The sequence below is a fragment of the Diadema antillarum genome, unplaced genomic scaffold, assembly GCF_040938485.1.
Source record: "Diadema antillarum isolate AM-2024a unplaced genomic scaffold, OU_Dant_1.0 seq00000740_RagTag, whole genome shotgun sequence".
NCBI classification, from domain to species: domain Eukaryota; kingdom Metazoa; phylum Echinodermata; class Echinoidea; order Diadematoida; family Diadematidae; genus Diadema; species Diadema antillarum.
In genome coordinates this window covers 2,184,775-2,256,863 of record NW_027271638.1, presented here as the reverse complement: position 1 = coordinate 2,256,863, position 72,089 = coordinate 2,184,775, and the positions used below count along the sequence as shown (strand labels likewise).

Here is a 72,089-nt window from a genome sequence, read left to right as displayed (position 1 = left end):
TGATGAAATCCATTCATTAATCATGCAGCAACATCTTTTCAAAGTAGTACAGTGCACTCCCGTTTTAACAAACACAGAACAAAATTCCGGCTACAACAAAGAAAAAATTCAGGCTGCAAAATGATGCGCTCTTTGTTCTTTATTGTTTGTTTGTTCGGTAAAAGGACATTTTGATATAAAGAAAGAAAATTGCCGGTCCCAAGGACTTCATCATTGGTGACTTCATCATTGCGGGAGTCCACTGTACGTGACTGCAATGTGAAAATGCCTTTCATGACAATGTGCAATCTCAAAATTCTCCCATCTTGACCTGGATGCCCAAATGGTGTGGAAGCCCAACGGGCCCCCCAGGGGCCCAAACATGTAAATTCTTCAGAGTGATGAATATGTTTCTGAAGTGTGTGAATTACTGTATGCCATGTCAATATTGCATCACTGCTAGTTTGTTATTCTGCCAGGATGATGCAATCAACAGCTCCAGACGGAAAACCGGTGAAGCAGAGAAACACAAGAAGAGAAATTGTCCCGCCAAAATCCGTATGAAGGAAGTCATGAAGTTTCCAGATTTCAAGGTAGGCAATGCTGTTGATCACACAGAAATGGGTCAATTTTTCTGTTTACAACAGCAACATCATGTGGTATGTATAGAGTGTGCACTGATGGGCTCAAAAATTCATTTGTTATACATTTAAGGAGCACTTGAGTGGGGTCAGCAAAAAGTCAAAATCTAGTGAGCTCAGCCTTGATGGCTACATACGTCTTCATACAAGTTTTATAGCAAAACAAGCACACTACTACATTGGAAAAAGGTAACTTAGGCAAAAGTACACAAAGTTTTTGACACAGGAAAAAAAAAACCCAAACAAACCGATGCTCTAATCTTGTGATCAAAGTAATTTTTCAGGTCAGCATAACATAAATTAAAATGAATTCAGGCCACGAATGCAGAGACTCTTATCTACATTTTTGGAGCCTGGTATACTAGGTTCCCATAAGGAATGGGTTAATTTGGGTGATTTTGAAGGATATATTCCTATGAAGCGTATTTATCGTATCTCCCATTCTAGCTGGACTTTGACAGTCGCTACCAGAGGAACAAGGTGACGGAGAACCTCAACATCGCCATGGAGAAAGGTCAGGTGATGGGCGAGAGGCGGATCTACATCTCCTTCCCGACAGATGATGAGCACAAGGGTCATGACCTCAGAAGCCAGGTCAGTGTCTAACAGCAACTTCAGAGAATATTTTCTAACCCAAACACACAGTCCAGATTTATTATTAGACAAACGCCTTTGGATTGAAAAGAAATAAGAAAAGCATCATCGATATCCTAAGATGTAGAATGATATGATATCTTCCACAAGTTACATCCTGGACTGTGGTTCTGGTGCCAATCCATTTGATTTACCCGCATCAGATTTCTGTGACTATTGTAACTGCATGAATTTGTATCATTTTTATTCAGTGTGAACATTTTGCCACAAAGTCCTGTGTGAAATGTTTAAGCTTATTTCATCCATGCACAATCTAACGTGATGTACCAATTTACTTCCAGGCTTGTGTTATAGAATAGTATGGAATATAAACAAATGCTGTAAGATTATGATTTCACTTTATCAACATACAAGGTAACATACTGCACAATTTTTGTTTCTCAATTTTGTTCTTTTTCATTTTGTGTTCTTTTTTTATTCTTGTTTTCAGGTCTGTGTAACAGGACAGCATGTAGATGAAAGAATCATCAATTTGATTGACCAGCTGATAGCCGAGAGAGCAGAGAGGACTGTGGAGGAGGTCAGTCGGGAGGTCTGCTCTTTTGTGGAGGACGTTCTGTCTAAGGACAGCCGAGCATCAGACTCGCCGTCCTTCAGACTTTCCCCAAGTGATGATGATATAAGGTATGGGCCTGCTCCGGTTTAAATTTACATGCCTTTTCAAAGAATCTGTATTTTGGTAAATGTAAATCGTAATTGCACTACTTCTTGGACAAAACCTCTGCTGGTTTCAGACAGGCAGTTTATGTGCTTTGTGAGGATGGATGGATGGATTTTAAGAGGATATCTTCAACCTGTTTAGGACGAGTCCCGAGTTTTCCCGGACAGGTGTCTATGGGATATGCGTGTTGCAGCAAAATCAGTCCGTCCTCAACAGGTTAATCAGTAAACCTTTCGTAAGCTCTTTTCTTGTAATATTCAAAACGCTCAAATATTCTATATTATTGTTTTTGGGTGGACGTATTTTTAAGATACCAAACTGTTGAATGTAGTTACCTGCATAGATGAAAGGAATGTTTGATGTGATGGAAAAGACAGTGTTCCTCCCCTTCTCATGTTTCTTTTATCTTGGGTTTCGTTAAAGCTACCATATGGAAGCAGCAGCTGTCATTCACACATATTCCAAACTCAGTCCTGAGGAGCTTCCTGAGCTTGTGTCGAGGCAGAGGTTGAAAAGTGGAGACCAGATCTACTTCAGGAGACAATCCATTCAGGTATGGCACAGATAGTGAAACTAATGGCAGAAAAACAAAGCCTTGAGGTTCTTTTTATGTGATGAAATCCTAAGTCCCAACCTCATAAACCATACTCTCAATTACAAACAGCACTAGCAGTTGGTGATGCAATGATGGATGCTCTTTTGGATCAGTTAGAGACAGATTTGAGTGTTATGTTTCTTATAATGAAATAACATGTGAATTTCCAGTAAAATATGTACACAGCAGAAAATGGGTCATTGGTCTCAATTAAAGAGTTATCATATCATTCTATGTGTATATATGTCCCATGTTAAATCTTGTGCTCATGTTACTTCACCATTCATATACATCATCAGCTTTTTTCTTCTTATATTGTACTGTTGTATTGTCGTATAGAGATTGTAGTCATAAATGAGTACAACTCTTTGCTAACTAACTCTGACAGGTCATGACTACAGGCTCTATATGAAGTAGAACTATATAACAAGTAAAAAGGTTTTATAATGTATATACATGGTATAGTAACAGAAGCGCAGGATTTAACAAGTAACATACCGGTCTATGCAATGATATGACAGTTCTCTATCAATATCCATGTATTGATACCAGCATCCAGGTCATTGGGAGGAACCATGGTACTGAAGTTTTGTTGCTTCAATGTAAATTCACACAGGAAAGACTTCTACTGGTACATCAGACAACGGAACAGCAGCAAATTTTGAGGAAATCCTCCACTGCAACATGCTTTCTTGATTCAACGTGCACAACAACTCTGTGAGTCTTAATAAAGGCTATCACCCTCTAAGGACCCGGTCCCAGTCCCACTGGTGTTTGGGAAGATTCGCATATGAATTGTGCCCAAAATTGGTGTATATACAATGTAACTGCTAAACATCCGCAATCAAAATTTTGTGCAGCTTAAAAATCCTGGCAACAGAAGTTCATGCTTCTGCAGATAATTATGGATGTGTGCGGACGTTGGCCGGCTCATACAAGCATGTTTCATGAATACTGCGGATGTTTAGCAAGTATAAACCAATTTTGTGCGCAATTCATACGCAAATCTTCCTAAATGCCAGTGGGACCGGACCCTAAGAGGGCATGGCTAGTATTGAAGTACAGTTTTACGCTATTTACAAATTGCTATTGATGAGTGGTGCAAAATCAAATGAACAAAAATGTAGAAGTTTCATCAAAATTGGAGACAAAATGAGAACTTTATAGGATGAATATTCCTGTCTCTTTTGTCACCACCAAGTAGTTATATTTGTTGCAGCCACACACACATATTACAAAAGGTGATGATGATATCACCTCACAACTCTTCTATTGTTTGGCACACAAAATTAAAATTGTCATAACTAAGTAAATTAATCATGTTCATGGTTTGTGCCTGAAATATGGGTGTTGGGATAAGCTTCATTTTGTACTTTGAATGACATGAAATATTTTTGTAATTTTTATACATGGCACCTTTTCTCTCACACTGTTTCGCTGATGTGTTTTACAGCATATCGTTGTCAGAGTCGCCAGATTCAAACTCGCTCCTTCAGTACATACTAATCCATGCCCATTAGCAATGTGATATTCAACTTTTATTCAACTTTCCTGGTATACATCCATTCATCTGGACAGAGATGAGCATGGTGGCTTGCTCAGGGTTGCTAGTGCCATGGCAGGGCTTGAACCCTTGACTTCCGTGGCCAGAGGTCGGTGAACAATCCACTAGACCACAGTATCCTTATGGTCGCATACATGCATTTCTGTTGTTGTCATATTGTTGTATTATCCTTTGCATCCACCAACAGCCAATCCTTGCCGCTGCTTCTTGTTTCCGTGCATGCCGACGGAGGGCGCCACCGCCGCCACGTCGTGGCTTCCGCCATCCTGCAGGATGCGAGCAGGGAGGCGACGAGGGAAGCCCTGCGGGTTGTGTGGTCGTGGAATCCGTCTTGGTCACCGTCGGCTTTTGCGACGGAGTTAGAGGACAAGGACATGGGTGCAGCAGAAAGCGTCTTCTCGGGTAAGTGAGTGCAGTGGATATCTTCTTGCTTAAGCTATGACTTACGCATGACTTCAGTGTATGATACATCTGTAACCTGTCCCCATGAATTTCTGGCTTTGTGCAGTGAACTGCCACTGTTGCTTCACCTCAACATAAGCAAAAAAGAATCTCGAGAACACTACTATAAAACCAGAAATTTTCGCTTGCATGAATTGCATAAGGAACCAGGATTTGCAGAAGTAACATGCAAGCAAAAGATTTTGTCTACACAATGCATTGAATGACAGTGTCAGGTCCCAAAAGTTCCATGCCGCGAATGATACTTGATGTACAGTAACTCGCACACAAGAGGCAGTATTAGGTTCAACCCAGTGTGTACCTACATAATCATATCATTGACATGTGAGACTTAGATGTAAGGCTATCATCTTTTTGCTCTTTTTTATGCCTCCGCCACGAAGTGGTGCCGGAGGCATTATGTTTTCGGGTCGTCCGTCCGTCCGTCTTTCCGTCCGTCCGTCCGTCCGTCCTTCCGTCCGTCCGTCCGTAATGAATTTTGTGGACAGGGTAACTACCAAAACCTTTTGAGGTATCCTAATGAAACTTGGCATGTATGTGTATTAGGGGGTGAAGTTGTGCCTATCAACTTTTGGGTGCACATGCTCAAGGTCAAAGGTCAAAAGGTCAAGGTCAAATGCTTAAAATTTTACTATTTCCCCCATATCTATGCAATGCCTGAAGATATTTTCTTGAAACTTAGTGTATACATGTACTACCCAATTAAGATTCTCTGGTGAAAGTTTTGGGTCATGAGGTCAAAAGGTCAAAGGTCAAAAGGTCAAGCAAAATGTTAAAATTTCACTTTTTTTCTCTCTGTATCTTGGAAATTGTTCAAGGTATCTTCATGGAACATAGTATATATGCATCTACTGACTGGCAGGGAATTTAGGGTTCATGGGGTCAAAGGTCAGGGGTCAAAGGTCAAGGGCAATACTTCAAAATTTTACTATTTTCCTTATATTTATGCAATGCCAGCAGGATTTTTTTTTTAACTCAATGTATGCATGTACAATTGTATAACCCAATAGAGATTCTCTGGGATTTTTTTTTTTGCCAAGAACGTCAAAGGTCAAAAGGTCAAAGATCAAGTGAAAGTGCTGAACTTACTTCTTTCTCCATATCTCGGAAGTGGCTCAAGTTATCTTGAAACCTAGTACATGCTGAATTTATGTATGTTATGCCTGACAGTGATTCTCTTATAAATCAAAGGCCAGATGAAAATGATAACAATTTACTGTTCAATACAGAAATTGCGCTTTTTCTCCATGCCTTGAAAATTACTCAGTGCATAAACTTATGAAATGGTCAATGTCAAGTTAAAGTTCTTAAATCCCCAAATACATGCTCTCCTATTCATCCAATTAAACATTTTGTAGGTCAAGGAAGGTAAACATTCAATACATTTGTGACAAACATGTCATTTTAATATTTTGCCAATTTTGTGAAAATGTAATCACACATTGTCCACATGTACTATAGACCTATTAGGAGAATCATGCATTATGGCGGAGGCATACCAGTCGCCATAGCGACATTTCTAGTTTTTCTTGTTTTCATTAAGTAATATCAAGTTTTTCTGTATATCTCTGTCAAGACTATATTTTCCCTGGCCTTACATGTCGTACATTTAACCTTCCACAAATAATAAAATGGATGATGAATTATTTGTGTGGTATTTTTTATTCTGTCTTTGGTTCGTGTGTGTGTGTAAATGTGTGTTTACATGTCTTTGAGTTTTTGTCAACATTGATAGTAAGTACATCCCCACTCATGAGTCGTTGTGTTTGTTAACATGATTTATGTGGTAGGTGTCCCCATCCATCTCTGCGACTACCACCGGTCCTCAGAGTGGAGGCGATGGCTCCGAGACCCGACCCACGTCATGGAGGGATCAGCCGACTGTCTCCTGGCGCTGCTGGAGGGAGTGGCCAACACCAGGAGCAAGGAGGAGTACTGTCGTCTCCTGCAGACGCTGCGGGACAGCGACTTCTGGCAGGGAAACCCCAAACTCAGGGCCTGGTTCGGGGGCAGGTGGCTTCCTCACTACACAGTAAGGAAGCTTGACTAGACAGAGAAAGCAACTGTGTGACTGCAAAAATTTAATTGGTTAATTTGATCTTGGACGACAAGACTAGATTTAGGGAATAGGATATAGGCCTTTTGTTTGATATTAACTTCACTAGGATTTGGTGAAAATGCCTCTCAGATTTTTTTATCTTTCCAAGTAGCCTTTAGAATGTCCAAGAAATGTGATGTATTTGAAATCATATTCATTTATTACCACATTTTCTCTTTTTTTTTCTATTTTGTAGTGTTACTGTAATTGTTCACTTCATTACCATTTCATCCCATATAAAAGGAAGATATTATTCTCTATTATGATCTTATTTGCTTCACCTCAAGAAGTGAAGAGTATAGATTAGAGTATGGCATTGATTATATCTTTATGGGGATTGATACATTTCTCCATTCTGTTTGTACAGTTTTTTGTCATTAATGGATTAAATATAGTATTTAAAATACATGTATATGCAGATCATAATATAATCACCAGAAGCAGAAAATTTTGTGACCCATTGAATGTGAGTGAAAGTGTGCCACAGAGGTTCTTATGTGGAATATTGCCCAGAATATGTTTTGAATGTATAGGCTATATATGAGTCTGAAACATGTCTTTCTTTGTCCTACTTACATAGAAATGGGCGCAAGCATTTCTATCCCGTGCCCCATCAAAGCCTGCCCCCCTGCCAGGGGGTGAGGATGCAGAAGGGTCACTGGAATCAGACTCTGGCTCCGTCGGGAGAGATACCAGCCACGCCCTGGTCCACTGCCTCCGCACCCAATGCCTGGACTCTCTGCGACGACTCACCGACATGGCCCAGCGACTGGACGACCAGGATGACTTGGGCCGCCTCTACCAGTGCCTCCATCAGGCGGAGCAGCAGTATGCTGCTACACAGCGCCCTCGTGTGGCGGATGATGCCATGGACAACGATGTTGATAGGGTGGAGGAGGAGGAGGAGGAGGAGGAAGACGAGAGTGAAGAGCTGCAAGTCAAACGACAGAGACTTGAGGAGGCAGGAGAGATTTTGGTCACCAGGGATGCGGTTGTCGTGGATACAGCTAGCGGGGATACCATTGAAATCCTGTGCAGTGATGTGACTTCTGAACATGTCAAAACTTTATGACCGTCAGTCCACACAAGAAGTGTTGTTGGCACGTTAGTGACCGTAAACCACCCCATTTCATGAAGGAACTCCCAACCCTTTCTTCATCGATTGGCATATAACCACTGGAGTGCTTTCTTACCTGTATTTATTTCAAGCTTGGGAAGAATTATCCAAATGCCAATGAAAAAGCACAAGTTTCAGCTAAGTGCCTGGCACGTATCAGGGCAATTACTCCCCTTAGGGCTAGAGGTGTAGGGTTATAGTTTGGGTTAGGGTCTGGGGTTATTGCCAAGGGGATGATTGCCCTAGACCCGCCTGGGCATACTAAGAGTTGATGGAGAATGCACACATGGGAGGTAGACTTCTGTGAGATGGAAGCCTGTAAAGCAATTCTTCACTGAAGGTGGACAGAAATTGGACAAGTTGGAGAAAGTTTTCACAGTTTTGAGCGTAGTCGAGTCATCCAACATGGCATAGTGTGAGGAATGGCACAGATTTGACAAATACTGTAAAAGTGGAAATATTCGCGGTGTGGAAATTTTCATGCATTTCGCCCAACCAGAAGCTTGCCCGAAAATAAAAGCACATGAATATTTTTTGGCATGCCATGTTCCAGTAGTTAATGTCGTGATTCCGCAGAATTAAAAACATGCGAAATTCATCTTACCAGACCAAGCGCGAATAATCACTCATGCATAGATATCCACTTTTACAGTACTCCTCTGTTGTATTCTATTTGCAATATCATTGAAATCACATTTCTCTATATTTTATTTGGCATATGTGCATGGATGTTATATTCAAACCAATATTGTTACCTATTTCTGGTGTCTGAAAATCTGTTATAAAGATTTTTTCTTTTCTTTTCATATTCAAAGTAGATAATGGGGAGTATCATCTGTATGTGACCAAGAATGTATTTCACAATTTCTGGACATACAGATTGCCGTGATTCTCCACAAAGATTTCACCCGCATTTTCACTGATCAGTTCCAGAGGTATCACTACCTCTACGTTAAGACCCTGCCCATTTAATGGAAATTTTCCCAAACTCGTCATCTATAGACATCATTATATACTATACTGTTCGGTTATAATGAAATGTTGATATAACGAAAGAAAATGCTGGTCCCGAGGACTTGGTTTTAACAGGAGTACGCTGTATGGGCTGCAGATGCAGAATGCATTTAGGGGTATAAAACCTGTTCCCCCCCTTATATGCGTGAAGTTTAAACCTAGTTCTTTTCACCAGTATTACCTTATACCCAAGAAGTGCTCTGATTTCTATATGATTATCTGTGTTTATCATTAAGCGAAAGTAATTATTTTTACTACTCTCATGTGTTGACGATGGAGAGTAAACAATGAATACAAAACGTGATTGAATTGAAAAAAAAATTAAGTATTCGTCTCTAGTGGCACGTTTTGGTGTCGAAATTTTCTTCAGACTTATTCGTGGTGTGTCAAGAGAATTAGAGTACAGCTGTAATAGGTTTTTCAATGTCCTCCTCAGAGTATAAGTTCTGTCTGTGCCCAAATATTTTTAAGAAATTAAAATTAGCCAAATTTTGTGTACACAAAACAAATGGAAAGCTGCGTAACACCTAGGTCACACTCGATTGCTAATTTGCTTCACTCTCTAAACTTTGACAATTCGTAACTTTTTTTGTGAATCTGATTTTTTTTTTTCCGCAAAATTTTCACTAATCTACAGCTCTGATTTTTATGGTTTTCACACAAAGCAACATGTCAGAGTTGAATGTCCCTTAAATATACAGTCTCTGCTGATTGTGTAGACACAAACACACAGTTAAAACAAATGCAATGCATGAAAACACACTTTCATACACCAGTACACATACCGTGGCTGCACATACTGCATAAGCTGTTATTTTTGCATAAAGATATTTTTGCAAATGAGGTCATGGACATTTTCGCGAGATGCTTTTTTGTGATTTTGACACCGACACTATCATATGTACACTAGCCTGTCAGTTTGAGATATTTTTGTGTGTTTTTGAATTCAGGGTCCAAATTCACGAAAATTAAACCCTCGCGAATATAACAGCTTATACAGTATCAAAGGAGGGCTGTTCTTCCCGTGTCAGTTCCAATTGTGTGAAATATGATACATAACCGATTGTCACATCCTTGAGGACTTCTCCCATGTTTAGGCCTATATTGAATGAAAGGCAAGTTGTTTTTTTTTTTCAAAGGCAATTTTGTCAGAGGTCAAATCCACAACTGTGTACCAGGGAGATGGAATAAGAAATACATGTACATACTTTCGCTTTTCATGAAGTTAAAGTTGGTGGTATCCTTGCATTTGTGTTACACGATGTTGTTGATTTCACGAGAACCAAAAGGACATCAAAATATGACGTACACAGTGTATTTGGTCAATACAATCAGGAAACATGCCACTTCGGAGGTAGCGTATTTTCCTCTAAGACTTTTGTCTTGTACACTGCCCTTGGTTACCATACATCAAAATATCACACACACACATACATACATACACAACATATGGACACATAGACACACACTAAACCTACAACATAGAAATGAAATACCGACAACAAATGGTCAAAACACCATCATGTAAAGGAGCAAAAACAAAAAAAAAAAAAAAACCCAAGCCCCCAATAACAACACTTCAAAGCACAGCCATGTCTGGAAGAAATTAGTACCATCCGGTTTTAATAAAATTCAAGTGGGCTTTCAATACTATACAGATAATTTACATGAGATCAGCGGGACCCGAATGAAGTTCGGGAACGTGCGTGAACCTATACGGGTGACACGGAGTCCCCACTCGAAAACTACCTACCTACAATTTATGTACAGCTTATGTAATCAAAAGGCAAGTAACGCTCTGCCCAAATATTTTCTCAACCTGCCGATGATAACATTTGACAGGTGAAGATTTGCTGCGAGAAAAAATTGGGCGCTTGCATTTTGCATGAGTACTTCACATCATTTCTGGCATTTCTTTGATCTTTTCTTTTTTTGAGGGGGGAGGGGAATAAGAATGTGTGCTTCCTCAATAACAAACACAGATTTGCTTAAAGAAAATGCCTTCAAATAATCAAGAATCAAAATGAGACAAAGATTTGAGGGAAAAAAAAGAAATAGCTCGACAGTCCAGTGATGATAAAAGAAACAAATAACGAAATTACTTAGCATTACTTCAATGTCAATACATTAAGCCAACTCATTTCATTTTCAAGCTGAATCTCATCGTGCTCCCAGACAAGAAAGCATGACACATTAAAAAAATTGGCAGAGTAAGCATTCAGATATGACCATTCGTGACACCCATGTGAACTGCATGCTTATTGAACTGCTGCACGGCATTGAGATACAATCCAACAACAAAGATACACAGACTCCATGCCACACACGCACTAACACATTTCTTTGTACAAGGTAATACTGAAACAAATAGATCCAAATCCAAGCATTCATAAATTCACACGGGATGTTACGAAAGGAGATGGGACACTCTTCCATCCCGCTCAGAGCATGCACTTGACCGATTTCTCTCTGCAGTTCTGAATATGATTTAGCAGCACATCTGAAAGTGAACCAGACATCTCTGGCAACTCGGAGCTAGAAACACACTAAAGTCTAAGCAGTCACCGACCTCAAGGTCATTTGTCCAATCACAGCAGGTACTTCTCTATTCGCCCTTTTATCGAGAAATTTTGGACGGCTTTTTATCATGATGCACGTTGACCTTGTCCATAAGACATATTTTGTGCCTATACAGATACGGATGTATTTCTACAATTCCCTGTGCTCTGCCTTCTGCATGTCATACACACGTAGAGCAATGCTTTGACCACAAGTACTAAAGTTCTGCTTATTCTTCAACTACTCGACATTTTGCTTCTCAAGATATGTGCTTCTGTTGAAAGGTTAGATGGTTTGGGGCGACGGCGGAGTGACATACAGTATGCATGCTGGCATGCATGAGTGTCTACGTCTCCCTGCCTGTGTGGACATACAACTTGTGAGGACAACGCACAGATATAAATAGCAGTAAATGCAGCAGACTGATAGGGCTATCATACATGAAGACTGTTCTCCCTTTCCTGTTTCTAACCTGCAGAAATAGCATGCATTGAAAGCATATTGTTTTTTTTCACACCAAAAGAAATCTCAGGCACCACTCTACCTCTTATGCAGCAACACAACACTTGTTATACATTTTTTTTCTTTCTTTCTGTTCATGCAGTAACTCAGAGAGTTGAGAACATTCCAAATAGACTGCCCAAAATACACATGTACATACTCCTTAGTCAAACAGTCATGCATATCTCTGTCTGTCTTGCAACCATTTGGCTACACATACACCCCGGTGATCCAGTCCATTCATGCTCTTATTGTCAACTCTTGCCTCTTTTTCAGTGAACCTCTTTTGCTACAACACAGTGCACATAGAGCCAGAGTTGTCAAATCTAAAACTTCCAATACCTAAGACCTTCAGCAAATGAAGCCCACTCTGATTAAAACGGCACACAGCCAGTACACATAAAATGTTTCTTTTCCCCGCTAGATATTTCTACTTCTTCCATCCATACAGGTTAAAATATGCGAGATGTCCACGAGCCACTGCTCAACGTGAACATTGGCAACACCTTCCGAGCGTTGGTTTGTCATGATGCAGAGAGAACAGAAAAACGGCATTGACGCAGTAATCCCTGAAAACATTGTCCAGGAACACATGCTCTACCGTCCATTTTCCTGGAAATCTTGTCATGTGACGAGTAAACTAACTTTACGCCTTCTTGCAGCGGTCTCTCTGGCAAATTCTTCTCATCCAGTTCTTCTTGCACAAGGACACTGACATTTTCATAGCAGGCACTTTCAAGAGTAAATGCTGCATGCCACATTGGCCAAAAATGTCCAAAAGTTACACTCTCTAGGCTGGTACTTTTACTATTTCACACATAAGAAATTGGGGAGCAATCATGCAGTAGTCATAGAACTGTCACATGCGTCAACTCGTTACATTGTATTTCCTCCATCATTGTACAACTTGTAAATTTCACACAAACTTGAAGCATTCCTCAGTATAATCATGTGGTTGGTGAGTTATAATGGTTACATAGAGGGAGGAGTGGGAAGAGGGTGTAGGGAATGATGAGTAGATGGGATAGAAATGCACACTACAATCTATTTCATTGCTAGAACATTTCAGTGTCTTCCATTCATGTGTACAGAATTAAAGTACAATATTCTCCTTCATAAAAGTGCGTGTACATAGTCATTCATCATGCCTTACGGTATAATTCTCAGTGAAAGCAACAACCAAAAAAAAAAAAAAAAAAAAATGGAGACCACCCTATGTAGAATACAAGGGCCAACATTGAAGGAACAATCTGGTACAACTTTGAACTATCAGCCAGCTGATGTATGTAGCTTTTCTTTTGTCATGGGTCCAATGACCTTGGAGTCTGGTTTGGCATGTAACAAGCTTGATGCATTCTCAACATTGTCACTTACACCTTAGGAAAATGTGTGATCTGTTACAATCAAATATATCAACAATCAATCCCCGCAAATAACATTCCATCTTTAACAGCAACAACAAAATATAATGGCTTGGGCATCTGGAGTATCAAGATACAGAATATGCCCCTATGTGTGAAACTGGAACAGGCGTGACCACAAAACTGAACCAGTTGAGGTGTGTTGAAAATAAAAAATACAAATGTAGCAATGGCAAATTTATTTTAACTCTCTTTTAGCGGAAATAATTATCATCATCATTATCCAGTGTACTTGCACATCTCTCCAAATTAAATTGTTTGATATTTTGTTTGTTTTGATTCCCTAAGTGTGCATGTGTGTACAGGGACAAATTAACAAGAAACAAACTAGATTGCCTGTCATGACCCCAGTCATCTGGGTGTCTTTTCTTCAGGTGACTACCAACAAAACATTTGCAGTGGCAATAGCATTATTTTGCTTTAAAATATGAAATATGATACCAAACATAAGTGAACCTCAAACAGGATGAGCTTGAAAAGGGGGGGGGGGGGGGGGGAGCAAACTGAAATCACAACCAAAGACATGTCCTGTAAAATTTCAGGTAGAGACATATTCAAGACCTAGTGCTCATATTGCAATTGTTGGGGTACTTGACAATGATTTACAACATCTGCAAACTCAGCATCAATTAATCCACTGGGATATTACCCCTGAATTAATGAGCTGGAAATGGTTGATGGGATAACAGAATAAATCTCTCCTATCGATTCTAGGTTAACTACTTCACACTTCTTGCACTGTCCTGTAAGTTTTCCAAATGATGCATGTCACAAATCACCGTCATTGCTGCTGAAAGAATATAATCACATGGTTTACCGTTTCATGACAAATGATTACCGATTGGATTAAACATCACACATAGCAACTGCCTCATGACAAATAATCAAGTCATTAGAATGCTACGGAAATCATTTATGCCGATGAAACCATGCCAATATCCAAAATTTATGCAAGTAGCTAATGGACCAGATCAAGAGTGTCTTTGCGCTCATATCATTCGTGACGGTGGTGGTATATTGCTCACACATTGAAGATTAACTTGCTATCCGTGCATCATGCAGCTGCTGACAAGACTTCTGAAAGCCTAAAATATATACACAGCAAGTGAGAATGATGATTGGGAAGTGCATGGAACTATCTGCTAATGAGGAGAGTGGTAATTATACCTTTTTTTCTATTTGGCACACAGAGCACGATCATGCACAATATCAAGGAGAAGAGACCTGCGTGGTGTTCTCCCATACCATTGCTTTTTAAGTGTGGTTTACTAGTCAGTTTTTGTTGTAGTTGTTTTCTCTTTCATGGCCGTTGTTGTTGCTAAACATAATCCAACCCTACTCCATAATACATTGCAAAAACACTGGCATTGCTTCAAAATTTCATTGCAAGTGATTTTGAAAAAAGTACAGAAACACAGGCCCACAAATTGAGCCAAGCTCATTCATACGCTGGCCTTTACCACAATCAACTGACCCTTGGCAAAAAAACAAAAACCAACAAAACAAAGAAGGACAAAATCATAAATGTACAGATAAAATAAATAGCTAAGGTATTTTGTTTAAAAAAAAAAATGACAAAAAGACAAATAAAAGAGAACAGTGGAGGGTGCTGCAGTATTCTGTGCCTGCATCACAGGCCCGGACGCCTCTGTGTCCGGAAGGAGTTGGAAAAATAGCGAGATCTGGTCATAAAAAGATAAAACTCCTGGTATAAAATCTCTCGGGGACCGGTGAGAGCCTCTGGGCGGTGTCACAGGAAGTAGTCGGGTTGGGGTTTTTTGGCGGGGATTCCACGCACCTCCTGGACATTGGGAGAGTAGAAGGGGGAAAGGAACAATACTTCAAATAACGAGACAAATTGAGGGAGAGTTCAACTACAATACTTAAATCAGAAATGAGAGCATAAAAGCCTATAAGACACAGACACACACATACACACAAAGTTTTCCAAAGTTTCTAACAGTATGCATATCATACACACCAGTTCTCAAAAGTTTGTAACGGTATGAGTATAAAAAGAAATAATGTATTATATATATAAATAATATAAAAATATATTCAAAACAAATAAAAAAATAGACAGGTTTGACTGTACCTTCAATGTGGTTACAATGAAATTTTACATCTTCTTATTTGTCCTGTTCACTGGCGGACTACATCTTGGTGAGGATTAAGCACTTCAATAGACTCTAAATTTCAGAGCCTCTTCTCTCAGTAAACAGTTTTTCTAGAGTGCATGCTTTCTTTCTATCATTTAGATGGGTTAGGAAACTCCACTTGTATTGAGTCATACATCATTCTAAAGTTACAGTCTGCTCTTTCGGAATCTACCTGAACTAAAAATCTATGTCCGGCGACTTTTTGTTGTTTGTGATGCTGGGTTCAATATGCTTGCACAATCCTCAGCAGCCTGTACTACTTCAACCACTTTCTTCTTCTCTTTTTTCTTTCTTTTTGTTTTACTCATTTCTGAAACAAAACACTGTGTCCCTTGACAGAACAAGAAGAAGAGCTGTACCTGGGGAGCAGCTTCAAATATCGTAAAGTCCCTTTGTAGATGTTCGTCCAATTCCAAAATGGCAGCGACGTTGCCGCACCTGGATGGAAAACACGTTGATGAAAGAAAAAAAAAATCAAATTTCTCTCGGTACTCATTCCAGGAGACTATGTCAGTCCCTTTCATTGAAAACAAGGATCACAGTGTACACAAACAGACTGGCAAATTCATTATCCCACAATTCCCTATTATCAAGCATAACTGACTGATTGGTAAAACTCAAATACATGTTAATTGGTAAAAGAGTGAAGTAAAAGTTTGTCTTCTTGCAACAGCAAACAAACAAAAACTCGCCCTTCAAGATTTCTCCTCCTGTTACATGATGTTTCACCTGGCTCCACACTGCCCTGAGAGCCCCCTTGGAATACACTTCAAAAACCCAGTAGCGTGATGAGAGGAGGATGGTTCGATTGAAAAGATCTTCATTTGCTGCCCATGAGAGTACGAGAAAAGATCATGAATAGCTCATGTCTGCAAGAACAGAACTGCCCTTCATCGAATATGAGCATTGAAGCATATGCTCGTAGTTAAAGGCATACAATCGTGGCGAGTGGTTTGTGCGGCACGGAGACGAACGCAACACGCTGCCTCCCCCATTCTGTATCAAATGTAGTGACCCCGAATGAGAATAGCGCTGGCTCAATGGGTCACAGCGAACAACTCTCTAGACTACAAGAGTTCTGTGCTACAAATCTCCTGACCCAAAATGGCTGTCTGAGCGAGCCACGGGAGCTTCTGAATGGATGCACACTCTCAGTGTGCATGCACATGAAGAGAGGCCAAAAGAGCAACGCGTCTTCTGGCCTCTCTCCTCCAATCATCGCAGCTCGCGGTCACAATGTTTGTGTATGATGCGTACACACACACGCACACACACACACACTTGTCTCAGTGGCAGCATTGTCCCACACGTTTATGGATATAGCTCCGAGTCTGGCATTGCGCAATTGCATGCACAAACTTCTGTCATTCGGAGTTTATGTACCATAAGGGATGACGATCGTCCGACTTTAATGTTCCACTAAAACCAAGATTCATTGGCTTGTAATTACATAGAGATGAGTGATAAAGCTGCACACAGTTTGCTACAGAGATTCCTAAATATGTCAGCATCAGGCCAGCCTTCATATTGCATGGTATCCGCATGCTCTCTGATTTTAAATGCAGAATCTGAGTATCATGTGCTGGAAACAAAAACAAACAAACAAAAGATGATAAAGAGTGGCCGAATGTGACTGACCGGTAGCAGTAGTTGGGCGCTGACCAGACGGTCAGTACCGTCTCGTTAAAGTGCCACTTATAGCCCTCGATGACCAGCTGGTGGGCCCGGCAGATCATGTCGATGTTGTTGGCCGCGTTGAACTGGCTCACCACGTCGTTGCCAAAGAGGTAGCCAGCCCCCCGGGGACTCACGCCCCAGCCCTGTGTGTCTGGGGAGACAAAACAGCAGAAACATGGAACTTTATGTTGGTATCACACTAGAGCTGGTGCTCATATCTGGATAAGCTGTCATCATAAATTTGAAGTTTCCTTTCAATACAACACATCTCGTGAAAATCAACGACAGATTATCTGGATGATTCTAGTACAACCACCAGAACATGGACATTTTCTGCATACACAGGTGAACACTCCTATCTTCTTTTGTGGGAACAACTTTGTTGGTATGACAACCTTAAATCATCAGAATATGACAATACATTTCATTGTGCGTGTATAACAGTTCATAACAAAATAATCTTTGCAGGTTTCATTTCTCAAATGTAATGACATTTTGCCACATTGTGTGTTCAAAAATGAGCTAGCTTTACCACCATCCATCAATGCAGGGGGCTTCAAACCCTCGTTTTGCCTGGGACAACCACAACTAACAGACACACTCATATATTGAATGGGTACCAGAATTTGCATGTTGGGGGGGGGGGGGGGGGGGGGCTTTGCCAAAATGCAATTTTGGGCAAGAAGAAAAAACTTTTTGTCATACCGTACATCAATGGTTTACAATACAGGGTTTAAGGTTAACTTGTCTACAAATAATGCCTTGACTTGCCAAGGCCTCTAAAGTTCTCTCACCTTCCGGATCTGACCACAGCAGGTCACACATGGGTCCATCGTGGGGCACCTCTTGCTTCCTGTCAATCATCCTGATCTGGTCTAATGTCGTTATCGATGGTGACAAGCCGCCGTGGACGCAGAAGATCTGCAGAAAGAAATCACGACAATACATTCCATTTCACTTTATACATTATATCATATCAACCCATCATGCACAGGGGCATGCATGAGCACACTTTCCATGCCATTTGCAATTGAGGGCTAACTATCAAAATCCGTACAGATAAGACCAAGATTTCAGAAAGTAAAATCTTTTCTTTTTTTTTCACCTGCACTCTCTTCATATTCATAAAGTCATTAACTTATACTCTACAAGAATTCTATTCTGGAGTGACAAGCCATTCAAAATTCATTTAAAAAATGTCCAAAAGTTATTGTTATATTGTAATTTCTCCCAGATCATCATGTGACATGTAATAAAGTGTTGGGTTTCTCTGTAACTGTCTTTCCCCCTCAATACATATCTACATCTAAAGCATCAGAATTTCAACCAGGTACTTGTTTTTCCATCGTCCCTACACTACAGCATGTTACAATTCAAGAAATTAGTGTTTAGTCAATTAATGCTACTACAAACCCTCTCCCTTAAATAATATTCCACAGTACAATACCAAACCCTCCGGAAGGCACTTGGTAAGAGGGGGAGGGGCGACCGACTTGCCTTGCCATCGATGATTGCTGATAAGCTGAGGTAATCGAAGATTTCAGTGCAATATCTCCAGACAGTGATAGAGCCGTACTTCCTGAGACACTCGTCGTAGAACCCATACACCTGCGTGATCTGTCTGCTCTCGTGGTTCCCCCGAATTAACGTGATTCTGTCTGGATACCGTACCTGTTCACGAGACCAACCACACACCTTCCACATGAGACTGTGCACATAGAACTTGCATACAAAAGTCAGACATGAACTTCAATACCTTTGATGACATAGCAATTGCAAGGAGGCCAAGAACCTAGAGTACATACATAACTCTTTACTTTATACAAAGATGCAGGTACATATCGTCGCTGGGGTGACAAGACCTTGTATCTGAGATTTTGGTGAAAATGACTTTTTTAAATCAATGTTTAAATAATGGGTTAAGTGATGTCCTGTTGAAATCCCAACTGTCTTACTCCAAAAATGAAGCTACCACAGCGTGTCAAAGGAAAGGCTTTCCCATTCACTACAGTGCATTGGCCGCCATGTTTTTTGGCTTTCCTGAACATTTGACATTTCGTAGATACGAGGTCTCGTCGCCCCAGCGACGATATGTATAAAAGTACAAGCAATCATGCACTCATTTGTTGGCTTTCTATTGCTTTCATCATTGACATGGAAGAATTTTAGTTTTAAGATAGCACAGAGAGTCTCTTTTTATTTTTCATGGGAAGTAAAGACCAAATCTTAGTCTGGGGGTTAAGAGGGTCATGTCCAACTGAATTTGCAGTTTAAAGTGTTTCTAGTGTTCATATGGTTTACTGCAAGCCCCAAACAAAACTTCTTCTTCTTAAAGAAAACCAATTCTTCTGGCGTTTATCTGTATATCAAAATCAGTATACATCAAACAGACAGGGGCTGTGCTGTGTTCCTCATTTTTTTTTTTTTTTTTTGGGGGGGGGGGGGGGGGGACTGTGTGTAATTTGTGCTTCTTGGACCACATGCAGCAAACTGTTAACACCATGGACACATTTACAATGTACAATGAGAAAGACAGAAGCATCTTTCACAATTACAGCATACTTTGTCAGGAAATTTTCATTACGTAGACACTACAATGACTACAATATTCAGACAGCATGAGAAATTCTATGAGGTTTTGTTTGCTGGCAGTCCGCTTGTTTGTTTGTTTATCTTTTTTTATATACACTAATACAACTATTTGACATAAACATGAAGACATGAACTCCTTTCCAGGTCAAACAAGCTGCAGTAACAGGAAAAACAAGGCATGTCTATTAATAGATCTCCATAAAATATTAATGGACACTAAAATAAGATTATTAATATAATTGTTGAAATACACTGAGGAAATGAGTGATTTTGTTTCTATGTACCGGTATACATTATTCTTATTTGAAATGCACATTTTATCTACTGTATCTAGCTCCCAACAGCCTGCTTTAAAGTACAAAAGAACATACTACAAAACAAAAAGAACATACTACAAAACAACAATTTGGCGCAATGCCAAATCAGAGTTTTACATTACACTGGCATTCATGTTGGTTACTCAACAGTTACAAGGTTACCCTTTGGTTTTGCTATTATGTGTGTGCAAATATTTGCAACAATAATTTGTACATTCCACTGACATATCATGACATATCATTCGAGTCATTCACACACGCACAAACTCAAACACTGAGGGCATAACAACTACAAGACATACTGTTACACAGCAAAAAAAAAAAAAAAGAAGATCATTCAGGATACTCATACATGCACACACACACAAACACTTTGAAGGCAGAACCATATTTTGTTTAAAAGCCTGGAGAATTGCATATAATGTGTATTTAATGCTAAATCAAGTCATACATGTAAGACAAGCCCCTTTCTCTTTATTGCATAAACATATTGTCTCATTTTGGATGAACAAAACAAAAAAAGAAAGAAAGAAACATACGCAACTGTGAAAGAAAAAAAAAATATACTAAGTCCAGCTCTGTTAGGCTATACAAAACTTACTGAAGATGTCAGCATAGAGATTTCCCTTCTTCCCAAGCATGTTGAGGTCAAATTCCAACAGAAGGACACAGAGCTATGGTATAAAGTTACACCAGGCAGACTTAAAGGGGAAGTCCGGACGATTATCAGCCGTTTCGTGTGTAAAGAACAATATTTCATGAACCTATCACCCTTTTCCCGACGAGAAAAGACCATCAGATACATTTACTATGATTTTTTTTTTAAATAAGGTAATTCTTCATGTTCGAATCCGTCGCGAGCTGCCCTTCGTACTATCTGTCCCAGGATGCATTGCGCCTGACGTATCGGGCGCAGTTTCCTCAGCTGAGAGCACCGCGAGCGAAGCCCAGCTACGCATCGATCTCCCATTGCACTGCTGACTGCGGGCGGTATCTGCATGCCTGCATAGGTGTGCCTTGTCGGCGCTACTGCAGGAGACCGTACACCGATTTAGGAGTGCTGTTGCCAAACGCTGTATTCCTTTATTCAAATAATCTTCGTTATATATCTATATAAAATCTTCAAAGATTAATGTAAAATAGTTGCAATGCTATAACATTTTCGTTTAAATTGAAATATGTATGTATTATAATACTGCCGTACTTATTAGTGTCCATCCCATCACTTACAATGCATTAGCTGTTGTCGGGCTGTGCAGGCATACATATACGTCTGCTGCTGCCAAGTGCTATCACAATCCGCGATCGTTTTTTCGACTTCTGAGTGTGAACAATCTGAAATCAGTCTGTCAATGTCAGAATTATTGCCTCTTTTGTTGTCCGAGACTGTTGAAAAGTGTGTCTGACGGTGATAAAATACGACAGTATACATGTAACTTGAACCGAGGAAGAAACGCCAGCGCCAGCTTGGTACCGCCGCCGCGCCGCGCCGGTAACTACGACCAGCAGCCCAATACACACAGCGTAATCGGGCTGCGTGTTGTAGCATTCAGGATCATGTAAAGGTAGTATCGTGGATAGATATCAATTTAAAATCGAAATATTTCTTCAATTTGAAGACTTACTAGTAAAGTTGAAGTATTGACAACACCCTAACACTTGACACATCGGCATTTTTTTAATGAAGCAATAGATCATGCCGCGTGCATCCGCTGTGTGGTCAGAGACTGTTGAGCGGTACGCTACTACCGCTTGCTTGGCCCGTATCACCGTTGCTCAAGCAGGGCTCCCCCGAGCCAGCTGAAGCTCCAAGCAAAAAGCAATGTGAGGATGAAACGTCACGCTGTCACGTGATCTTTCTCGCCGGCGTACAGAAATCGAACGGTTACGATTCAAAATTAGTAATGCTAAAAAATCGATTGTGGCGAGTTGGGAGGGTCTTTTTCAATGAAACTTAGTCATTATGGTCTTTATTTATGTAGATTTTGGTTAATTTTTTTCAAAATCGTCCGGACTTCTCCTTTAAGTGTAAGTATACAAAGCACAGAAATCCAGGTGGTAGTTAGTTTCAGATTTGGTAATTTGGTAGCAGAAATTTGTGGTACACCGTATCTGAAAGTATCATCTTACAGAAAACTTTGATAATGATATAGACATTTTCTGAAACCATCCAATGTTTTATGGTGGTAATCAGCCAAATTATGAAGAAAGCCATGGCTCATCACAAAAGTGTTTTGTTGTTGTTTTTTTTTTTTGCATAAGCACTAGTACACACAGTCCACAGAACCTTGGGGGGGGGGGGGGGGGGGGCCTGGCTGTAGACCTTCCCTCCTGTGAACTTTTGATCTATACAGCAGCTATACGCACATGCAAAACGTCTGTGCCACAACTCTTCACATTTAATGAATTGAAAGCTTGCCTGGGACAGCCCAGCTAAAATCCAACAAAGTATTCCAGGAAAAAACACTCTTGCTTGTTCTGGTGCCAAGCCTAAAAAAACAGATTCTTTCTGGTTTTATCCAGACAGCTTTATTTTTTTCTTTTCTTTTCCTTGTTTTTTTATTTTTTTTTAATCATGACACAATCTACAGCTATGGCCAAAACAGGCAGGCAGAATTTTGTTTCGATTGGCACTCTTAGGTATTTTGCGACTGAAATACATGACTTCCTTGCAGAGTAGAAAGAAGAATTTTCATCCAACAATGCCTCTGGATTACACAAATGTCATCTCACTGTTCTTTATCTTGATCTAACTACACAGCAACAAACAGTGCCTAACATTAATTCAGAGCAACCTACAAACAAGGCCCTACATGTCCGTTGATGTTGGCTGAATATTCTCGAAATTAAAAGCTATGTCAAGAACTTGACACCGTTTGCTTTCAATGCTGCACTGTCACACAATCCCATTCCTATATCAAATGCAATCATCACTTACAGTACAATGTATTATCAACAGGCAGAATGCCAGCAAATCTGTATTGTTTTCGTGTCTGGTTGCCTACACAACTGGTTAAAGGGGACCTCCGGATGATTTTCAGACTTTTACATTTGAACAGCTATAAATTAGTTAAACTGATTACAGAGTTTCAGAATTTATAGTGATTGGGATGAGGAATAAGAATGTTTTCAAAATTTATAACAAATTGCAATGAACAAGGATGATGACATGGCAGCCTCACCATAAGAATGCATGAAATGGGGCTCAAGGAAGCAGAACAAAAGAAGAAGGCATGCATAGATTCTTCACAGGTGAACTTGTTGAGCAAGCGGTATTGTAATGGAATTCCACTGCTACATTTCTGAAATATGTGAGGCTCTGATGTCATCAACACTGTTCAGTGTAATTTGTTTAAGATTTTCAGTTAATTTGTTTCTCTGCTCAAGAACCACAATAAATTCCACAAATCTATACATGGAGCTGTCGATTTATGTACTACATGATGTGAAATTATGAAAATCGTCTGGAATGCCCCTTTAACATGTCCATTAACTGAAATTTACCGGTACTGCCAAATCTCACACAGAAAGCAATGATGCCCACAACAGATTACATGCATCTTCTTCTGGTTATTTCTTCAGTGGCCACATATTCCTCATACTGCAATAAGTTCACGTCCAAGAAAGAGTTTTTGTGCCTGTGTGTGTGTCCATACATCAATGAATTCTATAGATGTCTACAGTGACCACGAAACCTACACTCATTCAGCTTTGGGTCTGGAGTAAGTGTTTAGAGTATTTCACATGTGTTATCAACACAGAACATTCATGAACTTTACGCGTGCATGAGTAAGAGCACGGGGGTGTTTCAGAAAGATGTAACTCAAATCAAACTGTCCATACTATTTAGGAAAATCCCCCTAAAATACAAATGGAACCTATTGGCAGGCACAGGCCAAATAAAGGGACACGAAATGCCACCCATATACACAATTCCCACTGAAATCAATGTTTGGTCTTTGTGAAACACACAAGGATATGTCAGTAATGCATAAAGACTTTAATATTTCAAATCTTGGTGACTCACTTTGAGTGCTAGTAGAAGAAGAAACGTCTCTACGCTGTAGAAGCCCCTGTCCACAAAATCGCCCATGAAGAGGTAGTTTGTGTCGGGCACATCACCTCCAACCTGCATGAACATAAAGGAAGAGACAAGGAGTTTTAAAAAAATGTTGCAGCGGCATATGCACCAGTACATTGTAGCTCACCATTAGTCAGCCATGTCCAGAAATACAAAATATTACATTGTTGTGTCTATTTGATTGAAAAGAAAGGGATTGCATAAGGTCTGATATGAATTCATACAACATATGACTGCCAAGCTCCCTTGCAAATTAAGATCTAGCGCTTCACCTGCAGATTTCGCATGAGGGATAAGTTGATTCAAGTGAAGATTCAACGAGTTACTTACTATTCTCTAATGACATGAGGGTGAGGGGGTTGAAATATTCCTCAGTACCCACCTCACATCCATCCATCCACACACACACACACACACACACACAAACAAACAAACTCAAAAACAAACAAACAAATAAATAAACACATCAACACAAAACAAACAAACACATCAACACAAAACAGAAAGTCAATCCATATATCATGCCCCTTCCTCATGCTTTTGTAAAGCTCACCAAAATGACTTCCAAATTACCTGTCAATCATTTGATACAGTAACCTTACAGTAAGACTTGCAATGAATTGATAATGTGATCCAAAAGTCCTGCTTTACACTGTTTTGTGAGCAAACGAATTTTTAAAGTCTAGAAAATAACGAAAAGAACTGAGTGAATATTAAAGAAGAAATGATGTGTACAGAGAAATCCTGCGCCAAGGAAAACACAAAAGTGTGGCGGGGCCAAGGACTGCCTACCTTGAAGAGTTCTTTGAGGTCATAAAACTGACCGTGGATGTCCCCACATACTGTGACTGGTGCGTCTACTCTCTGCACATTGCTCTCCTCCACAAGAATTTCCCTGTCAGAGATTAAAGATTGCATGATATAATCAGTTAACAAATAGCAATACACAGGGGGGGGGGGGGTGCCACGTGAAGAAACCATCAGGTACAGAGAAATTATTATAATCAAAATACCTCAAAATCTCATCAAAAGGATATAAACTTTATCTGGAATGGCAGTTGAAACAACAAAAATAGGAGATACTATAGCAGGAATTCCCCCACAAGACAAAGAGGAACTGTTCAAAAAAAAAAATCCTCCTGCATCATTGTTAGGAATTCCCAAGAATGTTGTTCTCCCATAGGAAGATTAAGGAAAAAGATACAGAGATAGTGAAGAAGAAAGAGGACAAGGAGAAGAAAATGACTGAAGATGAGGAAAGAAAAAAAGATAAAGATAAGACAAAAATTTTGCACAAAATAAATCTTTGAATCATTCCAGAGCACACCCTCCACATTAACTGACCCTAGTACACAATGCATTCCAAGAACACGTATTCAACTGCCCTACTGGTGCTGGGGTTTAATGCTTTGCCAACTGGTGTATACAGTTAACATTATGGTGGTAATAACTTCAACTGCTCTACTTTGAAAGTGCTGGAAAGGGTCACCTTGGCACTTGTTCATATTTTCAAAATAAACGATGAACAATGACAATGAGAAAAGTGCTGTTGTGTCAAACTTTCCATAGACCCTAAAAGTTACTGTTCGAACTCTGAAGATTTACTGAAGTACAGATCCTCCAAAATGCCACCATGCTTTATGGGAGAAAAAAACAAGCCTTCAGAAGGGTATAGATGTCTGTGAGCTCACCTCGCCTTTGCACATAATGCTTTGACTTCACTCTCCTTGATGATTTCACAATTTCTAAGCTGTTCTATTTGCCTGTTGGTTGAAAGAAAAAGAGAACAGACACAATAGAAGTGATTGTTTCAAAGCAGTTTGACAGTTGATTCTATGCCAAGGACAATGCCTCGCTACAAATCACTATCAGTGATCACACACTTGTAGCACACAACATACAATGTACACATAAACATGAACAACATAACATTCTAATCATCTGTACATGTAATTACCAGGTATTTTCATTGAATAGTAGCCTAGTAATAGCAATACCTTAGGCCGTTGAAACAATAAAAACATGCATGCATTTTGATACATACAATGTATATTCTTGTTTCAACACGTATGTGCGACTACAACATTCAACTGATGGTGATACAGATGGTTATATCTATGGTTTAAGAACCTTATAAATGGGGCTGTCTAATAGCCCCATATGGGTCATGCAACCAAACATTGATTCCTTTTCACTTAGTTTTTACTTTAATAGACATATGAGGGCAAAATGGAGAAACAAAATGCTGGGACACTATACAAAGTGTATGTGTCATTGTCAATCTCTCCTAAGCGATGGGAATAGGATCATTAAGACACAAGGGGAAAATACATGTATGAAGGACATTCAAACATACTCAAAGTACTTCAGTAGTACTTTGGAACAAGGCTATACCTATTGAAACTGATAAAGCCATTACATCATACTCTACAAATAGGGACAAGTTCATTGAGAAGTGCACTTTGACTTGTTTATGTACACACTGTCATAGATTACTCAGAGACTGTGCACGTACAAGCTAACAACTTTTCAGCATGGTTTTTTTACACACTACTGTGCATGTGTAGTTTCTGCTTGCCAACAATACCACACAACAAGCAAAGCCTGCTAATGTCGAGCCCTTTCCGACACATACAATGGACATTATGACATCCTTTACAAAATACAAAGTGTACTTCAAAATGAATTTGAGATGTAATGAAATCATATGCAGTACACTGAAGATGTAATACAAATAACATAAACATGTTACTTTCACTGCAATAGGAAAGTCCTTGATTGGAATCTACAGTTGTATTACACATGGCGGAAGGGCCTATGATAGAAATGTGCTTGATGTTTACATGTGTAGCAATCAAATTTTGATGAACTAATAAAAATATGCCCAGATTATCCAGAATTGTAAAATCTCCTTTTGAGGGATCATCCTAAACTGATTTTATTTTCTTGGCAATCCCTAAAAGGCAAGGCAACATTTTGTTTTTTATCTATTTATTTTTTTACTACAGCTGGGACAAGAACAAACCAACAAAAAGCAACAGAAAAGTTTTGAGATTAAATTATCAAGCCCAATAATCATAGCGTTAGTTGTCAGCAATCTGATTTTCCTTTTATATCATCATAAATGCCATGGCAACAACTTGATGCCGAGTTCCCCCCCCCCCCCCCCCCCCCCACTTCATATACGTATGTAAACTCTTGAAATTTGGGAAATGTGGGGAAAGGTGGGGAATGCATGAAGTGTCTATGTACTGCTTTTTAAAATCACAATTGTAAATATTACTATGTATTCACCTCACAATAACTGATCAATGTTTTCTATTGCACTTCAATTAATTTTGAAAGCACACTGACATATTTGGGGAGCATTTATCTGCTGTGCCTGTTTGGACAAGCGCAATTGCAAATGTTTGGTTGCAAGCAAGAAACCAGTTTACTCACATATTTCAAATTTGATGCATGCCTTTCTGACAATGGTTCTTGACAACCTGAAAGCTTGCATAAGGTTTGCCCAATGTAGCAACAACTAGTGTATGCAAACTGGATTCCAAGTATCAAAAATGGCTTTTGAAGAACAGGTTGATAGAATGGCCACTACATCACTAAGTACATCAGGATGGAAGAAACATCCACACATTTGAATCTGTTAGTAAATCTGTCTATTGACATGTGTTTGGCCCCAGGTTGGTTGGTTTGACATGGCCTGACGAGTGCTGGGAAAGGTCGTCAGAGTTGTTTTCTTTACATACCTATCTAAATCGCTACAGTCTGTCATCTTGGGATTCCTTCACGAACTGCACCTCCACTCAATCCGTTTCCGGGGTTTACTGTCACAGAAAAAAACACAAAGAAGCTGGCTGTTATAAATACAGGGTACACTTTTGTACATTGACTTCCAGCTACAAGTATGCTAACTCAAAATGAGAAAGTTCAACTTCTACAAATACATTGTACAATATGTATGCACATATTCTTTTGTCATGGGGTGATCTCTTCCACCACAGTATGTGTATGTACCCACTTTCAAGAATGGTCTACATTTACTTTAGCCCTTAGTCTCGTCCAGTCCATGAGAAAACTGGGGTATGGAATGAAGAATGCTGGTTTGGTTATATCAGATACACTTTCAGATTTGTCCATTCAGTGCTGTAGGAAAAACACAAGAAAAACTCAACCCCAAACTATCCAATACATTCATCAACACTGCCAATGAAATACTGTATCTAGAGCATGACTGTGATTTTTTTGCAAGAGAGAAAACCAAGAAATAAAGGCCTCCATGGAATTTATTGTGTATACAACACTGTAAATTCCATGTATGCCTCTCATCTGTTTGTGCTTTCCAGTAGTGTGCGTGCATTCAATGTGTGTTGCTGCTGTTTCAATAATGATAAAGAACTGGACACTACATGCATGCACAGTAGGTACATGTATAGACTAGATTATTATACAGTTGTACTTACTATCCAGGATTACCAGATACAGTCACAGAAACTTAGAATAAAAGAGAGTGCCTAAAATATATATACTGTATGATCTAGTGAAGCCACAGTAATTTGCACATGAAAGGGCCTGAACTTTGTCACAGCTGTAGATGCAACAATGGTTTGAATTCAGGTTTTTCCCTGAAAACTGGTATCACTGCGTACCACAGTACGTGTAATATGCATGATGGTTGCAACTCTGCACATGAAGGGGCCAGTAATTTATCACTGCAAGCTTCACTGACTGCATCAAGTGGTGTGTCACTACAAAGTGTCAACCAAGTACAAGATCGTACAAAGGTTGTCTTTGTGTTGAGTCGTTGGGATATTCTGAGATGAATACATTCATGTGAGGCATACAAAGTGTGTACAAGTATGTGGATCTATCACCTGGTGAAGACAAAGTCAATACGAAAGACAGTCTTTTACAAGATACACAAAGTCTATATGTAATTGTATGTTCCTTTCTCACACTAACCAGAAACACATTCATTCGAAACTGATCCAACTACAAACTGCACTTCAGTTTTCCCCTGCCCTATATTTAGCTTTGCCCACATGTGAGCCATTTTTTTTTTAAATACATTGTATTGCAACAGTTTTCTCTAGTTCAAACTGATTTGACAATTCATCATCAAACCTGGTAAGGCATTAAGAGATTATCAAGTCAATGTTAACGGACAATGCATGATTTCTGCTTCTATACGAACCCCTACCACAAGTTACTGTACAGTGTAATTTTCTAGACAGTCTCCTTACGAAGCATACATAGGTCATCTCGATAGGTATTACACACGCATCACAGTTGTTAATACCAATGTTAGTCATCTGCAGTGTTACAGACACAGTACAGCACTGGTACTGTGTAGATGTGATGCCATCACAACTGGACTCCTGCCAAGAATGCTCCAAATGTCACAACATGTTGAAGTTTACAGTTCACAGTGTTGAGCGTGAGAGCACTCATGTGAAAATTTTTACCTCCACATCAATCAGGTTGAGACGTTCTCACAGCTGTGTAAAGTGAGCTGCCCATGAACATGGTTCAACCATGGATAACACCGTCCAAAATTTGACCACCTGCTGCAGCTGCATGTAGAAACATACAATGTGTGTGCTTTTGCGCATGGTCAAACCTTGGGCATGAGAGGTTGAACCTTGGTACAGTTGCTTTAATATGAATGGAACTCAGTGGAAGTTAGTAGATCACAGCCTACATACTCGTACAGCTACAGGAGTGGAGTACAGCTACGTGTTCAGCCTAACCCCGGGGCACTTCTTCACACAGTTATACTGAGATCTAGCAGTCACACTACACATCTAAAACTTCTTTATTTAACCCAAGGCCCACTTTGTCTCCAGCATTGTTTTGATTTTTTTTTTTTTTTAAAGACACCCAGTTTTACGCTAAGGCTTAGGTAGCCTATATCACGTACATGTAGATCTATACTTTTTTTTACAGTTACTGGAAAACTGCCGAGTTAAATAATCCTAGGTCGAATGAATTTACAAATTACAATTATAAATTTCATTCTTGGCCAACATCTTTAGCCCACGGCTGGTTGAGAAGCAAAACAATGGACTACAGCTGGATCAAATGTTGACCGAAAGATCGGTCTGTATCTGGTCATCAGGGATATGTTCCACGGAGACTGCGTCTGGCTTCACGGATGGAGGAGAGTGATAACGTAAACTAAAAAAATAAAAAATAAATAAAAGACTCCTCCGGACAGACGCATCTTTCTGTCTAGAACCACTAACGTTAGATCAAATGCTACTACAAATCCAACAATTGTTTGCGTTTGCCACTCACGATCCCAGTCTTTTGTACACAACAAAACGTTTAACATGAACTACATGTACAGTTGTATGATGATTGTCTTCAAGAACTATCTAAATTATCGCACAGGATAAGCACAAGAGAAGTCCAATTCATGAAAACTTGCTGTTAGTGTTACTGACCCCATTCATTCAACACTGTCCGAAGACGTTGACCAACCGTTTGGTTATCGATATTTTATCTTCCGATGTAGCTGAGAAGGAACAATATTTTTCTGTGATAATTCCCACTTCTACCAGACGGAAATCAAACCTGATTCTAGCTGATCCAGGGTCGTTCTTAGAGCTCAATTTGACATCAATTGACTGCTCAAACCGGACTTCGAATGACTAGGATTTCTAACCTTAATACAGCTACCTTGCTGGATCTGGACAGAGAACACGTCAGTGCCAGTGTCAGTGGGGCGGTTTCACTCATGTTTTTGACAGAAAAAGGCCACAGTCCATACAATTCAAGTCAGTTTTTGTACCATATCCTCAAAAGCATGAGATAGGTTGCTCGTTTATCATTAGAATATGCCCATTAATTCTCCAATCGCAAAATTTTGATGACAATTACACCTACCTTCGATTACGAAGCACTAGCTGGCTGCTGACCCTCTCGCCGTTCACTACGTGAATACCGTACCGTGCGTACAAAATGTTACGTGTATCGGTGCATGCATGCAGTGCTGGTGATGCATGTACACCGAGCAGTGGACACACACAGGAGCGGAGCTAGCTGCTGGTGAGGTTACGTACGAATGCCCAGCCTGTGCTAGCACTGCTGAACACTACACATGCGATACAGACAACGCAAGTTGACTTCCCTGTGTACGTGACACGCAAACTGCACGTTGCGATTTTCCATCCTCGAATCCGCCGCTGCGCAATACTAGTAGGTCTAATGTGTGGTGTGTGTAGCGTTGGCATCGCTTTAGAGCGCTCGTCAACCATCGAACGCGCACATTCAATGTATACTAGTATTAGACACAAGAAATATGATTCCACTGATGCAGCGAGTGCAATTTTGATAAGCGGTGAATGTCTTATTAGGTGATCCGAGTATCCTTCGGATCACCTTCTGTATCTGTACGGATTCTTTCTTCTTCTTTCTTTCTTTATTTCTCCGCAAAAGTTGTGCAGAGGTTAGCTCAGAAAGTCCGCTGCCTATCAATTTCAAAATTATACCATGTATGCATCATGTCCCAAAGACGACAAATCTAATGTATCATTGTGATCAGTGGACCGTGACGTCACTATGACGTCATTATATGAAAACACATTCTCAATCATATCTCATTAATGGAATGAAATTTTTCAATGAAATTTACGTCACATATATTTCAAATTATGCGCATTCTACTCATGTTCTCAAAATTCATATTTTCTCTTAAAACGTGCGCGTACGCGCGCGTTGAAATATTTGTATGCTCCAATCGAGCTCAAAATTTTTTTGCACACGTTTCAGACCATTTGGAGCATTTTTTGAAAAATTGAAAAAATCGGACGGACGCGTACGCGCGCGCGCATATACGCACGCACAGCTCATGTGCAATTGAAATTTCCAGTTTTTTCACTTTGATCGGATGTCTGAAATGTTAAGGAATATTTATACCAAGTTTCAAATCAATCCGACTCAATATGACGTCATACGGGCCCGTCAAAGTTGAAATTCCGCGCGCGCGTCAATGGCGATATACAGTGCAACTATGCCAAAAAACTGCCAATTTTAAATCCGATTTTACTCGTCAGGATGGACGGTGACCCCCCATTTTCTGTACATATTTTGAAAGCTGATGAGTTGTACATGTCATTTCATGGGGTGGCAATGCTGACAAAATGATTAAAAGATATCAAATTTCTTAATAAAGTAAAAAAAGTAAATTTTCAAAATGACGTCATCAAATTTCAAGTTCATTCGAGCATATCTCACTAGTCCTTAGTCAATTTTCACCCAGATTTCAGTATGATGTAGCTTATTTAATGTTCTTTCAAACATAGAATTACAATATTTTGATTGGATAACGGTATCACCTCGTAAAAATGGATTAAAAGTAATCTTGTCAAATTTGACCAGTTTACGTGTTATCTCTATGGGAGTGCAGTTTTTCTGGAAATGAAAATTGACATGACTATCTTTATCGAGCACTAGCTCACTTAAGCTTCGGTAAATTTCTCCCAGATTTTAATATGTTGTAGCTGAGACTTTACGCTACCGTAAGTGTGCCCTTCGTTTTTTCATACGATGTCAAAATCACGTCAAAAAATTGGGTTGAAATTCAGGCTTATCTTCGATGTATTGAGATATTTCTTTCTTTCTGCAACTTTCTTTGCAATAACTCAAGAAAAACGGCCTCTATCACTTCTATATTTTGCACATGTTTAGTTCATGTCACGTGAATTATTTCATAAAATAACAGCTACTTGATCGGACACCATCTTGGGTATGTAAATTAGGGTCAAAGGTCATAGGTGTTTCACCCTGTATCTTAGTGAATACATGTCTTATCTTTCCCATATTTTGCACACGCAAAGACCATGTTACAAGGATCATTTCACAAAATAACCACTTTTTACTCAGATGCCATCTTGTCTGTGCAAATTGAGGTCAAAGGTCATATGTACTTCTTTTTGTATCTTCGTTATGACGTGTTATCTCTATGGGAGGGAATTTTCTTTAATGTGAAAATTGACATGATTGTCTTTATCGAGCACTAGCTCACTTACCCTTCGGTGAATTTCTCCCAGATTTTAATATATTGTAGCTGAGACTTTGCGCTATCGTTTCATTTCCTTCGTTTTTTCATACGATGTCGGAATTACGATAAAAAATTGGTTGAAATTAAAGCTTATCTTCTATGTATTGAGATATTTCTTTCTTTCTGCAACTTTCTTTGCAATAACTCAAGAAAAACATGCCCTATCACCCCCATATTTTGCACATGTTTAGTTCATGTCTCGTACATTATTTCATAAAATAACAACTACTAGATCGGACAACATCTTGGGTATGTAAATTAGGGTCAAAGGTCATAAATGTTTCATCTTGTATCTTAGTGAATACCTGTCCTATCTTTCCCATATTTTCCACACGTATAGACGATGTCGCGAGAATCATTTCACAAAATAACCACTATTTCATCAGATGCAATCTTGGGAGTGCAAAGGTGGGTCAAAGGTCATATGTATTCATTGCTGTATCTTCGTTATTCAGTGTATACAGAATTTGGTACCAAAGATGGCAGATATGACTCCCTTTTCTAAATGAGAATGCAAACATCACACGGCCAATGTCTCTAAACACAGATGAAACTTGTATGGTCATGCCTATTGCGATCAGGACTCGAATCATTGATAAAAAAAAATCGGATCACCTTAATTTGTCAGTGATGACAAATTACAATCTCTAGTTTGATATCTATTTATTTCTGCAATTTCATGACCAACGTAATATATAAATACTTTGTTTTGGTACAAATCATATGATTGTTAAAGAAGAATTAATAAACTTGATGAATGCAAAATATTGACAATTATTTAATACCTAGGGCCGTAGGGGAGCAATTCACCGAATTGCAGGAAAAAAAAAAGTTGTATCCTGTAAGACCAAGGGGGTAAAGCAAGACACGACCTGTTACTATACTCAACTCAAGTATGAATCACATCCCTAACAAAAACATACGACCCGTTGAGAAGATTGTGCTAGTATTGGAGGAGGAGAGAATATTGTAGTTGCTTTTTCTTCGTCTTACCTCTATGTCAGAAAATTATATCACTTTTCTTATTTTTCGTTTTGTCCATTCTTTCTTTCTTCCGGTTCTTTTTTGGATGGATAGCCAACAGGGTCTACACATGGATGATGGCTTTTATTGGTGTATAATGTATATACCACAATCTATAGTGTTGAAATAATGCGTACAACACCATCCCCTAATCAGTGGTAAATTTCAGGCTCCAGTAAGTCCTCCAAGGATACAACACTGCCTGCCTGAGCGATATGCGTAACACGTTCACCTAGCGCGGAGTAGTTTCTGGAAGGCCTGTCAGATGACATAACAAACCCAATCGCGGGTAATGAAACACGGGACTGTCAGAGGATGTTTGGCGTCCACATTCCAGATTGCATACTTGGGATATTCCTCTGGCAGATGCAGGATGGCCCATCCCACGCCACAGAAAGGGGCGATAAGAGAATGGATGCACATCGAGGGTTGAGTGAGGGTGGAGCGGGCTGCGGAAAGGCCTCGGGATTGGGGATTTATACCTGGCCACTCAACATGTCAAAGTATACAGGTACTACATACCAGCGACCTGGTTATTTGTTTGTTTGTTTATTTATTCTCCTTTTCACATTAAAAAAAATGCACAGAACAATACATAAATTATAAATGAATAATAAAAAAGAGATTACAAAGTGGATGGATTGCCCATTTCAGATTCCTATAATACTTCTGGTTCTTCTATTGGGGTCCACCACATACACATACCCAACTTTGGTGTGCTCTAATATACCTCAATACATCGCCCGGGACCCGGGTTACCATGGTGTTTGACCAGGGAGGTTTCTCGTCTCACCTCCCTGGTTTGACAATCGCATAGCCGATTTAAAAGGTAGGTTATCCTTTTTACTTCATTGATATGAGAGAGCGAGAAATATATTCTGTCGCTACAGATTGAGTGTCTGCCGTGACTCGGGTTCGCAAGAGAAAAGTGTTAACATCATTATCATTATATCATATTTTGTAATAAGACTGGATGAATATCGGCGGTTTGTCCAATATCATAACAACAACAACAACAACAACAACAACAACAACAAAGAGTCTGTGTATAAGAAAGAAACAATATAAAAAAAAACTGTTTCCTGAACCTATGACATGCAGCACACAAGCGAAATATAAACATTAGATGGCGACTGAGTATAGTCGCAAGGCAAAGTGCAACAACAACAACAACAACAACAACGACAAAAGCAACAACAACAACAACAAAACAACTTAACAACAACAACAACAAAGTTACTGAGGGATCGAGATATACATAAGGTTTAGCTGGGATTGTCACGTATACTCTTAAAAAAAACAAAAAAGAGTGAATTTAGAGTGAAATTGGAGTGAATTTTGAGTAAAAATGTTCATTTTCACTCATTTTGGAGTGACCTCAGGGATCACTCGAAGATTTTGGAGTGATCCCTGAGGTCACTCTAAAACGAGTGAAAATGAACATTTTCACTCAAAATTCACTCCAATTTCACTCTAAATTCACTCTTTTTTGTATTCACTCTTTTAAGAGTGAATATTTTCACTCGATTTTTTTTAGAGAGTATATATATATATATATATATATATACATACATAATTTTCTCAACTTGCTTTGTTTCGTTTCTTTTCGTTTCGTTTAATTTACTTTAGTTTAATTTAGCTTAGTCTAGTTCTGTTTTTATCTTGATACCGCCTTAATTCTTGTTTGCATCAGATGGTCCAGTTGCGCGGGGCCACAAATATATATATATATATATATATATATATATATATATATGTTGAACCACTATGTTACCAATAATCTTATCTTTCGGTGGCCTGATCGGGCAATTAAAGATTCAAAATGGGTTATGTTTCTCTGTATTTCGGGCGACCAAAATTTGATTTTAGAGGCCCGAAATTGCAACCAGATAAGTAAGTTGGTATTGAGGCCATTCAATTACACACACACACACACACACACACACACACACACACATGCACACACATGCACACACACACACACACATCCACACACACTTTTTTATGATATCCTTTATTTGAATATCATTCGATATCAGGTCCATGTTAACAATCGAAATTAATATGAACAATATAACAAAATAATATGAAGACACACATATAAACATTCATGTATATTATGTAAGCTTGTAAAGACAGAAAGATAGGTAGATAGATATATAGATAGATAGATAGATAGATAGATAGATAGATAGATAGATAGATAGATATTGACACTGATTGATACAGATAATTATTTGCTGATCACACTCCACCAACGCTACAGCCCTCTGAGCAAAGGCTCGGAGCAAAGTAGCTTTCATCTCATGGCAGATTAGATTGCCCCTGTGTCTATCAATGTGATACGTGATGAGCCCAGTTGTCGATGACAGATAGGAATATTTCTCTCAGCCAAGTGAGCTCTATAGTTACCAGTTTATCCAACACCGGATCTACTGACTTCCTCTCTACTCGCTCCAACGTCCCATATGCTATACGATGATGATGATGATCCACAGTATTTGTATACATGCACCCTATATGCCGCTTAGTTTGTTGTGATAGAAACATTCAAAGGCGCAGACTCAGAGTTAGCAATTGAATGTCTGGTGGGAATGTGAGTCTTTGGTGATGCTTTGAAGTGCTCCAGTTTGTCAATTTCACGGGGAAAAGATGTGTGGGAGTTCCATGTTATAGACGAGGAGCGATTGAGAGAGGAAAATTCCCGGTCTCCATATCCCATGAGATGTGTAATGGGCATCTGGTAAGTAAGGCGAGACGTGGTTCTATATTGTGCAGCAACAGACACACAACGCATAACAAAATGTCATGTATTGTATATGATTCTACATTTGCGTAAAATTAAGCAAAAAATGAAAAAATAATAATGATACAGGTGGTACGTCTGCGAACAGTAATCGAACAAACAATATACACACGATTTAGTCTTAGGTTGTCGTTAGAGGGAGACATTCTCTTGGGGTCCAACTGACTGGTTGCGCGTTTTTAATGCGGTACAAGTACTGGGTATCCTGGTTGTACACGTTGCACCTGCTTTGCATGTATACAGTATCTTGTGATACAAAAATATCACCATGGAACAAATATTTTGATCGCCAGTGACGATGAAAGTGAAACTGCCGCTAATGACAATCGTTTCATGTAAATGAATTGTTCCGATGCTAATATGAAGTTTGCAGTTGTTTCTGCTCAGTTGTTGTTATTGTTGTTGTTTTGTTTTAATGTCAGCTTCAGCTTTCTATTTGCAGAATCAAACTTTCTTTCCCGACGGTTGCCAGACCATTCCATGTGAAATCATTGGAAAAAAATATATACAAATCAAATAACTTTTTGTAAACAAACTTAGGTTGATTTGTTTTAAGTAGTAAAAAATATCTTAGAACTGACGCATCAGGCTTTTCCTTGTTTTTGTTCTCTTTGCTTTGTTTTCACAGGCCCGTAAATATGGGGGGGGGGGGGGGTTTCAGGGGATTCTGCGGAATCCTCCCTCCCCCATTTGCCAGTAGCAAAAAAAAAAAATTAAAAATAAATGAATAAAAAAAATAGTAGCAGAGCCCTCCTCCCCGCTTTTGCCAGCAGCAAAAAGGAAAAATGAATAAATAGATAAAATGAAAGAAATAAAAAGAAAAGTGCGCCCTTATCTTTGTGAGGCGATGGAAAAAATGCATGGGAAGCCTTTTTTGTCCACTGATTAAACCCGGAAGTAGCACCAGAAATAGTTGAACATAAACTTGAACCAAAAGGTCCACTTTTTTCAAATTCTCAACCCTCCCATAAAAATCCTAGTGACGGGCCTGTTTCACATTGTAAACTTTATCAAAGGATTCTACTTGATGAAACGCACTGATGTTTCTGCATTAACGAAAAAGGGAAAAAAGTACACACACAAAGAAATTTAGAACCCCGATATCGTTACTCTCTGTCAATAACTTTGGCATCATTCTCTGTGAGAATCAATGCTGGAAGTCATATTCCACTCTGTTCATTTAATCTTACTTTGTCCATATGATCATGGTCAATTTCACAATGGGAAAAAATCATTGCACTTTAGGTGTGGCCTACAATACAGAAAATGTTTGTTACTCCAAGTCGAGGATGAGAATGTATCACGTGATCCGCAATCCTCCAATGAATAGTCTTTGTTGAGACAGCATCATACCATGATATGAACTCGCGTAACGCTCTGGTACACACTGTATACCGTATGTCCCAAAAAAAATACAACTGGACCCTCCGCAATGATAACTTTAAAAATAGTGATTCAATCTAAAATCTAATACAATTTCAGGGTATGTAACTATAACTCATTTTGCCCACATCTTACAGAAAACCCTATTCTATTTGCTTCAGTGGTCAAAGAGAAATGAGGAATTTTGTAGAGCATGCCAGGTATCTCTTCCCTCCAAGTTCTGTCTATAATGTGTTTACACATTAATGTGCAAGTTCCAAGAGCATTCAAGTGCTAAACTTGGAAGAATCAGACTCATGACATGCTTTGCAACAATCCACTTCTCTGTGACAGCTCAACCAAATTGAATGGGGTTTTCTGCAAAATAGAGTTAAAGGGATCGTACAGTTTTGGTTGAGACCTAATTTCAGGTTTCTAAAATTTTTTGGTGAGATAATGAGAAACCTCTTATGAAATATGAAAGAGCATGTAATTCTATGAGGAATTCAACGTTTATTTGATGAAAATTGGTTTTGATTTGGCTGAGATATCCAGAAAAGAGCGATTCTAATAAAGTGTGGGACCCACACTTTATCACGATCGCTTTGTTTTACTTTGTTTTTGAATGGTTCATTCATTCCACACCCAATTTTCATCAAATAAACTTTGAATTCCTCTTAAAATGACATGCTCTGCACTATATCATAAGTGTTTTCTTGGTATCTCGCAAAAAGTTAAAAGCCCAATTCTCATCTCCACCAATACTGTACTATCCCTTTAAGATGTTATATTTTAAGACCCTGAAGTAGCATTTGGACAGTTAAATCATATTAGGTGTTATCAATGCGAAAATCCGATTGTAATTTTTTGGGGGGACATACTGTACTGTAACAGTGACTCAAAGTGCAGTATCCACAACGACTCCCAAAGCCAAATTAAATCAATATGACTCTGTGCTGCACTGTACCAAGGAGGAACTATTAGTCGCCTAGTATCTCCTTGATTGTACTCGATATAGGCGAGCAAACAAACGCACAAATTCAGTACATGAACGAATTAACCAACAACCAATCAGACATGAACAAAGTTTCGGATGTCCGTTCTTCCAGTTAAGTTTTAATATAGTCATGTACTTAGAAGCAGGGGCTGCGGAATCCCCCCCCCTTTTTTTTTTGGGGGGGGGGGAGGGGGCTGGGCAACTGAAGGGAGAGGGGGACAAGGAGTCAAGGAGTCAAGGATCAATGCTAACCCTTTTCCCTTCCCTCCCCCACCCCTGGTGGGGCGGCCCCTGACAAGAGGTGCATATAGTGATTTGCAATTGGTACAAACACCCTATGACGATGATTGTAAACATTGTACATACACATTCATTAAAAATGACCTGAGGGTTTAACAATGAGTAAATGTAAAATTTAATGATGTCAATGCTACCTTTATTACCTTTATCATTTACAATGGCGGATCCAGAGGAGGCGCACTCGGCGCACGCCCCCCTTTATTTTTCGTTAAAAACAAAAGAAATAAAAAGAAAAAAATGAAACGAAACCCAGAAGTGGCACCAGAAATATTAGTCACGCCCCCCCCCCCCCCCCCCACCTTTACAGAATTCCTGGATCCGCCCCTGATTTAGGTCCTTGGATATCAAATAATTTCTTATCCATAAGTCATATAGGAACCTATCATCTTGGGGGCGCTGTGGCATCCTTTGAATCAGAGCCTTATGTAATAGAAGGCTCTGCTGTTCAATTCCCGCACAGCGTTTACGTCTTTGACAAGATCAGTGTTTTTACTGAGCCAAAATGTCCCTCTCGAATCACGAGTAAAATGGGTACCTGGAAATGCTATAGCAATGGCAGGGCCCTGGTATAGAGGAGCAATGGCAATGCTAGAGAAGCTACCCTGCATGGGTAAATAAAACCTTATTATTAGGCCGATATGATCGGCTAATTATGATGATGATGATGATGATAAATAATAATGATAATAAAAATAATGATAACAATAATAATAATAATAATGATAATAATGATAATGATAACAATAATAATATGTTAAAATAATGTTAAAATTACTATTATTATTATCATCATTAATATTGTTATTGTTTTATCATTATAAAATTGACATTCCAAAATCTACAATATTGATTACTGTAATCAGTATTTTCCACTCTATGTTCTTTTGTGCCATCGGCTATTCCTGGAGATTTCCTAGAGTATAAGATACATTTTTGGAAGTTATATGCGTTGAAAAATGTGAATAATTGTAATAGTACTACGGCTAGTGATTATTGTTATTTTTATCATAAGGATCATACCATTATTATTCTTACATCAATGTGATAATTATTATCATTATCATTATTGCATCATCATAATTACTGTTACCATTGTAAATGACGCCGTGGTATCATGCCCGCTTGAAGAGAGGTCTAAAGCAACTAACAATATTTTCAAAGTGGGCTTATAAGTAAAAGTTAAAAACAAGATAAAAAACACACAAAAAAAGATTGACTACTTAGTATAAGGTAATAGAAGACAACGATCACAATTTTACACTCCATTCAGTCTCACTTTCACTTTGAAAACGATTTTCGATTTGCTCAAACATTTCCGCTCAGATTTTACGAATTTATGCCATTTCCGCTGATTTGGATTAAATCTTGTCAAAAAAAAAAAATTCCATCAATGAATGACATCATACTGGATGCGTACATCGTTGCGTAACTACTAGTATAATAGGTCCCCCAGTACGAGAGAGCTTACCTCGGGAAGCTTGCTAAATTGGGCAGCTATGTAATACATCAGGGTCACGTGACCATTATTTACGGCCATCTTCAATAAAGCGACCGCTTGGGGCGAACTGAGTGGAAGGCGTATGGAAAACAGTGATCAGCGATCAAAACGAGTGTAGAATTCAGAGATTTGAGATTGCTCTGAACGAGATTCGACATCATGGGGAACTGCCATACAGTTGGCCCGAACGAGGCACTCGTAGTTTCAGGTAAGACCGCTTGAAAAATTACCACAGATTGCAATTTTTCACTACTTTGCGATGTTTGTTGACGTTGGGTTGGCGTGGTTTTATCTGCGAGGTATGCAGTCCCATCATCAGGGATGGGTAGGCAGGCGTAGCGTAGCTAGAGAGCACACGGTGTAAGTGTACGGAGCCTTGCTAGTGCTAGGCAGCGCCCACTTTTCATGGGCCGCAGCAGCAGGCAGATGTGCTGAAGTTATTAGCATTGCTATCGCTATCTGTATCAGCTCCGCCGGCCCCGTAAACGTGTCGCTGAGTTGCAATAATCAGTCTTGTAATACTATAGTAAATTACAAACTTGTATTCTACTGAATAAGAATCTTCAACTTATTGAAGGAGGCATACTTAACTGGAAAAAGAAGAGAAGTAGAACATGAACTGGGATCTAGACCTACATATGTATGACACGTCTATGTCTATGATATCATTTAAAACAAAAAGATTTGGTGCTTGTGTTCTTTTGCACCTGCTTGTCAAATGACCTCCAATCCAAACTCACCCTTGTTGTTCAGTAACCTAAAATACTTGCATCTATATTCTGAGCCTCCAAAGTTGAATAGATATCAAGTTTGAACACTTTTAGTAAATCATTTACAAAAGACAAATGTTGGAAAATGGTTGGAAAATCTTGATCACTCGAATTTATGCTGCTCCGTTGTACATCACAGTACGAATACGTTCAGCACGTGCAAAGGGTCGATCATTCAGTCTGAATGTACAGTAGCAACACAGCAGCTTTTTCTGAAATGGTGTCTTTGAAAGGCTAAAATATGTTTTTCTCTTTTCCTCCGCCAAGTTTTGCGTCAGCGGTTATACAGTAGCTTCAGAGCGGTGGAGCGTGTGCGGGAGTGTACATTGTATGCTGCCACTTGTATCTTTATCTTTCTTTTCTATCATTTTTCCTTCATTTTAAGAATGTAGAATCTATACCTATATTTTCTGGCCAATTTTCCTTTCGCTCCTGTCATTTCTTTGTGGTTTTCCTTTAGTCAAACTTTCTCAATTTCCTATTTTAACTGTACCTTCTGTTTAACTGTTCTTTGTTTCCTTCATGGGTTGTTTTCCCTCCAAGTACAAGGGTCTTTTACTCTTTCCTTTCTATCCTCTCCAATATCTTTTTCTTACAAACTGCATGTGTTATTCTAATGAATCCTTTTCTGCATTTCCTTTTCAACCTTTATAATTCTTTCTTTTCTTTCTAATCATATTTGCTTTCATCCAGTTTTGATTCATCTTTCATTCTATTATTCCAACTAGTATTTTTGTGTTTCCAATCTATATTTTCCCTATGCTCTCCTCTTTTCTTTTCAAACATATCCATCTCTCCAAGCTTGCTTTCCTTTATATGGCAATTTTTTCTTCTTTCTTTCCTTCCATTATCTTTTAGTGAACTCCCTATTTTATAAATATAAGCCTTTTGTTAAATTTTTCAAATTTTTTGAATATGAATATCTTTTCTTTCATTTCCTTTTCCGCCTTTTCCTAGCCTTTTAAGGAGTTCACCCTTATCTTACAACCACATTTTTCACAATCTTCTTTCATGCACACACACACACACTCACACAAGCACACACCCTCATACATTGTATGCACGCACGTGCACACACACATTATACACACAACACGAACAACCCCAATCCTCAATCGCAGAGCGAACTACATTTACAGTGTTGTAGCTGCGATTAACATATCCCGACAAGTGTCAAAACAGAGTCTTTTATAACCTCCTACCTGATTTTCTGACTTATCAAGTTAATGTAAAAGTATCTAATTATAATCGCAGGAACTGGGCATTTAAAGTATTGTTACCAAAACCAAAAACCAGTTTCTGTACATGTACATGTAGTACTATTTACATAGCTGCTCAATTATTCAATCAATTACCGGAAGCCACAAGAACATGTACAAGGTTAGCACAATTCCTGAAGGATATTAATTCTGTTTTCTTACTTGAATTACGAGTTTTTCTGTTTCTGAGTAATTAACTTTTTGTTTTGATTTCACTTTCTTTCTGAGATTTTTTCTTCATGCATTCTACTGTTTTTGTATTTGATTCTGCCAAAGAGTATTTTGTATACAACCTTTGTATTTATGTATTTTCTTTTTCTCTCATCTTTTTGTTTCGTTATATTGAGTATTGTCTTTAGAGGTATTATCCTACATGTTGATTTTACCACATTATGTTTTTTGTACAATGTATATCATGCGGACTTGGTGAAAACAGCCTAACGGCCTAGTGCAAGTATTTTAACCCATGTTTAAATAAATAAAACAAAAACAATACTAAAACAAAAACAAAAACATACAATTTGTGGTAGAACACGTAAATTTTCATCAGTTTTGTAGTTGTGTTGTAGTTTAACGCTGTTGGTGAAGGGGCCAGTGGTCCAAAGCACGGCGTCTGGTCGGGCTAGGATCTCGTATACAGTCCAACCTCTCCTATCTGGGCATGTCGGGACTGGCGATCATCCGGATTTAAGGGATTTGGTCGAAAAAGGGAGACTCGATGTTTATTACAACTTGCAGATACCTACTGTACCCAGAATGGCTCTACATTGTACGCATGTACAATTAGCCTATTCCATCTAGCATACACTGAAACTCTTTCTTTGCTGTCAACGCAATATTATAAGGGGTTTTTTTTTTCAACCTACATGTAAATCATTGTATCAAGCAGGTCTTGGAAAGATACAGAATGAGTCGAGGAAACTTCATTTTAAAATTTGATCATCATTGCTCGGCAAAGTCAACCATAGCAAGTACTGCATAATGCTCTGATAATTTGCTCTATGGACAATCATGTACAGTTGTATGTACCATGCCCTGATTTAATAATGAGAAGCCTCTTCTGTCCATGTTCTTGCGGTGATTTGGGGATAGGTCTGGGGGTGGGTGTACTGAATGTCTGAATACATGGTATTTAGATGAAAATTAGATGTGAATGTACAGTATGTAATATGTTAGGATTGATATGTAATTCATTAATACAAGTTTTATGTAGGAATTTTGTTTGAGTTTGAAATTCCCCTTTCCCCCATAATTAATTGCTTTTTTTTTTAAATGCCGAGATCACATTTGCATTATAGGGAAATCAGGCTAAAGGGAGGCTGGATATGAGAGGTTGGACTACATACTGACAAAATGGATTTGGAATGGATAGTGATCATACAGTATATACCAAAATAAACTTTGCGTTAAATTTACGTGTAACGCAAGCGCCGATCGTTACTGCGTTAATCTTTCTGCGTTACAAAATTAACGATCACCGTGCGTGAATGATCGTTACAGATCGTTACAGATCGTTACTGTGCGTTACAGATCGTTACTGTGCGTTAATTTTTAGATCTTGCGTTAGCGGACTTGTCATGTGGACTGGCAAGAAATCTCGGAAATTGCGAGACTCGGAGATGCCTCGGTTAAGTAACTGTCGTTCGTAATATTTACTACGGACAATTTCCTGCCGGCGGAAGGCATTTAAATAGCGATATCAAATACCGAAAAGATTTTGTAGTTGAGCAGAACTCCCCTGGCAATGTCGTATTGTCATGGTCGTCAAATTTGTACTCATGGGCGCAGTCAATGGAATCGGGCAAGCAAAAATTTCGAAGCCACATTTTTCCCCACAGCCAACATATTCCATCGAACACTGAACCCATGAAATCACGCATACGCAAGCCTAAAACTAACGCCGACTGTCTAACGTTAGCGATGTCACGATTTCAACAACGGTCAGACACTTACTCAATTCAGGAAGGTGCAAAAGTCCATTTATATTCCAATACACAACGTGTGTCTCGCCGAATAACTGGTGGTAGTGTGTGGTGACAAAGCCGAGTATTTCGGCAGTAAAAGTAGCTGCAGCAGAAGAAAATGTCTACCACTTTCTGCTCGCATTATTACACTGCCAGCAGGTGAGTCAAGTGGTGACTTGATAGGCACGCTTCACATGAAAGTTTACCCAGAAACATGAAAAATCCCACGATGCCAAGGTGCCAGAGTGGGGAATGGGGAGGGGTGGAGAGAGAGAGATACCAATCAACAGAAGAAACCGCGCGTACTGGCGCATTCTCGGAGGTCATGAACAGTCTGGGGTCTTGGAGATGAACAGAGAAGGAATGTTGAATTAAAGATAGCTCAAGTCGAAGACCCAGGATTACAAACGTTGATTCTTTTTTTTTTTCTCCTTTCATTTATCATGCCTTCACGTTTAGAAATGGTTGCACTCCTTAAAAAAAAAAAAAAACTCTCCTGCGATTTTTAAAACGTCAAACTTACCATGAAAGTGTTACTACGTGTAATACAATAGTTAATACTATTCCTATTGCTTTAATCATACAATGTATCTGTATAACACAAATTTGACTCCCAATGACATTAAAAGATACTTGTATTTGTTTTGTGCGGAGATTTTTTTTTTGTCTTTATCCTGACTAGTTCCTATGAAATTTCTAATGTTTTTACGGCAGCATCAACAGCCTAAAATAAATTACTTAGAGATTTATAGATTATGAAATTTTTGGCAACCATCCATTTGAACGTCAGGCATGAAAAGCTCCTGATATTCAGCAAAAACAACTCAACAGATCAGAGACAAAGTTCCTTCAAATTTTTGAGAAGTAGCACGCAGATTTGCTGGGCGTGTTAGGGTCCATGCTTTGAGATCGTCACAATCGTGTTGTCACCAGGGAGGTGGAGTGTCTCTCTTTCACCTCCCTGTTGTCACGGAGTATCGGGAAGTTCTCACAAACTCCAGGATCCCCCCTCCCTGCCAACTCCATGTTGCTCCCAGGGAGGCGGGAAGAGTCTCTTCCCACCTCCCTGTTGCTCCCCAACGTGCATTGTGAATGCGTGGCGTTTCTTGTCACCGTCAGTACCCGAGGCTGCTTTGTATTTGTCTTGGAATATTGATTCTTCTTGTCATAACATGAGTGTAGTAATCGTTTTGCATGGCTATGTAAAAAATTGTGATACAACGTGTACTCAACTCGTCTTTGTGATTTTTTTCTTCAGTCCAAAAGGAAGACAAAATAGTATCATGACGTTTGCAATTGTTCGAAAGGTCTGCTTTTGATAACTCACAGACTACTCAGTAATCACCCTTGTTTTCCCGCTCCCAGGCCCTCCAATTTTATTGAGCAATCCACACGCGCGCGCAAATTCCTTTGCCATGTGGTTTTGCCAGCCAGCTGTCGGAATGTGCTTTGAAGTTACATTTCAGCCTGGCCTGGCTGGCATGAATGGGTGTCGAGTTTCAATCAATACCTACTGCTGTTTTATTCTTGTATTTGAACATGTCGTTTCACCTGACAACACACGGAGATCGGGAAGGTGTAGGGCCAGGCAAGAGGTTTTTGTTGTGTGTTGCAACCTAATCCGGGCAATTAACCCCAGAGGGCAATTACCCCCCCCCCCCCTCCCCCGCTAAATACTGGTTAATGGTAAGGTTAGAGTAAAGATTAGGGTTAGGTTTAGGGTGAGGAGTTTGGGTTATGGTTAGGATTAGGGCCAGGGGAAGGGTCCGGGGTAATTGCCCAGGAAGAAAAGAGGGACGCGCTTTTGTTCTTGGTCAAATCGATTTCCTAGGTGATGCTGTGGAGCTAGAAAGGAACAAAAAAAGCAATTATGATGTCTGGCGTACTTCCGGGACGTCTTATTTTTCTTGCACTCTGAAATTTCCTATTGTTTGGCGTTATCAATGTCGTTAATTGTTATATAGTTACCCTCTTTCGCATTATAAACTTAAAGTCCATAGAACATTCATACGCATTAAGATCACACTCGAAAAGCTATACTGGTGTATAGTTTGAACACAGCAAAATGAAATAACGAATATCCCGCAGATTTACCAAAATTATGCGTCATGTGGGTCCATTCATTTTCTTTTCTTTTTTTTTCATTTGTCTTCTTGTCGATGTGGGGGTATAGATTCAGGATATACTTTTCCTTTTCCCCTTTCGGCCCGGTGCGATTACTCCTGGTGCTGACATTCTTTCTGCTCGTCTTCCGATTATACTGTTGTTGTAAATAAATGCGCATGGAGCCCCAGCTGTATCGCACAAAAAAAAAAGAAAAAAAGAAGAAGTCTATCTAAAGTTGACCTTCAAGTACATGTACTTAAGTAAAATCTGAATCAATTAGCCATGGTACGGGTTTGCGGCTTCAATCCCCTGGAAGCCCGATATTTGCCTTTAAGCAAGACACTTTATCCACAAAAGGCCAGGGCTCCACACTAACTTTTATTTCGGTGGCCTGATCGGGCCACCAAAATGATTGATTTTTATTTTTTGGTGGCCCGAAAAGAAAAACAAACAAGCAAAACTATCGGTCCTACTAAACATAGAAAAATAAATATCAAGTATTACTGAAGTGATACAGGTACCCACGTCTAAAATAAGGAGAAAATTTAATCATCTTATACCGTTATTCTGAGTTCTAAGATTTCGCAAATAGGCTTATAGATTATAGTTGATGCCTATTAAATTGGTCAAAATTTATGTTTGAAATGAGAAAGTGGGAGCATTTGCAGACATTGTAAACATCTGACATTTGTTTTGGCATCGTAAAGAGCCAAAAAATTACCGTTATTTATTTCTGGTGGAAATTCAAGCAATCATTCAACATTTACAAGTATTTTAACACCTTCCGGAATGTAAAACCAAGCAACCGACATTCATTCTATCATCTTACGGACCTGAATATCATCCTTATTCATTTCCGAACGTGAAAGCAAACATCCGCTCTTTATTTTATCATCTAACTGAGCAGAATATTACCGTTATTCATCTCCAAATTCAAAAGCAAACACCCGACATTTACTTTATGATCGAAGGAGCCGAATGTTACTGCTGTCCACTTCCGAAAGTGAAATGAATCATCTGACATATTTCAGCATCCTACGTAGCCGAATGTTATACTGTTTTTCACATTCAAACGTCATCCGACATTTACCATTAAACGCAACTGAATGTTATTGTTATTCATTTCGAAATGTTAAATTTATAGCAAATGTCTGATATTTATTTTAGCATCTTAATTATGGAGCAGAATGTTACTGCTTGTCACTTCCGAACGTTCAAGCAATCATCTGACATTTATTTTGGCATCTTCCGAAGCCGAATGTTATTGAGCACTATTTACTTTCGAACGTAAAAGCGAACATTCGACATTTCATCGTCGTACGGAGCTGAATATCACTGTTATTCATTTCCGAACGTCAAAGGGATCATTCGACATATATTTTAGTATCTTCCGGCCGGGGGCTGAATGTTATTGCCATTTACTTTTGAACGTAAAAGCGAATATCCAGCAATCATTTCATCATCGTACTGAGTTGAATACTATTGTTATTCATTTCCGAACGCCAAAGCAAACATTCAACATTTATTTTAGCATCTTCCGGAGCTGATTGTTATTGCTATTTACTTTCGAACATAAAAGTAAACATCAGACATTTATTTATCATCGGACGGAGTTGAATACTATTGTTATTCATTTCCGAACGTCAAAGCAAACATTAACTTCACCATCAAACGCATTTAAATGTTACTGTTATTCATTTCGAAATTTAAAAGCAAACATCCGACAGTTATTTAGCATCGTATGGAGCAAAATATTACTGTTATTCTCTTCCGAACGTAAAAACAATCATCTGACATTTATTTCAGCATCTTCTGGAGCCGAATGTTATTGCTATTCACTTTCGAAAGTGCAAAAGCAAACATCCAACATTTATCTCGTCGTTGTACGAAGTTTATTATTATTGTTATTCATTTCCGAACGCCAAAGGGATAATTCGACATTTACTTTAGCATATTCCAGAGCTAAATATTATTATTATTTACTTTCGAACGTAAAAGTAAACTTCCGGCATTTATTTTATCATCGTATACGGAGTTGAAATTCATTATCATTTATATCCGACCGTCAAAGCAAACATTCGACATTTATTTCAGCATCTTCCGGAGCCGTATTTTATCCCTATTCATTTCCGAACGCAAAATCAAATATCTGACATTAATTTCAGCACCGTACGGAGCTGAATCTTACCATTATTCATTTCCAAAAGTATGAGCAAACATCCGACATTTATTTTTGTATAATATGGAGTCGAATATTACCGTTATTCATTTCCAAAATTAAGAGCAAACATCTGACATTTAATCTAGCAGCTTTACAGGCCTCGAAATAGGATTTTCGAGGGGCAAGGCCATTTAGAAAAGGGCACTTTTTCCAAGAGGCCAGGGCACTCAGTCAGAGGAGCACCAGCAAGGCCACATTGGAAAGGGCATGTTTGGTGTTTATGAAAAAAGAAAGAAGAAGAACAAACCGAGAAAAACAAACACACACACACACACACATAAAGTGCAACACACAACAAAAACCTCTTCCCTACAGCTGTAACACATTCCCGATCTCCGCGTTTCTATCAGGTGAAACAACATTTTTTAAAACAGGAATAAAACAACAGTAGGTGGTAGGTATTGATCGAAACTCGACACCCTTTCACACCCAGGCTGCCATGAAACTTCAAAGCACATTCCGACAGCTGGCTGGCAAAACCACAAGGCAAAGGAATTTGCGTGCGCGTGTAGATTGCTATGATTAGTCTGTGACAGACAGTTCATGACCTCCAAGAATGCGCCAGTACGCGCGGTTTCTTCCGTTGATTGGTCTCTCTCTCTCTCTCCACCCCTCCCCATTCCCCAGTCTGGCACCCCTTGGCATCGTGGGATTTTTCTTTTTTCTTGGTGAACTTGGAGTTCACTCTATACTCTATCTGAATATGCGCTGCCTAGCTAGTACATACTCGCGGCCGCTGCGCTGCGGAGGCAGTCGGGACGGTAAAAGCCGGTCGGGCGTACATGTACGTACACGTCGTCTCGTATCTCGGAAAGATACTTTGAGTTTGAATCAGATACATCGGGACGCGAGTGAACTGAAGGTATGATATTTGAGATCAGGAAAGTTGTTCAAGCTTATTAAAGAGACTTTGAGAAAGGGCATCATACGTCATAAATAATAACTTTCATTCTAAAAGGGCACCACGGCCCCAAGAAAAAGGGCACATTTTTTTTTTTGGCCGTAACTTTGATCAAAAAACAAAAGGCATTACGGCCAACGAGAGGGGCACCGACGGCCATGGCCGTCGGTTAATTCGAGGCCTGATGCTTACGAAGCCGATAGTTACCGCTGTTCATTTTCAAAACTGAAGGCAAACATCCGGCTTTTTTTGGTGGCCCGGCGTGCGTTTTTGGTGACGCCGGTCGCAAATAAACCATTCGCGAAATCGTGATTCGATTCGCGAAAAGACTCCGCTAAATCGCTACACTCGGCAGGGGCTACGTCGTCCTTTCACCAGGTCTCGTTACAAAACCAAAATCTCGTGTGAGTTCTTGCGTTACCTATCGTTAATTTTAACGAAACATCGTTAATTTGCGTGAGGGATCGTTACTCATCGTTACTCATCGTTACTACAAACGTTAATTTTCCCGATCGTTACTTTGCGTTACTAACGATTCAGGTGAAACCGCTTGCGTTAATGAAACGTTAATGTTGATTAACGCAAAGTTTCTTTTGGTATATACTGTAATACAAAATTGTAACTCTTTTTCATCTTGAGAGAAGAAACATTGAATGATCAAAATATTCATGAGGGATCTGTTTCAAGACTTTAAAAGCTTTTTCATTTAGTGTGAGTTTGCAGTACTTAGTGAGATGCTGCACATGTACAATTGTACATTGTACTGTTGTGTGAATATTGCCATTGACTGTAAAGTTTCCACTTCAATTCTTGTCAACTTGCCATTCTCTCATTGCCTCAGGTGGTTGTTGTGGAGCATCAGAGAAGAAGTATGTGATGGGAGGCTGGGCCTGGGCGTGGTGCTTAGTCACAGATGTTCAGAAGTGAGTATAAATACATGATACCATAGATATGTCACTTTTTATTGAAGTTTGTTCTTCAAAACAACGACAATGATGACGATGACAACAACAGCAACAACCATCAGACAAGAAGTGGTTCAATATGTAGCCACAAAATATATTAAAAAAAGGACTGGGTTTGAAAAGGCTATTCCACTCTACATATTATTATTACTTGGTTTTCTTGAATGGAGTGATAGACGGATTGACGGTACAGGTGTCATAAAAATCAAATCAGAAATACAATAATGTAAGAATGTTGTGGAGTTCTGTGTTTCACAGGTTTTACGAAACAGTGATATTAGGTTCTACTGCATGTGGAAATTGGAGGAGTTCATGATGTCATCACCTCACAAGTGTCTCATTGACACGTTACAGTGGGGTGTATGCTGTAAGTTGTTTACTCTGTGTCAAATTACCGTGGTCTGATAGAAATCTGGCAACAATGGGTTGTACATCCTGTAGGGAGAATGGGGATGTACATGTACAGTCGTAGTTTCTACCAAACTTGATGTGTGATATCACTGTGTACAAACCAGTGGGAGAGTTGTTGGGTGACAACAACATTCAGACCCTTTACTATATTAAGCAAGATAACTATTTTCAAGGCATGAAATTTTCAAGAATTGCCCTCTGGCATGCAATGTATATATTGTGGACAAGAACTTTTGCATGCATTTCAATTTTGCAAAACTTGGCCCTCACAACATTTGTGAAATCAAGATGCATGTGACCATTCCTTGTTTGCAGTAATTTCCAAGAATTTTTGAGATCAATATGACTTCTTTTTGGTAAAAAAGATGAAACTCTTACAAGCCATAAACATTCTTCTACCATTCTGTTCGTCTGATGCATTGAATGTTTGATATCAAACGCAAGAATGCCAAATGTTATACAATGCCGATTTTGGTACATGGGAATTTAGAGTTTCATAACTTTTTATCACTTTGTTTCTTGTCTAATATCAATTACCCTGGGGAAAAAAAATGCACAAACCATCTCCATCAAGCTTTTGCCCTTTATTTTAAGCCATGTAGTCATCTTGATATGACACCCATGAGAAGTTGAAACATATGGTATTAAGTGTGCCAGCAGCCATTACATAATCTGAAGCAAACACCTGAATAATCTGCCACAGGTCCTGCAAAAGATTATGTATTATACACATGCATTGTACTAAAAGTTGTAGTACCATGAATAGGTTTCATGGCTCAGTACGAATAAACATTCCTGTGAAACCGAGCCATCACATGTCTCTCTTGATCATTATCTTTACTAGCAGACAAAGTTAACATGGACTGGAAGCTTCAAAGTACACATCATTTGACTAAACTGTCATTGCACTGGGCTCAAGACAACACAACATATTCACACGTCGGTTTAGCAATCTTTATGAATTTATGTAGTAGTGTGATGGTATGCTGATGATGCATGACACATGAAGATCACATGCATTTTGACTATTCAATGAAATGAAGTTTCTTGCCTTTTTCCTAGAGTATGTCCCTTGCCTGTCAACGCAATGTATCAATTCATCTTTTATTTTCAGTCTGTTGTCTTTTCTTCTTCCCGTAACTCTTGATCATTTTTCATCTTCATCCGTCTGTGTGATATTCTTGCTATCTGTGTCATGTCTTTTCTCTTTATTTCTTTCTTTTTCTTTTCTTGTGTGTTTTCCTGCTTGAATCCTCCTCTTTCCTTACTTATCTTCGTTTCCACTATTTGATGACTGTGTGTCCTCTCTTCCGCTTCCTTCTTTCTGTCTTCTATTAAATATACCTATCTCTCCTTCCTTTCTTTCTGTCTTGAATTCTCTGTCTATCTGTCCATTTGTCTATCCATCTGTCTGGCCCTCCCTCACTCCAATGACTCCTCTCTTGCCGTGCCTGTGACTTTCTGTCTTCCTTGTATTTTGCTCCTGCCATTCGTTCCTTCTAGACTCTCTCTTGAGGTCATGACCCTCAACCCTCGCTGTGAGAGCGTTGAGACGTCCAAGGGGGTTCCCCTCACGGTGACCGGGGTGGCTCAGGTCAAGGTCATGACGGAGGAGGGTCTCCTGGCGCAGGCCTGCGAGCAGTTCATCGGGCGCTCCACCAACGAGATTGAGTCCGTAGTGCTGCAAACATTGGAAGGTCACTTGCGTGCCATTCTAGGTAAATTTTCAGAATACCTTTTCCATCCGCTGCTTTCATCCATCATGTCTTTGTAACTTTGTAGCTCTGTGTGAAAGAGCTGTGATAGTGTGGGTGTGGGTACGGCTCAAGACATTGTTTTAAAGGGTGTGTACAGTTCTGGTCGAGGTGAAGATTTAGCTTTTAACGTTTTGTGTGATATTCAGAAACCACTCTATGAGATGTCACAGAGCATGCGGTTCTAAGGGGTTTTTAAAGTTTATTCGATGAAAATCGGTTTTGAAATGGCTGAGATATCCAAAAACAAGGTGAAACAAAGAGATACTAATAAAGTTGGGGCATGTCGCCTTTTATTATTAGCACTTTTTTGGATATCTCAGCCATTTGAAAACCAATTTTTATCAAATAAACGTTGAATCCTTCTTAAAATTACATGCTCTTTCATATTTCATAAGAGGCTTTTCATTATCTCACTTAGGAATGTTCAAAACATGAATCCCTACCTCAACCAGTCCTGTACAGTCCCTTTAAGACAAACAACCCACTAATGACTAATAAGCTTTAGACCTGTGGAAAAAAAAATGGCTTGTAATCATGTTTTCAAAAGTCTTTAGACTTTGGTTGACACAGAACTGTATTTCTGTGCTAACTGTTAGCTGCAATTAACATTTCACACAGCGGGTGTGTCACCGTCGCCATTGATCTTGTCAATCAAACATCCAGCTCCTGATGTATTATGTTCTTGCATGAGTATTAATATACAATGCATGCACACGCGTAGCAGAAATAGGCTTACATGTTATGTAGCTCTACCTCTTTTATCATGCTTTAGTGTAGAGGTCAAACCATTTTACTGCTAAAATGCATGCCGTAATTAAATGATTTAATCAAGTGATTAAATAGCACATTTTTTCTTAAACGCTTTGGCATTGCAATTTGCAAGTTTTTTCTGAGCAGTCAGCCCTTCATGTTTGTTTATGATTTGCTAGACTAGATTACTGATCAGTGTTGATATCTTCAAACCCCAAACTGCATAGCATTGAATGATCAACCTCCGGTTTTGCTGAGTATGCGCTGCATTTTCCAAATGTAAGCCCTCCGTATTGTCAGTGAATTGATCAGAACAACCACAAATTGACATGTAATGGGGGATACCTTGTATGTATACTCGTGTAGTGTATTACTATTCACATGCCATCTGAAGCGTGTCAAGCCATTGCATACTATAACAACTTGAAATAGTAATTAAAAAGAATGTCTGTCGCCCTCATCTGTTGCCAGGTACACTGACAGTAGAGGAGATCTACAGGGACCGAGACCAATTTGCGCAGCTGGTGCGAGAGGTGGCATCGCCCGACGTTGGTCGCATGGGCCTGGAGATCGTCAGCTTCACCATCAAGGACGTCTACGACCAGGTCGACTACCTGGACTCGCTGGGCAAGACGCAGACGGCGGCCGTCAAGAGGGATGCCGACATTGGCGTCGCAGAGGCTGAGAGGGACGCCGGAATCAGGGTGAGTGGTGATCAGCAGTGTGATCATTGTCTTTAAAGCTCTTGCTCCCAAATCCAAATTGAACATGTACAGTTCGACCTCGATTATCCGGCCATGTCGGGACTGGCGCTCATCCGGATAAGCGAATTGGCCGGATATGGGAGACACGATGTTGATAATATAGCTGCCGTCCAAGCTGCCGTCCCAGTGCTCTGGTAGCTAGGCAGGTAGCGTACCCCAAAACGGTGGTGTAATCTATGCTAGCCTGCGCAAAATTGTAGTCCCTTCTTCACAAAAATAAAGTATATCTTTATGTGAAAATCATACATGTTTTACCTCATTAGATATTGAGAAACCTATTGTGCACATCTTATGAAATTAGTGAAATAGATCCATTGAAAAAAAAAAGTCCTTCACTGCGTGAACACGGCCGGATAATAGAGATTTCTGAATAAAAGGAGGCAGGATAATCGAAGTCGAACTGTACTCCATTTTTTCTCTTTCTCTTCTTTTACTCTTATTTGTTTTTTTTTTGTTTTTTTTTGTTTTTTTGGTGTGTGTGTGTGTGTATTGTCATAGGATATGTAGTGTAAGTTGTCAAACAAAGTTGATGTTCAATTGCTTCCTCTTTTGAGCAATCATATCTCCATTGCTGTTCATTCCAATTTCCTGCGTGTCCATCCTATGGTAATTGATACAGCTGGTGTAAATATTCTGTCATAGTATTGATATCTTACTGAATGCACTGTTTGCCAGAAGTGTGCATTGACACTAGCTACTGTAATTAAAGAGCTGCCAGTCAGTATGTCTTTATCAAATTTAATATGATTTTTCTGGATCCACACCAAGTAGCTTTTTATTTTGGAATAAACAAATGATTTTGTTATTATAGGATTTTATTAAAATTTTGCTAATTATAGGATTTGATTCAACATACGTGATGTGTGGAATTTCCCCGGTTTTTTTTTACAGATATGTTTCTTACCTTCAAAATTTGTGACTCTCTTTACAGCAATCTGTAAAGTTTGACAGTCCTGCTATTGTTTTTTCGTTTGAAGATCTGTTTAAAAAAACAATACATTTCTAAAGATCATGGTCACACCCTTTAAATTGTTGGAATGGAATGTTGTTGTTTTTTCACACCCCACCCCACCCCAAAAATTACATTTGTACATTTACACAGAAGCTCTCTTCAATGACAAATATGATTTGCAACCTTTATTTTTGTAATATTTAGAGAAAAAAAATTGTGGGCATGTTTCTCACGTACACCATACCAATACCCACCACATCTGATCCACACAGACCTTGACTGCTTTTTAGTTTAACCCTTCCGAATCTAAATCCATGTGTGTGTGTGTGTGTGTGTGTGTGTATGTGTGTGTGTATGTGTGTGTATGTGTGTGTCTATCTTAATGTGTGTCTGTCATGTGATTTTGCACATGTACAAATGTGTACCGTGTGGATGTATGAAAATGTGTGTGCTTCCTTGCCTGGTTCATACCGTTCCCATATCATCCTGCTCTGCACATCAATTTCTAATTTACAATGTAAATGGTGCAGAAACTTACACTGCCTCCAGTGTGTATAGGTTGACATGGTAGGAAACCCTGTGGTGCTAATGGGTTAATTACGGTACATTTTCTTTTGTTGTTATTGTTTGAGGCTGAAAGTCAGGGATACAGGATGAGGCACATTTCCTGGAATTAGTGTGGTGGATTTTTTTTGTTGCCGGGATGCCGACGTGATGGAGCTACATGTACAATGTACGCCACAAACTCAAATGGACTGCTTGCCAAGTAATCAGTGGATTTGGGGCTGTTACAATCTGTTCATTTCAATACTCATTCATTTTATTTTAGCACTGTGCTTTAGCGTGTTTGTCTGCAAAAAAACCCAAAAAAACCCAAAAACAAAAAACGAAACAAAACAAAGTTATGATAATAAAGTTTTACAGAGTCTTATGAAAGAAACAAAATCATAGAAAACAAACAAACAAACAAAAAAACACAGAATGAGTGACTACACGTATATAAAACAACATAAGATTATTACAATTAAATATGAACTAAATAAGATGACTCTCTTAAATGCAGAGTGTGGTATTGATACAAGTTGTATCTGCCCAGTGTTGATACTCTTGTGCGGAGAGAGGAAACTGCTAAGCCCCGCCTACACAACTGAACCTGTTATGCTGTAGGCCATTAAGTAGTAAGTGGGAATGAAGCAAATTCAGTAAGCCTTTGTGAGTAAAGAAGTTTCAGTTTCATGCATGTATTGAACATCCTTTGTAGTTTGCAGAACTCTTTGTTATCACAAGAACCATATAAAAATCAATTTACCAATGTTTAACGTATTAACCCAGTGGATGATTCACACTTCCTGCCTCCTGATGTTTTGCCGTGGTGGCGGAGCGGCAAAAGTGGGTCGTATTATATGTTTTAAAAAAAATTAAAAAAAAATCATAGTTGATATTTCCTGGTTGAAATTTTGAAGAGGAAGTCCATGAGCGGTTAAGTGTGTTGTATCATGTAATTAATGAAACACAGTTGTTCAAATTCAAAAATGTTGTTTGATTGCTATATCCTCTTATCAAGTAGCTGGCAAATTTCAGACTCGTATAAATTTTGCTCCAGACCTATGCATGGAATCAGTGTGCACAAAAAAAAAAAAAAATTCGTTGGCCACATTTGCAAAGTATAAGGAAACTATAAAGATGGGCCCTTTAAAAGTTATGACAATATAAAACACAGTGTAAGCATTTTGTTGGATTCATGTGCTGTCTTCACTGAGAGGGAATGCTATAACAGGAATAATGTGTGGTGTTACGATAGTATAGTTTGACTATATCATAGCAAACATTTCATTTTTTATGACATGTTATTATGTATGTCTCACAACCTGTTACTGACATATATTGTACTTTGACATTTGTAATTTGAGAATAACTTTGTTCTCCCTGCCTTTTGAAGGAGTTTTGAGTAGAGTGCTCTTCGAAATTCTGGAGATATTAGAAATGTGTGGAATTTTCTTTACATTTCCTTGATGTTCTTGTACTATTGTACTGTTAAAAACTTTTGTAGCTTTTGCTTCTGGTTAGGGACATGGATCTAACCAAAACTTTAAAAGTTCATAACCTTTGCATGGATTTTCTGATTCTCCTAAAAAATCACTGTGTTTTCTGAATATTGTTTTTCATTCACTGCATCCAAATTGATGTCCATCAAAGAGCAAAACAAGAAGCAGTGACAAGTAGGCAAGAGCACAGATTAGGAAAAAAATGTGGGAGAGAAGCAAAATGTCAACAAGAAGTTTAAATACTTCATACAGTGGCAATATGATATACAAATTGTACATGTAACATGTCATAAGATGTGGTGTGTGCTCTAGTGAGTCGTGAGTGCCTTAAGATGATAGGTGTGTATGCGTGTGTGTGTTTGTGTTTGTGGAGGAGTGGTTACTGCCCTGTTCATCAACCATGCCAACACCGAGCTGGTATGGTGACTGATGGCTTCAGAGTGTTTTGTTATGTATGATTGATGCGATGGCAGCAGCCCTTGTGTAATATCGGCAGTTACTTGTGTCACCTGCCAATGGAGCTCAGACAGGCAGACTCCCAGGGCACTGGGTGACTAACTGTGTGACATGGTCGAGGGAGAGGATGAGATAACCTAGTCAGCGTGACTAATGTGGCCTGTTCGGCTGTGATTGTCATTCGGCACTCAGTGATTAATTAGAGGGATTGAAAAGAAAGAAAGAAAAAAAATATACAACGTAGATATGATTTTACTGCATGAGGGCATTTTAAGAATCTTTTGCTCCAGTTTGCTGATGCATTGAGACTAATTTCTCGTGTGTAACACATACTTCCACATGCAATCATGTTCACACTTGTGCCCATGATGCAAACATTTGCCACCTTAAGACCCCTGCATGTACAGTGTAATACTATTGGTTGGCCTTACTAAAATCAGGTTGTTGTTTGTGGGGTTTTTTTTCTCTCTCTCTGTCTTTAGAAATCGGTGCATATTTCACCTTTCACAATTTCTGGTTCTGAATATAAAATAGTCTCCAGCTTTGCATTTTTTTTTTGTTCTTGTGAGTTGGTATAACTGAGGGCCAAATGAGTATTTCAGGTCCTTTTTCTATGTTTCAAAAACCACACACTGTTTTCCTAATTTCTTTCCACTTATATTGCTGTTTATTGGAGAGCTCTGAAAAAAAAAGAAAGGGATATTATACATCGTGAGATATAATTTGTACCTGTCCACTGTTTTGCGCAAATAACTCCAAATGCAGTTTTATTGGTATGGTCATTTCCCACCAACTTTTGATAGGGACTATCCAAAACACATTTACATGGCTATGATTAACCTCAGTGAACTTTTGCATGAACGTAAATGTTGTGAGTGTATACAGTATGTCAATATTGATATCAAAGTTCAAAGTTGTTCGTCATGGCATTGTGGACTCAAAGAGATAAGACTGTGTGTACAAACTATAAGTGAGGGGTATATGAACTATGTTGTATTTGGTTGCTTCAGTCATACAAACCAAATTTGTGGATTGTGATATTTGTCAACCATTGTTCACACTGTTCTATGAGTGTTGTGATTATTAACATGTTTTTTTGTTTATATTTCGTGGATTCGGTTTTAACAGGAAGCCGAGTGCCAAAAATCAATGATGGACATCAAGTTTGACGCAGACACCAAGGTGGCCGACTCACAGAGGCAGTACGAAATGCTGAAGGCTAGCTACGAGGCAGAGGTCAACACGAAGGTGAGAGGTCATGAGAAGGTCGACCTTTGCAATACTTTGTGGGTTTTTGAATCCTTATTCATGCTAGTGGTAAACTTCCCTTTTAAGTTTACCTGTAGCATATGTAAGTTTTATTTTTTTCCCCCACTTGTGAGGGTTGTTGAGATGTAGAGAGTATCAAATAACAAAATTGATTTTTATAGGTGTGGTAATTTGAAAAGAGAATATCAATTGATCCGACCTGGCAGCAAAATTTGCCATTACTGCAGTGTCCCATGCGTGTGTGCATATGAGAATGCGTGATATCCATGGCGCCCGGTTCACGTGCAATGTGATGCATTCAGCATACGCATGAGGAGCTGGGACACTGCAGTGAATCAATGGCAGGTGTTTTGTCAAGTCAGATTGGTCTATATGAAAGAACCAGCAGACGAACGGAGAAATATGTCAGGGATGAAATGCAGTTAAAATGCGGCTCCCTTTGTGGTGCATTCTTCTGCAAGGAGAAATCTGTTATATTAGGGGTAAGATACCGATGAAATGCTGTTCGCTATGTTGTAGTACAGTCTTCTAGCCTCAATCTTTACACGGAGTGTCCCTCCCCCTCTCCCATGTTCCGCAGAAAGCCGAGTCCGAGCTGGCGTACTCCCTGCAAGGGGCCCGCGAGAAGCAGAAGATCCGAAATGAGGAGGTGGAGATTGAGATCGTGGAGCGACGCAAGCAGATCGACGTGGAGGAGAAGGAGATCCAGCGTAAGGAGAGGGAGCTGATCTCAACCATCAAACGCCCCGCCGAGGCCGAGTCCTTCAAGGTCGAGACCATCGCTGATGGTGAAAGGTGAAGCCCTATTCACACGCATAGAGTATGTACAGTGAACTCCCGTTATAACAAAGTCCTCGGGACAGGCTGTTTTCTTTCATTATATCGAAATGTATTATAACCAAACAAATAAACAATAAAAAACAGAGAGCCGATAATGTTTGGGCCTGAATTTTTATTTTGTTGTAACCAGAATTTTGTTATAACCATGTTTGTTATAATGGGATTGCACTGTATACATCCACATGTATGTTTATAGACACAATACATACGCGTGTATTCCTCTACAGTTTATGCACATGTGGACATACCCAAGTCTGCATTGACATGTTCGTATATACATACTTGTATACATACACGCATCAGAAAGACAGCTAGGAAACACACACACACACAAACATACATAACATTTCAAACGACACAAAACGCATCTACATGTATACGTGCTGATACTCAATGGCTAGACACTCATGTACATATACACACACAAATCCTTCCGTACATGCATACAGACATTCTTACTTGGTTAATGCTAGCATCCATACAGGTCTTTAGCACTCTCAGAGATGTGCAAGAATGCTTGAGGCTTTGAACTTGGTGCTCTGCAATATAAGCATGGTCATTTTCTGGCATTCTTCCTATAGAAAAGAAGAACAAAGAAGTAAATTATGAAAAGCAACTACCATTTTGGCTGGCCTCTTCTTTCAGCTTATATCACTGCTAGTGTTCATGCTTGGACCATTTAACTCATCTTTAACTTGACCACCATATTCTTTTGCTTGTGAAAAAAAAAAGAAGAGAAAAAAGACCAAGCTTTTTGTCAATTTTTGTGATACCTTGCGGCATTAACTTTACAATGATTTACCATCTTCACAGGATGAAGACTGTTCTGGCAGCCAAGGGTGACGCTGAGAAGATCCGAAAGGTGGGCGGGGCCGAGGCGTCGGCCATCGAGGCCATCGGCAAGGCAGAGGCCGAGATGATGAGGATGAAGGCCGCTGCCTACAAGCAGTACGGAGATGCTGCCATGATGAGTCTTGTGTTGGAAGCCCTGCCAAAGGTAAGCACCTCCTTCCCTTTAGTCCCAGCTACCCATTTCCATGTTGCAATTTGAGTAGACTGTTATGTTTGTGTTTACATGTGTCCATTGTGAGAGAAATTGGTGTCCATAGACTGTTTTTCAAACAGTACCAAAGCTCCTTCCTGTCAAGATTTGGTATAGAAACTCTTTATGTGATTCCAGAGTGCTGTACAGACCTTTGTCCCGTAGTAGAAAGTAATTAAAAGAAATATGCTGCCCTGAGCTATGTTTCTTCTCGGAGGAGTTGCCAGGTTGAAGTTGAGATCAAAGCACGTGTCTTGTGAATCGTTGCAATTGTGGTTCAAGTCTTCACAAATAGCAAAACATGAAGAAAATTGCAAAATGTGAAGTCTGTGTGAATACCTTGGTCAAAGCGTGTCTTCAGTTTGCCTTGATTCTCGAGCCCAGTAACACAGGTACTGGTAACCAGTTTGATGTGAATTCATGAACCACTGTGGGAGAGAAGCTATCATCCTTTGGTAGCTTCCGAGACTAATTCTGCCGTCCCTGTATATTTTCGTATTCGCAGATTGCTGCAGAGGTGGCCGCACCGCTGGCTAAGACGGACGAGATCGTCCTTCTTGGAGATGACCGCACCACCAGCGAGTTGACCAGGCTTCTGGGATCCCTGCCCCCAGCAGTCCAGGCCCTGACCGGCACAGACATCTCAAAGGTGAGTGATGGTCATTTTTAGGTGATGACCAGCACAGTTGACTGTCCAGATGTCCAGGCCTTGTGTATGTAATATCCGCACATCTATTGATGCAGCAGAATATGTGCATGCAGTTGTGTGTAGCAAAATCAAGGCTCGGTTTTGAGACTTTTTTTTCGTCTCTGTAGATGTGGTGCATTTCATCATTAAATACGAGTGAGTAATTTTTGTTTAATCTGCATAAATTGAATTATGAGCGCATGTTCAAAAGAATTTGCAATAGCTTATAAATTTCTTCCAATAATTCATTCTGACTTGTTACTATGAATAGGTACAATGCTTGCTTTGAGAATCACTTTCTTATACTTCAGTTTATGTTTGGTGATCCATATTTTTGGTGTCAATGCATGTACTGTATATTGTTCTATGTGCTGTACATTTCCAGTCTATGGAATATGTGCAATTACATCACATGTATGATCTTTGTATCTTTTCATGAATAAGTGGAAATGAAATGAAATGAAATGAATTGAATTGAGTGGAGTTGAGTTGAGTTGAGTTGAGTTGAGTTAGTTGAGTTGAGTTGAGTTGAGTTGAGTTGAGTTGAGTTGAGTTGAGTTGAGTTGAATTGAATTGAATTGAATTGAATTGAATTGAAGTGAATCTGTACATCTGTCTCTATGTTCTGCCCACACATCTGCAGGCATTGTCCAAGATTCCCGGTGTCCAATAGGAGGAAATGTGCCATGCCTGCCTGAGCCTCACCTCCTGCAGTTTTCCGCCTTCTCGGAATCTTCAGGCTTTGTGCTGTTGTTTCATGGGTTGAAGGAAAAAGCCTCTTTTTTTTTCCCCTTCTTCTTCCTCTTCTTGTATGTTGTAAATGTCTGCGTTTCTGACTTCAACAATGACAACAACACAGGTTTCCGGTTTGTAAGAAAGCATATTTTATCTGATGACTTGTCATGACTGTTAATTGTACCTAATGACTGTGACATATTTTTCTCTGTCTGTCTCTCTGATTCTGTTTGTCTGTCTGTCTGTCTGTCTCTCTCTCTCTATGTCTTTGACTCTATTGTAAATCACTTATGTCAGTTTCTTTGTATTGATATCCCCTGCAATGGTCAGCTGTTTATACTGTGTCAACCAGAGATATCCTGTATATTTACCTCCGTGTCTGGTGGAGTGAGTGGCGCATCCGCCGTTTTGTGTCAATTGTCGCGGTGCGCCGCGTTAGCAACCAAGGAATTGTACCCTCTGGGCTCGGAGCGACTCGGACGGGCGACGGGTATTCACTCATTTAGCATAGAGTGGAGTGTAGGATAGACGTCTTGTAGACATCTAAGTGAAATGAGGTGTAGACTATCATGTGATTTTTACGGACGTTGTCTTGTGGCAGAGTCTACGAACAAAGTTTTGTTTAGTTTTTACTACTTATTGATTTGTATCGCTGTCTTTTTATAGATAACTTTCATATTTATGAAGCAACTTCTCATATTATGATCCGTGTCATGTTTTATGTATTTGAAAGGGAAGGCAATCGGGTTGGCCAGTACTGTGATATGTTAAGTGATTATCAGTCAAGTTTCTTCAGTTGTAGACTAAGCTATAAGTATAGCTGACTCTTTCCTCATAATATTCAACCTTTTTTTTTCACACAAGAAAAAATAAGAATATTCTCTTCTTCCTTACTAGGGCAAATGATTAGATAAGTAGAAAAAAGATAAGATTGAAATAAATCGAATTTGCACACTAGTGCTTCACCTCAAGAAAATTGTATGCTGCCAAGCCAACTGTATTCTGAGCCGATCACTGAGAAATTGACCTAGAAAGCATGAATTTCAGTGATTCATCTTACAAAAAGCACAACTGTAGCATTAAAAAAAGAGGCTTGTTGGCGACATGCAAAAAAAAAACACAAAACAAAGCAAAAACCCACACAAATAAACAATTACTTTAATAAGTATGGCTAGTGTTATGCATCTTAAATAAAACTATGCACATTTAGAGACAAACACGTAGTTACAGGAACATTAGGACAGAATCAAGGTTTGTGCCAGAGTCTCACCTCGACTGTTTTGCGTAGAACCAAACTGGAAGGATTTCGCATGAATTGTTGAGCTTTGTGTATTCAACTTCTCTGCTTGTTTAGATTAAAAAAAGTCAAACACACAACAGAAATTGGGCATGGAGCTCTGGAAATAAATCAGTACCGCGAGTGTGTGAGAATGACCAGTACACCGATTCATGCAGCTATAATAATCTATGTCAGTGAATAAGGGATTGATGATCCCACCCCCCCCCCCCCAACACTCTAATATGTGGCAGGAATTACAGTAATGGATGGAGCGTGTATTCTGTGCTTGCCCCTGATAGCTGCGCCAATGTTCCCATCGCAGAGCTGCCAAGTCTCCCTCATTCTGCAGGAGTCTCCGTAAAAATTTTAAAATCTGTTCATGTCTGAATAAGAGAATATTACAATCTCCCTGATTTGGGAATTATGTTTGTCCATTGAAATGCATGTAACACACAGTATCTCCTTGATTGCTGTGTGGAATCTCCCTGATTTTGATGTGGGAATGTTGGCAGACCTGCCATCGACCTGTTGCAGATGGGTAATTGAACTGGAAGGAAACATAGCAGGGCGGAGTGGGACAGCTTTTTCTGACCTCTGTAGAAAGATGGCCACATCGGGCCAGATGACTATCATGCTGCTGTATTGTGTTCATGAGGACACTCATTAAGGTAAAATTTCCAGGGGGAAATCACAGATGGATAAGGTGACCAATTTGAAAAAAGAAAAAGAAAAAAAGAAGAAGTTTATGGTGGATTCTCCAGTGCTGGTCTCAAGAGGCTTTTGAAGAATAAGGGCATCAAGTTGTTTTTTTTTTTTTTCGTTTGTGTTTACTGCTGTGGTTCTATGGATGTTTTTTCGCTTGTGAAGTTGTAAAAATTTGGAATTGCACTGCAATGTACTGTGATGTTGTTTCAAATGTAATTGTCTCGGCCCTTTGTAGGCTTAGAGATCCTTGGATTTTGTTTCAGTGTCACACTCTATTTTGTGTCATCGGTAGTTTATACATGCCAAGCTCCCATATCATTTCTATGCAGTCACTTGCTGCAACTTAAACTTAAAAACAGAGACATACACACATAGACGCACACCCAAACACACACACGCACAAGGGACACCTTTTCGACCATGCAAGGAAACTGAAGCGTTGCTCCGTGCTGTCAAAAGCATTTTTCTGTGCATGAAAAACTTCTGGAACGGATGAATCATCTGCAATCTGGTACAAAGAATTGTAATATTTTCACACTTTAAACGCAGGCATCATTCACTTTAATATGCTTCCTGAAATCCACAGAATTTTGTATTCTGACATAATCATGCTCAAGATCAAATATGGCTCAGGGTTGTGAGAAGGTTTTTGTGTTGTTTTGATTATTGAGAAAATGGTTTGGCACTACTTGAAGACAGTTGAAAAATTTGCATTTTCCTGGATGTTTTTTTAACTCGGTGATACTGACATTATACTTATATTTCAAGTCAGAGTTCTTCTAATGTATGTGCCTACCCAATTTTAGTAAATTCTGTCTTTCATGCATGAAAGATTGGCCCCTTCAGGGTTTTGAAAAATTAAAACACTCATAGTTTTATCACAATCGTAACAGAAATATCATTGAGTTCGGTACATAGCTCATAATTCTGTTGTATGCATTTTCATGTTATTCTGGGTCATGTAAACTTCGAGGGTGGTCGTATGTAGAAAATTCATTTTTAAGAAGATACTGCACCGATGTATATTGACATCTTAGCATTAGTCATCTGGTGATTATAAAAAGTGCAAGCAAAGTAAAATGACTATTCAGTGAACGCTGCATATGGATTGTTGTTTACCACATTTTATACATATATTACCCAAGTCTTGCAACACAAGTGATAGACATGATAGATGAGTTTTGCACAGTGTACATGCAAACATAGACTTTTTCTTTTACACATGATTGCTTTATTAACCTTGTCAGTCCTATTGGTAACATGCTTGCATACAATTCCTGTGGCATTTTGAGCTGGTGGTGGTGAAAGAGTTAAATCAAGATGGGGAAGGAAGAGGCATCAATTTTCAAAATCAGCTACACTTGCAGTACTCCTTTTGAAACAGCTACTTTGGAAAGTCTGCTCTGTGCACCAACCAGCAAGGTTTGACAATCCATTACAACTGTCGCATACTAAGTACATGTCATTGCGCACACATCAAGGAACTGCATCAAGGAACTGGCCAGAATGGTACGAGGTTTGGTTTTCAGTTTTCAATTGATGATAGACAATAATGTTGCCGTTTGGTTCTTCGAAGCGAGTCTTGCTGTTCCAGTAGGAGAAGACTGACGGATTGTTTACCACTGAGCAGGCAGAGGAACTGGACAAAACTGGTAGCGAGTGCATTCCTTCTTATCTTAACCCTTTCTGTGCCAGGGACTTTGGAAAGTGTACACAATGCTATGGGGTTTTCTGTGTCAATTAGCTCTCAAAGCACGCTGAGGATTAATAAAGAAAAAAGTTTGTTTGCTGTTGGATGTTCCAAGCCTAAATAGAAAAGTGATGTGTGTTATAATGATCCCATGTCTCATTGAATAGGAGAGTTATTTGCTTTTTCTTTTGTTTGTTTGTCACAGAAACAAAATGTCAGGGTTTTTTTGTTTCTTTTTTTTTGTCTCTCTCTTTAGTAGATATTCAAAGGAGACATGTTTTAGTTGTGGCAATGCCATACGAACTTTGTCATTAGCCTCATTATAAAGGATATGTTTTAATACTTCTTTTTGTTCATGCCTTAATTCACAAAATTTGGACTCTGTGCTTAAGTGTTTTAAACATACTGAGGGAAGTGTCACTCTCTTAAAATGGTAAAACTCGCTGAATGGGCAATTGTCATACAAAAAAAAAATCATGATTTTGTGATCTCATGTGCAATGTTGGGAATTTTACTGGAAATGGTCACAAAAGACTAAACATGAATATGATTCTGCAAATAGTATCAAGGCAGGTGAAAGTGATTCAGAAGATATTGTAATATTTTATGCATAATGAGCACTGACTGTTTCCTACCCTATGTGGCATTCCAGATCACATTCTGGCAAAGCCTGTCCTACTTCAAGCTCTGCTCAACCTAAATTGCAGTCTTCATGAAAAGTGGATGTGGGGCTTTCCACATAAGTGTGGTGCACCCGCAGCATTCAAAGAGATTTTACCAGGACAGGGGGTGGCCTTTTCTCTCTCTCTCTCTTTATCTTTTTGCAAAATCTGACAAAGATTCTGAGAATTCTGCCCCCAGCAAAGGGACTGAGTTCTTACCTTATAAGACATGTCTTTCATAGCAACTGTGATTAATACATGTACTGCGATTTCTATGGATCAAATTCTGCTCCCTTACCCAATTGTATATTCCCCCGGTAGTTCAGAGATAAGAGTGGATCGGCCAAGGGAAGATGGTCCACCTCTAATCCTGTTGTTAATCCTGTAAGATATAGTATATATTACGAATGGATGTATTGATTGTATCATATTGGTATCATATAAGTGAATATGAATTGTGCATTTTGTCTGTACTACAAGAGTTTGGGTTTGAATAGTTTGTGAACTCTAGTGGTGTGTTGCCCTAGTGACAGATGTACAGGTATGCATGTTTATGTGTTTTTATACTGTAATTCACTTATGAATAGACCTGACACATAAAACGAAAATGAAGATATAAGTTTTGTATCAAACATATTTAGGACAATACTTTCTGTTTATGATAGATGACCTCTCTATTTGGTTTTAAGTGCTTGAGTAATTGGCCTAAATATGGTGAAAGTGAATGGTTTGAAATATACAACTGAACGGAACAAACATGCCCCGTATAAAGCTGTTAAAATGAAATCAGTTGGATTTACAGTGGAGAAGTAAGTTTGTGTGCTAGACGGTTGGGTATCCCCCCACAATTATATGTTCGGTTTTCTTGGTGTGTTTTTCATTTCTTTAATGACAAATGTTAAAAGAAAAGAATCGAATGTAAAACATGAAGTCCCCCATCAGCATTAGGTGATTGAGGCACAAAAATTGTGGTCCATGATTTTATTTCTCTTGTACAGGTGTTCTTTGTATGGTTTCACGTAACCTGATTTCTCAATACAACAAATTGTATATTCCCATATTTGTATCTGCATTTTGTGTCTTAATAAAGGTGCAGACTTAAATGAGAAAACTGTAAACCTGCTCACTAACGACCTTTTATTGAATTGACTGAAGATTCATTGCACAAGTGCGAGTTGTGATTTGTATATGTTTGTTTTTTTTTTAAGGAAATTTGTGTTCACTTTCTAGTATAGGCAAATCCTGTTCCAAGATATTAGTTATTTTCACATGCTGTTCCTAAACTTTAAGTTAAGGTCGAAAACTTAAATCTCGATGATTAGCTTGTAGTTTAGTGCCATGTGGACGCACTCGAAAGTTAGCTATCTTAAAGTTTAGTCGATGATTAGAATCACAAGACATCTTGGGGTTTACGCTCTATCCACGAGCCATGGGGGGTTCCCACTCGCAGTTCACTCAGTGTGGACACAATCCACAAGCTTGTGAGCTAGCATGAACTTCACTTCTCGTTCACTTCTGGATCAACCTCCAGCTGCACTATTTTGTATGGGCATAAGGTCACAGCAAAGACTCTATTCTTCTGCCATAATCATTGAGCGGGATTCGCTCATAAGTTTTATCTTCAAGTTTAGGTGCACGTTTAAACCCGTGTCATGAATTCACGAGTGGAGCTAATCATCAACAGTTAAGTTTTCGACCTAAACTTCCAGTTTGGCTACTGCGTGAAAAGGTAACTAATCAGTAATGCCAGAATTTCATCTTCACAATGAAACCTTGTTTAACAAGACAAAAGTTAGTAAGAAAAATGGCAACAGTCTTAGTGGTAGAATCCTTTCGTATTATACAACACCTACTTAGAATGTAGCTATCCGATGGGTCGATTGCCCATCACGTGACATCTAATTAAAAGTTCCATCACATGCTGTGGCTGTCAGCCGTGCAATTTTGCTTGAGCAAAAATGGATAGCACATGGCTGACGTCACCCATTTCCATTGACTCCCGTGTTAAACTCACGATTGACCCCTAAGTTTTTGTTCCATTGCACGGCTCTGATGTCACAATAAACAAACATTTGCTCAATAATTACAAGCGTGCTTACAAGCGCGCACTTTTGTCACTCATTTTTGTAAACAACTTCAACCGATCGGCTTTGCGTACGTACGTACACAGTGACTGTGGCTATGCGGCTACTTATTTGTCTTGCATGGAAAATGGTTGCCATTTCTGTGATAAATTCAAGAATCTGTGTGGACCACATCTGCTGACGTCGAGGTGTTATATAAAAGAAATAATGTATGGTCTTAACTCGTGCAATGGAACGATATTTCACAATCGTGACCATTCACTGTTTGTATACTAACAAAATTTAGTTGAATCCATGTTCATTACAACAGAATTTGTAGTTCTTCTCAGCCTTCTTTAATCTGCTTTAGTAACTTTGTTTTCATTGCATCCATAGGTGAAAACGTGAAGCCAAAATATTTCCAGCACTTAGTCCTTCAGGCCCCTTCCTCCTTTGCATGATTGCACTAACATATCAAATGCATGTATCTGTAATTCATAGTCATACACAGCTTTGGAGTACACTACATGTGAGCTCACACCAATTATACATACATGCACACTTGTACACACACACACCCTACTCGACAGACATTGACTACCCTTATGGGCAGTGCTTATGGGTCTGCACTCTGTTGTCCCTGCTGCCATCTAATCAGTATGTCGTCTGCAGTACTAAAGATACACAAAAACCCACACACAGCATACCAAGTTCATTTCAATTGAATATACCAAGGAGGTTTAAGAGATGGAGTTCCAACTGGCTGTAATTATTCAAACAGTTGTCAGTTTTCTATTGATGTACAAAAGAATTCCACAGGTGCATTTGTGCCTTTGATCGCCAGGTTTGATGCCGCCGTCTTGCTGGGCAATCTGAAGATTCATTTTGAACGTTGACATAATGTTGGCTATATTTTGCTTGTTCATTCATTAAATGAAATGAAATCTCACTTAATGATAAAGCATATAAAACAAAAGTCAATCCCGTCCAGAAATATGTGCAAAAGTGTAAATCAGCAGTATCATGTGAAAATGTTTAAAACTTTACCCTCCTGGAAATCCACTTTTATCACTTTTCCACTTAATTCCGACAAATAAAACTATATCTTATAAGTATAATTCTTTATTAATAAATATATCAGATTAGCGGCCGGGCATGGCCAGTCCAGTAATTTTCATTTTTATTTCATCATTTTTTGCGCAATTTCCATTCGCGCATCCCCGTGTCTTTACCATTATAATATGTCACCTATCTAAGTAGGGATGGCGAAAAGTAATTACCATCACAAAGACATATCTTCCTTAGAAAGTGGCTGCTGATTATGCAATTGTAAATTGTCAATTGTATTCCTATCTGCACAGCAGATCCAGTTTGGCACATGCTTCAAAGATTTTCCAGTGGCGGCATTAAACATGGGTTCAAAGGAAATAAGACAGTTGTGACTCCATTCTCTTGAACCTCCTTGAATGAATATACCTCATCATCATGCAACCTGTATCACTTTAGACCGGGGGCCCAGAGCATTTATTCAGCTAAAAAGGGTCACACTTTTTGATGGTCTCATCATGTAAGGATGTGGCCAAGGGTCAATAAAATGAATTGCTGGCAAGTCACATCCTGTACCGTAAGCCTAGGGACCACAAAAAGGGACCCCGAAAAATGGATTTATTCAGCCGAAGGGGGTCACGGACAAAAGTTGGTGGATATTGTTCCTTTGGGTGTACTTATCATGAAAACAGCAATGCCAGCTATTTTATCCTGTACGGGGCCCCAGACAGTAGCCCCAAAGGGCCCCAGAAATATGGTGTTATTCAGCTGAAAAGGGTCACGGCTAATTTCTTTTGCAATGGAAGTAGTTCCCATCAGAGATATCCAAAACACCAATGCCAGCTATTTTATCCTGTACGGGGCCCTAGACAGTAGCCCCAAAGGGCCCCACCCCCCATAGGCCTACGTATAAACACACACAAACATTGATTTTATTCAATTAAAAAGATTCAGGGCTAATTTCTTTTGCAATGGAAGGAGTACCAATCAGAGATATCCAAAACACCAAAGCCAGCTATTTTATCCTGCACGGGGCCCCAGACAGTAGCCCCAAAGTGCCCCACCCCCTATACGCCCTATACGTACAAACACACACACACACATTGACTTTATTCAGCTGATAAGAGTAACGGCTAATTTCATTTGCAATGGAAGTAGTACCCATCAGAGACATACAAAACACCAAAGCCAGTTATTTTGTCCTGTACGGGGCCCTAGACAGTAGCCCCAAAGTGCCCCCCCCCCCCCCCCAACACACATACTCACACAATAGTTTCATTCAGCTGAAAAAGGGTCACGGCTAATTTCTTTTGCAATGGAATTAGTACCCATCAGAGAAATCCAAAATACCAAAGCCAGTTATTTTATCCTGCATGGGGCCCCAGACAGTAGCCCCAGACAGTAGCCCCAAATTGTCCCCTTACCCCCTCCCCCTCCCCCCCCCCCCCCCACACACACACACATTGATTTTATTCAGCTGAAAAGGGTCACGGCTACTTGCTTTTGCAATCGGAAGTAGTACTCATCAGAGATATCCAAAGCACTAAAGCCAGTTATTTCATCCTGTACGGGGCCCCAGACAGTAGCCTCAAAGTGCCCCCTACAC

At 39.3% G+C, this 72,089-nt stretch overlaps 2 protein-coding genes across 2 annotated transcripts; one reads left to right on the top strand and one right to left on the bottom strand.

Moving 5' to 3' along the window:
- Nucleotides 1-13,800: 13,800 nt before the first annotated feature.
- Nucleotides 13,801-31,036, bottom strand: LOC139738404 (serine/threonine-protein phosphatase 4 catalytic subunit). Its single transcript, XM_071649041.1, has 10 exons — nt 30,981-31,036; nt 27,842-27,919; nt 25,784-25,855; nt 24,885-24,987; nt 24,039-24,140; nt 18,600-18,773; nt 17,897-18,023; nt 17,064-17,253; nt 15,785-15,863; nt 13,801-15,067 (listed from the first exon to the last, which is right to left on the bottom strand). The coding sequence occupies exons 2-10, from the start codon at nt 27,865-27,867 to the stop codon at nt 15,017-15,019; spliced, it is 924 nt and encodes a 307-aa protein (XP_071505142.1). The 5' UTR covers nt 27,868-27,919; nt 30,981-31,036; the 3' UTR covers nt 13,801-15,016.
- A 10,168-nt stretch (nt 31,037-41,204) lies between these two features.
- Nucleotides 41,205-63,813, top strand: LOC139738403 (flotillin-2-like). Its single transcript, XM_071649039.1, has 9 exons — nt 41,205-41,350; nt 51,205-51,286; nt 53,243-53,457; nt 54,718-54,950; nt 59,592-59,711; nt 60,313-60,527; nt 61,386-61,569; nt 62,120-62,263; nt 62,946-63,813. Exons 1-9 carry the CDS (start codon nt 41,302-41,304, stop codon nt 62,973-62,975), a joined length of 1,272 nt encoding a protein of 423 aa, XP_071505140.1. The 5' UTR covers nt 41,205-41,301; the 3' UTR covers nt 62,976-63,813.
- Nucleotides 63,814-72,089: the final 8,276 nt, after the last annotated feature.

What these genes read in the sequence shown, in the direction of transcription:
- LOC139738404 (XM_071649041.1), bottom strand. Translation starts at nt 27,867, where the DNA reads ATGACAGACTGTAGCGATTTAGATAG. An exon ending in GCTGTGGTCAGATCCGGAAG is followed by an intron (nt 17,254 to 17,896) that starts GTGAGAGAACTT and finishes TTGTCTCCCCAG; the next exon opens with ACACACAGGGCTGGGGCGTG. An exon ending in GCGCCCAACTACTGCTACCG is followed by an intron (nt 15,864 to 17,063) that starts GTCAGTCACATT and finishes TTTTCCATCCAG; the next exon opens with GTGCGGCAACGTCGCTGCCA.
- LOC139738403 (XM_071649039.1), top strand. Translation starts at nt 41,302, where the DNA reads ATGGGGAACTGCCATACAGTTGGCCCGAACGAGGCACTCGTAGTTTCA. An exon ending in TTAGTCACAGATGTTCAGAA is followed by an intron (nt 51,287 to 53,242) that starts GTGAGTATAAAT and finishes CGTTCCTTCTAG; the next exon opens with ACTCTCTCTTGAGGTCATGA. An exon ending in ACCATCGCTGATGGTGAAAG is followed by an intron (nt 60,528 to 61,385) that starts GTGAAGCCCTAT and finishes CCATCTTCACAG; the next exon opens with GATGAAGACTGTTCTGGCAG.